We start from the raw sequence: 72,089 nt of genomic DNA, 5'->3' as shown, positions 1-72,089 counted from the left end.
CAACCCATAGTAGGTGGTCAGTAAACTGAGCCATTATTACTATCAATGATTGATACTCTCTAACTCTGTACATATCAAAAGCATTAGAATGACAATTTGTCAGGATCACATGCAGTGTGTGCCCATCAAGCTGCATTTCTGATTTTCTGTTTTTAAGTAAAAAACTGCAGTGTAGTAATTAACACAGATTCTGGATTCAGCCTACCAAGTTCAAATCTAGCTTTGAAGTTCACTAGCGATATATCCTTGGATGATTTACTAGAATTCACTTAACCTCTCTCTGCCTTGCTCTCTTCTTCTTTAAAATGTGCACAATCGTGATGCACCAACTGCATAGGAATTTGTAAGGATTAAATCAATATTTATAAAGCACTACAAGAAAAAGCACTGTATGTGTTAATTACTGTTAATCATAATTCCTTTTTTAAAAAGCCCATTCTTTGTTCTGTTCTTTTTACCATATCTATCAATTATGGATGTTGTTTATCAAAGAAAATAATGGATTGAATTGCATTTTTGTGCAAGTTTTCTCTTTTTGATGGGTTGATGATACCATATCTCTCTAGAGTTGTTAATAGGCCTTGATTATAGGATCCAGCTCCTACGAGAATGTGCACTGCTCATTAGGTGACAGTTACTTTTGGGAATTGCAATTAATCATCTGAGTTAAGGGAGCTCCATTCATAGAATTACTTTGCTGTCAGTAAGCTAATTAGTATCCATGTGATCTGAACCTGTGAAGGCACTATCCAAAATGCCTGACTGGCTCTCAGGAACTAGCATTCCTTTCTTTTAAAGATTTTTTTTTTTTTAATGTTTAAGTGATCTCCACACCCAATATGGACCTCAAACTTACAACGTGAGACCAACAGTCACACGTTTTACCAACTAAACCAGCCAGGTGCTCCAGGAAGTAGCATTCCTTATGAGAACTTTGCTCAGAGTTGAAGTAATGGGAGAGTGATGCAATTGTATTTTTCTCTTGATGGCGGCACATAGCAGAATGTTTTGTGCAATGGATCACCAACATATGCTATTAATGATAATAGTAAAAATAGAGCAATATTTTCCCATATGTATAAGAATTTCATATGAACTCATTTTTTTTCATGTTGTTTAATAGAAGTGTTTAATTTAAAGATTGCCTTCTTCTTACAATGAAAGTTGTTATACACATATTGATGGGGAGAAAAGCTTATGGGATCATGACATTTGCTGCCATGGCCATTTGGGGGAAAAAAAATCTCCTCAGGTGACCTCAGGAGTGTGATTTTTCCTGAGTATACTATTGCTGATGTTCATCCATTCTCTATGCTAGTGGACAAAGAATCTATGCTGCCTTGGGAAATTTCCCTGTGAAGGATTTTCCCCCTGTGTGTTTTTTGAGCATCCACTTCCTGAAACTTTTTAAAGACTCACGTGTAGCACAAATCCAGTTGATATTAAATATCAAAGTTTTTCTGATGTCTGCATAGCCTTAGGGATAGAGAGCCACTTTGATTTCATCTTGTAGCTGTGACCTGAGCATTTCCAATGAACACAGAAGGAAAGTATCATGTATAGAGAATTGTTTGGATTCCCAGGGAGAGGGCAGTTGTATTCTTGGTGGCTCTCAGAATTCAGAGACTTCTTTCCATGAACACAGTTTCCTAAGGTTGAGAACCTCCTGCAACGCACAGTATGAGAAAGTCTGAGCAAGGAAGTTGAATTGTGTGGGACACATAAGTCACCGAGTGGGAACAATACCTGGAGGTTTGCCTGCTGGGGGGGGCATGTGGCCACAGAGAGTGAGGCATGAGTTAGGGCACAAGGAGGTAAAAAAAAAGTGATGACAGTGTGACAGAGACCAAATATGTGGAAAGAGAAGCTCAAAAGAGAGAAGCAGTAGAAATGTATCACACTGTCCAGATGTGCAGCTGCAGAGAACAGAAACTATAAAAACAAAGGGAAGAGCAAGACACGAAAGTGTAGAACAAGGGAAGAAGCTTCTCTGGATTCACCTCCAAAACTGCAGGACCCTGGTGATATCCTCACTGGATTTTGAGGAAATACAGTGGATTCTTAATTCTCTGGGGGGGAGGGGCACATGCACAGATTCAATAGGGAAGGAGAGTAGAAGACAATGTTTCAAAAGCAGGAATGACATGTTGATTGGCGTCATCTCTGGCTAGACAAATATTTACAAGCTCTCTCTGTAAAGCCTTAGTGTTCAAAGCTAAATTCATACTTGCCGGATAGGCTTATAATTATATTTAAATCTTATGTAAAGTAAGTCAACGGTTTATCTTTAGTATATAATTGTCACTTTTTAACAAATCCCGTTTGTTTTAAAGGTCAAATAAACTACTTTATACAAAATGTGTGTCTAATACACCTTGTCTCTTCTTTAGTATGCTTGACCTGGTGGTTGTCAAATGTGCCTATGGTGTGACTAAATGTTAAAGTGTTAGGGTTTGCATGCATCAATCAGCATGAAATATCTGCATTTTTTAAACTTCTGAGGGGAAGTATTTTGAGGTAGAGCTGCTCAATATTGCCACAACTGTGGGGGAAAAAATCATCTAGTACATTGAGCACACGGTATTAAATTGGCTACAGAAGACCTTTGGATTATTTGTAGGTTTCCTTTTAATGATTCATCACATCATTTGCATATTGCGAAAAAAGTCCCTACAAAATGTATTATATTCACTATAGAGTCCGTTTTTGAGAGAATATTATTTATGACATTATACACATTCTATTTATTGGAAACATTTTTCTCAGTACCTGGAAAAGTACTGAGCAACTTGTTCAATTCTATCGTGTGGACGATGAAATCTCATCATTTATTATGTTTCTCCCTTTTCTCGGCTTCTAGAGAGATTTAAGAGGCAAAATTGTGGTTCATCTAGATCAAATTCCCCAAATCCTACTGCGCATATTTCACATACTAACCTCATCTCTGGTTTCACTTTTTTCTGCCCTCATTTTTTTCTTTCTTCTAATTTCCTCTAATTAAAAAAAAAATTGGGGGCGCCTGGGTGGCTCAGTCAGTTAAGCGTCCGACTTCAGCTCAGGTCACGATCTCGCGGTCCGTGAGTTCGAGACCTGAGTCGGGCTCTGGGGTGATGACTCAGAGCCTGGAGCCTGCTTCCCATTCTGTGTCTCCCTCTCTCTCTGCCCCGCCCCCGTTCATGCTCTGTCTCTCTCTGTCTCAAAAATAAATAAACGTTAAAAAAAATAAAAATAAAATAAAAATAAAAAAAAATTGTTGGGGACCTCTAATTCTTCTTTGAAAGTAAGGTAGGCAATAAAAGGAATTGGTAGATTTTTTTTTTAAAGTATTTAATATGCAGGATGCCTGGGTGGCTCAGTCAGGTTGAGCATTGGACTCTTGATTTCAGTAGAGGTCATGAACTCATGGTCTTGTGATCAAGCTCCACTTTAGGCTCATGCTCAGTGTGGAGCCTACTTAAGACTCTCTCTCTCTTTGTCTCTCTGTCTCTGTCTCTGTCTCTCTCCTTGTGCCCCTCTTCCCTGCATGCTTTCTCTCTTCCTCTCTAAAAAAAATAAGATAAAATAAAACAAAATGAAATGAAATGAAATGAAATGAAATAAAACAGTATTTCCAATGCTTATTAAAGTCTACATGGGGCCTACCATCCTACCTGAAGGTTTCCTGGTATAGCAGAAGGTAAGGGTTAGGAGCTCAAAAGGGTCAGATCCACACGAATTCTAGTTGTTTTTAGAGCAAATTTTGCTGCTCTCTGGTTACTAGGAGATTGTGCTTCTTTCTAAAGTGAAATATAAGTGTGTTTTGATTAGAGAGGCCCTTGATTTCATAGGCATTTGTTTGTGGAAGAGTTATGAAAAAAAAATGAATGCTTCTCTACCCCCATCCTCACAATATATTTAAATACTACCAATGTGAAGTAAGCTTTCTTTCATTGATCAAACCTGAGCATTTAAATTTACCTAAATAGATGTGGATTTGACTTATGTCTTAAGTGAGGAAAAAACAAAGATTCCTGGGCTTATAGAATAGGTAACTGGAAAAATATATCTATATATAGTAATAAAATCTACTGGGTGAAGTTGTCCCCAGAAAATTAAATTAATAATATGGAGTTTAGGTACACATAGTTCAGCAAAAGAAAGTTTTACATAACAGTAATAGATTTAATGGTAGAATTATTCTGAGAACCAAACAAAACTAGGTTGCTAAAGTATATATTTTTAAAGAAAAACAGAATTTCAATGTGTTCAATTTTACCCTACAGAACACTTTTAGGATACTAAGAAAACATGTGCATATGTGTTTCCAGTTCTGGCCTACCACTGAAACTCTACCCTTTTATTTCTAAGACAAGATACAACTTTCTCAATATTAAAATGTGCCTGATGGATTCAAGTCCATGTAGTTTTCTCTTGACAAGAAAAATCCTCTCCAGTTCCTTGAGGATACTTTTGTTGTCTACCGTGGAGGATAGAAAAGATTGAACTGCAAACACACTCACATTTGGGACAGTACTTCCAGTGGCTTTATCAACAGATGTCTATTGTGTCTCTCAATCAAGTTATTCCCCCATGTTTTCTTTCAGCGCCATCTGAAACAGAGAGGCTTTTCTGATCTGGCCATTAACAGCCAGGTAGTTGGGAGCTAGATAAGTAAGTTTTTGTTGAAAGCCTAAGGAAGCAACTTGATACTTATACTCTGATAAGTGTAGGCAGGGCCATTTTTAATATGGAGTCATAATCACTGATGGAAAAATGCCGGAGTAACAGGGATTGACTTAGGAATTCAGCAAGCTCGACATGAATTTAAGTTTCATATTTGAAAATATCTTTAAATACCAAATAAAACAAAATTCAAAAGTACTGGAAAATCTGGGTTTTTTTTACATCCACGGAAAGAGAGGCAATCTTTGTGGAAAGGAGGAAGAGGAACTTTATCTGAGCCGTGTCACCTTCGACGGAGTGTCCAAGTATAAGAATGATGAAGAAATGAAAGTAAAAAAGTATTCAAAACTTGGACAAAGCTATTTTTTTTTTTCAAATTCAAAAACTATCAGGAATCTTATGGAATCTCCTCTGGAGATTTTTTCAGGTTTAATTCTGAGGCCAAGAAAAAATCATAGATTAAAACCGCCATCTCTTCCCAAAAGCTATGTCCTGCAATAGATATACAGCAGATGGATTCAGGCCCGGCCTGGATACAGACAGAGATGTCACAGGACAAATCTAAAACCAGGACAGATGTTAGAACCCTTCTTGATTTGATTGAAATTGGGATAAGAGAAAATAAGAACAGAGAAATTACAAGGGAAGGTGTATATACAAGGAAGTTTGGGATGGTACCAGATTTATTCAATTGTTTTCCCTGGGGCCAATCCATCTTTATTAAGTCAACAAATATTTATTGAACCAATACTATATGTCAGGCACAGTTGTAGGTACTTGTATACAACAAGAAAAACAGACTAAGTATCTCCTCTGATGCTGCTTATATGCAAGAAGGGGAGACAAACCATACACAAATAAATGTTATGAAGAAAAACAAAGCAGAGAGGTAGATAGAAAATGAGGCAGTTAAAGTGGGTGTGGCAAGAAAATCTCTAATCAAGTAACTTCTGAGAAGAAATCAAAAGAAGGATCACACCTTGGGGATATGTGGTAGCAAGAATGTTTCAAGTGGGGGCGCCTGGGTGGCGCAGTCGGTTAAGCGTCCGACTTCAGCCAGGTCACGATCTTGCAGTCCGTGAGTTCGAGCCCCGCGTCAGGCTCTGGGCTGATGGCTCAGAGCCTGGAGCCTGTTTCCGATTCTGTGTCTCCCTCTCTCTCTGCCTCTCCCCCGTTCATGCTCTGTCTCTCTCTGTCCCAAAAATAAATAAACGTTGAAAAAAAAAATTAAAAAAAAAAAAAAAGAATGTTTCAAGTGGGGAGCACGTTACTATCAGGGCACTATCAATCCTTCAGTAAAAACTGAGCACAGAGGTTTTGTTTGTTTGGGTTTTGTTTGTTTGTTCTTTCCTGTGGGATCATATATGGTCATACAGGTGACAAAACAAAACAAAGCAAAACAAAAATCTGAGAAATCTTGCACATATACATATTTGTATAGATTGTCAATCAATACAATCTATTGTATTGTACAATTGTCAATTTGTTTTGTTTCTTTTTTAAGTGTATTTGTTTATTTTGAGTGTGTGTGTGTGTGTGTGTGTGTGTGTGTGTGTGTGTGTGTTCATGAGCAGGGGAGGGGCAGAGAGAGAGGGAGAGAGTGAATCCTATGCAGGCTCCATACTGTCAGCACAGAGCCTGGTGCAGGGCTCGATCTCACAACTATGAGATCATGACCTACCAAGATCAAGAGTTGGATGCTTAACCAACTGAGCCAACCAGGTGCCCCAGCCAATTTGTTTTAAAAATGAAATTTCTTGAAAGACAATCTTATTTAAGATGCCATTTTATCTCTCCAATCAGCCTTTTTAGGTCCTGCATTTCCCAATGTATGAAGTGATAACACAATTTACAAAGATAGGAGCAGTAGGAAAGGAGAACTAGTACATGCGATATTCATGATTGAACATTCCCATTTTCAAATTCTGAATAAAATTAAAATTCTGAATAAAATTGAAATTCCGAATAGCAACATCACATAATCTCAAAAGTAATCTTCAACTATCTTCACGAACATCAACTCTTTCAGTTGATCCTGGGGAACAGAACAAAGGCCCTATTTTCTTTCAGTGACAATGAACATGCAGAGCAAAGTGACACTGTACATGTTGTATAGAATAATGTAAAATGCAATTCGGTAAATCTAGAATTTATTTCTACAACTCATCTGATTCTTCCATTCTTCTTAAACCTAACTAGTTGAATGGGATTATCTGCAGGGGCAATGCATATATTATGGTTTGCACAGTGCATGCCTGGGGATAGGAAGAGGAAACCAAGCAACAGATATCCTTGTGTCATAACTTACTGACTTTGTTTTTCTGTTTCCAGGAAGACTGATGGCCATGTCTCTTTCATTCCTGAAAGTGGGGCTCCCACATTTCAACAAACCGGATATCCATCTGTCAAACTGAGTTGAAGCAGATTTCCATGATGTGGAAAAAAAAATGCTCAAGAGAATTGTAGATGAAGCCATCAAAATTACGTTCCACCTGTGGCCATAGCCAAGCAAAACCTGCCAATTTTATCCCACGGCAGATCTAGTGACAGCTCTCATCACTTGGCTTCGCCTGCTTAGTTCTGCCTTACTAAATTTCACTCCAAGCTAAGTTTCCTTCAAGACCTTATAGGCTCAAACTTCAGGTGAATCCAAATGATGGGAAATTCACTGAAAATAATCTGAGCCTATTTCACATGCATAATTCACATTTGTGATGGTTTCATTCAAGTGGCTTACTGAATTCTTCTTTTAAATATTTTAGGGTTTTTGTGTGTGCATGCCTTGACAAAATGGATTTATCTTACACTACATAAATACTCTGGATAACTACCAAAAATTGTCTCAAATTGACAAAAATGATTTCTAAAAGATATATTGTTAAGTATTGAGAGAATATAAAATTTTCAACTTGTGAATTTTTCTCTTTAATTTTATCTTTCTAGAGTAAATTTAGAGGTTTCATATTTTTTCTTTCTATCTCTCATACTATATTAATAACAACAGAAAGGTAAGAAAGTTCACTATAGTTGTTTCATAATGTATTGAAAATTATAAGGATTCCAAAACTCTAAGGTTGGAAAATTAATTCAAATGCAGAACTCTTTTTATTAATGAAAGTATTTTATTTTATGTATATGTATTAGATACAGAGATAAACATATACTCATATATATATATATAATGTATATATATTTATATGTGTGTGTGTATGTGTGTGTGTGTGTGTGTGTGTGTGTGTGTGTGTGTGTGTGTGAGGTCAGTTTGGTTTGGCATGTGAAAAGGAGACAGACATCTTATCAGTATTTAATTCCATTTCTGTCTTTAACACTAAGCTTGCTATTGACATACCTTAACTGTCAATGCCTTATGTTCTTATTTTGTAAACCAGAACTAAAGAAATGGAGTGCTATTGTAGGGGACTTAGTAATTTTACATAGGCATAAAAGTTGATAAATATAGATGGGATATTTTACTCACTATATTATTATGTATGAAGTGCCTATTGATTATTCTACTGGTATGAGACTGAATCTTAAAACTCCCAAGTTTAAGAAAATCCAAATGTCATCATTTGTTATCTTTAGGTAAGCTTCAGCTCACTAATATTGACAGATGCAATCTTAAACTCTGCTGGAACAAGGAAGAAAATAAATAAACACATTCACAGATAGAGATCTTACAGAACTTAAATGAATTTCAGGCAAGAGGCCAACTCGGGAATTGGACTGGAATTGACAATATGTCCCTGATAATGTTAATAACTAACATTTATTGAGCTCTTACTATGTGCCAGACACTGTTCTAAATGCTGCATCATGTTAATTCATTTAATCCAAATAAAAATGCCTATCCCTATTTTATAAATGAAGAAAGTATGGACTTGAGAGATTATGTAACCTAAGTTTGCCTTCCTAGAAAATAGCAGAGCTTGGGTTTAGAACTAGGGAGTCTGGGGCACCTGGGTGGCTCAGTCAGTTAAATGTCTGACTCTTGATTTGTCATGATCCCACAGTTTGCGAGTTTGCCCCCCACATTCTACATCCCTTTTGCTGCCAGCGCAGAGCCTGCTTGGGATTTTCTCTCCCTCTCTCTCTGCTTCCCCTGTTCTCTGTATCTCTCAAAATTAAATAAAAAATAAAAACATTTTAGAACTAGAGAGTCTGAGTTCTAAGTACTATTCCTACTTCCAGGCTAGGTCATCATCTATGGCTAGATTTTAAATCTATATTTTTCTCTGTACTTCTAAGATGTTATACTTTTAGTCAAGCAGTTTGGCATCTAACTCTGAACTGAGTATGAAGATTTTTTGTAATATCCCTGAGGGCATATATTTTTGTTGCTTTTATTTTAACTCTTAAATTTTCAAGGACTGGTGCATAATCAATGCATACTACAATATTTGTCTTATAAAAAGCTACTCACAGTGGTCATGTTTTCTATGCATGAGCTACAGTGTCTGGGTTCTAATCCTGAGCTTACAGCTTATTATACACACAGCCCTGCACAAATCACTTAATCTCTTTAACTTCGGTTTTCTTATCCATAAAATGGAAGGAAATCACAAGTCTTCTCTAAGATTTGAAAGAGATAATAAAGATTTAGGATTCTAAGGATTAAATAATACTTACAACCACTTAGCACAGGAAAAACAGTTTGAAAAGTTCCTAATATACGCTTACCATATGACCCGATGATCTCATTTTATGTATTTACCCAAGAGAAATGAAAATATAGCTTAACACAAAAACCTTACCCCAATAAGTGCTTTATTCGTAATCATTTAAAACTGGAAATAACCCAAAAGTGAATCGACAGGTAAATAGAGAAATCATACTATACTAGTTCTTGTCAGTGAAAGGAACAAGCTATTGATAAATGCACTGATAAGGAAGACAATCAAAACTGTTGCATTAAAGCAAAGAATTCTGACAGAAAGGCTACATATGTTGCAGAAAAGTTACATATGCATGAAATTCTAGAAAAATAAAAACCAATAAGTACAAAAGTCAGATCACTGCTTGCCAGGGTCTAGGTCTATGGTTTGGGGGAGGGAATTGATTACAAATGGGCACAAAGAAATTTTCTGGTGTGATGGAAATATTCCATACCTTAATTTTAGTGGTGGTAACATGACTATTTATATTTCTCAAAACTTAGAACTTTATACCCAAACAGGTTGACTAATGCTCTATATAAATTAAAACTGAGGTTAAAAGAGAATATTTAGCAAAATTCTTAGTATATAATAAGTACAAATATAAACATATATTAATTAGTTTTCTTTTATATTTGACCCTTCTTTTAAAAAATAATATACAAAGACTGGGTCTAACCAGAGTAAAACTGTTTTTTTAAGTGAGTAGCTTTTAAATGGCAATGCTTTCTACGGCACTTAGTATACTTTCGACAAGCACAAAACGACTTCTGATTTGATTTCTTGGGAGTTCGGGGCCTTCCCTCAGAATTTTTAACTGTATTGAATGGTCTCATTGCCTGATTTTTATCTTCAAATGATGAAGATGAGTGTTTTCTCAGACTGCACAACACATTGATATTCTTCAGAAAATCCTTCTTAATATTTCATTGAAATACATCTCTCTGTATTCTCTACTTGCTGCCATTGAGATTTTATTAATTCTCACCCATCTTTCAGACCTCCTGTATCAGTCCAGGGACTGGAGAAACTGCTTAGAGCATATAATACAAGGGGAGTAACAGTGCAACAGAACCATCATCACTGCTAGTTTTGAAGGGAGAGGGAGAAAAGTTAGTTCCTGGAACTCAGGGAGGATAGCCTAAGAGCAAATAGCTTGATTGGAGGGAATCTTTGGAAGAATTTCATAGCCACGCCAAATGACCCTGCAAGAAGGAAACTAGGGAACAAATATCTGACCTTACACTCCTTCTTCCTTCTGGTGACTTTTATTGCCAGAGGAAAGAGAACCTGTTGGTGCGATGTATACAGGTAAGCATCCAGGACACAGGGTGAATATAAGTGGAGAATGGATCCAGAAGGGCAATGAGAAGGTAGTTAGTGCATCACTCTTCAAATATTCAGAACCAGAAAATTCCTCTTTTTCCAAGGATTCTCTGTTTTGCAGATTTATTCCTCCCACTCCTATACTGTATGTTTCTGAGATTTCTCATTCTCCTTACTGTCTCTCATCAGATCCCTTTGCCAGTCTAAAAATGCAACTTTCTTGCCTAGCTGGCCTAGCCCAGGGCCTTTTCACTTTGGTCAAATGGCCTTAACCAAAGTACAGGTGGATCTAGAATGTTGTATGAGGCTGGCCATGGATTAAACAAGGAGGTTGGCCCTTGGAAAAAGGCACAGGAGGTGAATAGGACAAGAGAAGTGGAAATCTATGATGCTGAGAGAAACTAGAGCTTCTGGAGAGGTGGGGAACTGTTTGTCATAGTGGAAAATTTGGGGACTTGGAGTAAACTATGTGGGCTTTGTTCTGCCTTGACAAAGATTTACTCTATGGCTTTGTACAAGTTATTTTAACCCAGTGGTCCTTGGCTCTCTTACCTACAAAAGGAGAACTACCCAATGCTCTATAGGGGGACAGTACAGTGTAGAGATTCAGCGTGTGTGTACAAAAGACAGTCTGCCTGGATTTAAATCTTGATTCTACAACTTACTAGTCCTGTGACCTTGTGCAAATTACTTAACCTCTCTAAATGTAAGTTGTTAATATATCTATTTTCCATGAGGAAAGTATTTTAATAAAGGTGAGTTGTTAATGTTGTAGGCTTAGAGTCCAGTTACAATCATTCTAATCCTTCAAATAATCACCAGCAACATAACTTAGACCAAAAATGCTCAACTACAAGTATTTGGTAAATTACCCTTAAAATTTGGTTATGAACTGTGTTCTACTATAGAGTATTTCTTACAAACTGTGTTCTACTATAGAGTATTTCTTACAAATAGGATAAAAATTTTCAAATATTCATGCCCTTAGCAATGGGAATTTCTGATCAAATGATGGCCTTTAATCTAAGAAAAATTATTTCCAACTGTCAAGGTTTGAGTGTGCTGTGGCTATTCTGTGAGATCTCTATTAGCAGTGAAGTATTTCCCTTTTATAATGGCATAAAATATTTGCAAATGACTTGCCATGCTTCTCACATATAATAAAAAAGGAATTTATTACAGTACCTGTTTTTCTGAGATGCTAAAGAGCTGAAAAACATGAACGAAGTCAAGAATATATGTTTATAATCTTTATTTTAGGACTTTGTTCCCCCTTAGAAATATGGTCCATAAATATATCTAAATTATGTTTTAAAAATTTGTATGGTTCATTATATAACTTTTGAATTTCATTTTAGTACTACTTATGTAATTGGCTGTTAACTTTGCTAATTATTAAATTATTAAAGTCTTTAAGTTATTAATTATATACATTCATTTTAAATGACTTAGAAAATTGTTGAACTATTTCCTCTGCTTCTAAATTAAATTATAGGTTAAATTATATTTTATGGAGTTGGCTACATTTGTTTTTTTTAATTAATTAATTAACTAATTAATTAATGATGGAAACAATTCCAATGCACTTATCAGGAAGCATGAGTAAAGTATTTAAAAAAAATTTTTTAATGCTTATTTATTCTTGAGCGAGAGAGAGTGTGAGTGGGAGAGGGGCAGAGAGAGAGGGAGACACAGATTCTGAAGCAGTCTCCAAGCCCCAAGCTGTCAGCACAGAGCCCTACGTGGGGCTCAAACTCATCAACTGTGAGATCATGACCTGAGCTGAAGTCGGATGCTTAACTGACTGAGCTACCCAGGTGCCCCATGAGTAAAATATTTCTAAGTTTCTTCTTTAACAAAGAAAAATGACTCCTTGAATATCTTCTTACATTTCTCTCAAAATATTTATGGACCAACAAGATCTTCTTTACACATGGGATTGTAAGAGATGCAAAAATTAATCCAGTTAGTATTATACTTTATGGAATTATTATTTATTGGTGCACTTGAATTCCTGGAAGTATTTGTTGTTGTTGGTGGTGGTCTTTTTTTAGTTTGACAATTTTAAATTTAGCAATGGGAAGAATCAACAAAACAAAGTAAATTCCATAATTGTCATCTACTAATTTATAGAACAAAAGTTTTTTCACAAAATCTGATTTCAAAAGAAATATTATGTATTTGTCTTGAATAACAGTCTGAGTATATCTGACTATAAATATTTTTGAATTAACAAGTTTACTTTATTTGTTCTTCTCTTAATACACTAGCCACTGGAGTTTATTATTTTGAAGTTATGATATTAATTTAAAAGACTTTAATGTACTATTTATAAATACCAATATTTGTTTTATTCACATTGGAAATTAAGTTCATTTTGCATGTGTTTTCTAGATATACACTCAAAAATGTATTTATAAGTTTCTTTAAATGACAACAGATGATCCACACCTGTTTTGCATTCTCTAAAACAAATTCCAAAAACAAAACAATAAAACTGTCTTTAGAAAACATCTATCTTGTTTTCTGGGTGCAGAAAAAAAAAAAGATGCAATTTCACATCAAGGATTAGTAAGTGAGATCATACATAAGTTAGAATATCACTTTATTTTTAAAGTAAACTGTTTATTGTAGTGTTTCATGGAATTGTTTCAATTTCATTTATCAGAGTTTAACAACTTTGTTAATTATGAGAAAGAAAAAATTTTAAGCCAATTTATTAATGAACTGAGAATAAAAATATCCATTTGTTCATTCCTTTATTCATTCAATAGGCTTTTTTTTTTTTTGAGCACCCATTAAATGGCAAACGTTGTGTTAGGCACCGAGGTAAGGAGATGAATGACCTCATACTTGAAGTGTCCATAGTCTAGCGAAGGAGACAGACAAAAATACAGATAGAGCTGTGAACAGGATCATAGGGTTGTCTAAGAATGGGCATTTATTTCAAACAAAGGACTTAAGAACTGAGCCAGAATCTTGAAGTATAAAAAGGAAGATATAGTCCAAGAAATGAAACTTAGTATATTTTAGGAACTAGAAATGGGTTTCTTTTCTTTTCTTTCTTTCCTTTCCTTTCCTTTCTTTCTTTCTTTCTTTCTTTTTTTTTTTTTTTCCTACCAAAGTACCTTGTGATGCTCCTTAGCCCAAATACTGAATTCTAGCAACTGCTGTATGGTGTCCCATCTGATTTTCTAAACCCTGCCTTAAGGTTTAATGGCTTTTAACCCAGTCAGCCAAGATGGCCAAGTGGGATAAAAAGCCTTCATTTGTTTCCAGTATATTACCAACAATTAACCTAAAACAGAATTCCTATGAATCTTATGTATCATGTTGACTTCTCAGTATATGAGTACAAAACCCCTGATCTTTTCTTTTAGTGTAAATGTTATAGCAAATAATGCCAAAAGCAATTAATGTGAAAGTAACACCTTAATATAAATATTAAAACATATGCCTAATTAATATAAAATCAGTGTGTCAATAAATTAAACGTTATCTCCTTAATCTCATTAAAAATTCAGATATTTGTTCTTTTGCAGGAAAGCTTTCCTCCAAAATATAATGATACCACATTTAAAAATCTGATGCATATTGTATATTGATCGTTAAAAGTAAAATTATCTTTAATAAAATATTTGTATTAGTAATATCACTTAAATATTATAAGTTGCATATACATATACAGTATTTTTGTTTAGATAGTTGATTCAGCACCCTAAGTGTTAAAGTAAAATAATAATGTCAAATAAATAGGACACACTATATTCGCGCAAAAAAGTCACCCTACTAAGAAATAATAAAAGCAGTCCCTGACATCTAGGAACCAGTCTGACACTCATAGCAAGTCCTCTGTGTTCGTAGAAGCTGATCTGGCCTGCACAGCTGGGCCATGTTGTTCTCCTTTTGGACATAAACAAATCTCACAGTACACCAACATGAGACAAGTTCACTCTGAAACCATGATAAACTGAGACAAAAACAAGACCATTTCATAATTTTGTCTAAATGCCAACAAAAACGAGGTCATTGTGCAAACCACAAAATACCAAGCGTCTCTCTCTCCTGACTAACTGGAGTGACTGATACTTCTTTGCCAATTACAGCTTTATCATCACTCTAATCTGCACTTCTTATGTATAGGCTTTTTTGACTTACCCAAGCATCGATTTGCTCCTGCTTTCTGACAGCATCTAATCTAGAACAAATCCCCACTTCCTTAAGCCATCCTCAAAGTCACCCCACCAAAGCCCAAACACTAAGGCTATTTCTAAAACTCTCTTACAGAGACACCTCATGTTTCCACGTTACGTGTTCTTTAACAGTGCAATGTGTAACATACTCAGCTTCTTCAAGTATAGGTATATTCCTGGTGCTTTTTGGCTGGAGGAAATTGACACTGCTTAAAATTCTGCCCTAAATTCCATTGCAGGGTAACATGACCTTATTACTAGTAACTGAGATACTGTGTCTAAGTACAGGACTTTGTGAGCAACTTTTATATTTAAGAGTATGAACTTTGGATTCATATTCCCTAGGGTCAAGTCACCAGCTATGTGATTCTTAGCAAATTCTTAATCTCTGAATCCTTTCTCTAGTGATAAGTTTACAAAGTTGGAATAATAATTTTATTTATCTTACAGACTTGTTTAGGATTGACAATTTCTGGAACATTGTGAATGCTTAATAAATGCTAGCCATCATTATTTGAAGTGATCATTAATAAAAAAGAGAAAAATTTTTACCTAAAATTCAAACATTGCAGTAATGGGAATAATGTGAAAACTGATTTACAAACATATTTTTATTAACATATGATCATGAAGATGAAACTCAATATAGTTGATTATTGTGTATAATAATCTTTGAGACACTGAATGAAATTAGGCGTTGACTATCAAATTGGATCCTGAATCTCTAAATTCTTTAAATTTAAGTATTTTTCACATGTAGTATCCCTCTGGATTTCCATAGAAAGTTTTAATTTGAGGTCTGGTAACTTATTTTCAAAGGGCCCCCCAATGAGACATGCCTCCTACGATTTGGGCCCTCGTGTGGTTTCTTCCTCTCAAATTTAAGCTCACATTGTGGCTTACTTTTTGAACCGAAGAATATGACAGAAGTGATACCACATGACTTCTGATTTTGGGTCATAAGAAATTTTGTCTCTTATTGTCTGAGTATCATGGGACACTGCTCTTTGGATAGTCCATCTTAAAACCAATCTACCACGCATGAGAAACCCAAATCACATGGAGAGGTGGGTTGGGTCTAAGTGCTAATGTTTACAGTTCCAGCTGAGCTCCCAGCCAACAACTTTCATCAACTGCTAGCCATGAGTGAGCCATCATGATCATCTAGTCAAGTCCAGTCTACAGATGATTCTATCACTAGCTATTGTGCGACTGTGTGAGGGACTGCAGCTGAGAAGGCTCCGCTGGGCTCAGTTGAGCTAGAGTCCTTAGCTTAATAATAAAACGTAATTTCAAGCCAACAAATTTTGGGGTGTTTTGTTACATAGCAATAAATAACTGGAAACGAGGTATGGTTTTAACACTTTGTGCCCATTTGAATTTTTGAATAGAGTAACATAAAGGAAATTTTTTGCTAGCTAACGTACTTTTGATGTGATCACTAATTTAATAACAATAACAAAAAAGTCAAACACCTTTGAACATACTCCATAAGTATTTCCTCCATGGTCAATGTTCAAAGAGTTTCATTCTTATTTCTCTTCTACTCTGATATTTTAGGTTCTGGTATTTATCTTTTCCATATGGCAGAAAAGGAGCATATTAGCTGTTGGAGAATAGGGGGAAAAATCCATGAGTTATGCAACACAAGAAGCTGCTTATCGTTCTTGATAGCTCTACAAGAAACAGATGTCACCACAGTGACTTTCTGCCAGAGCAAGTGAGAAGTGAAAGGAATTCTGGGAAATTACAAGCTCACTGTGTTCACGTAAGTGTGCTAATGAGTCAAGTGATAAGCCACATGTTCATTGCTAATAAATGGAACAAATTCTTACTCTTGTGGAATGATAGCTTTGATTGAGATTGAAATACTTCATGTCTGACAGCCTCAGTCAACTTCACGCGTGTCTTTAAGATATTATGGGGAAGAAAGTACTTTGCAGGGCTTTTTTTTTTTTAATGTTTATTTATTTTTAAATTTTTTTTTTTAACGTTTATTATTTTTGGGACAGAGAGAGACAGAGCATGAACGGGGGAGGGGCAGAGAGAGAGGGAGACACAGAATCGGAAACAGGCTCCAGGCTCCGAGCCATCAGCCCAGAGCCCGACGCGGGGCTCAAACTCACGGACCGCGAGGTCGTGACCTGGCCGAAGTCGGACGCTTAACCGACTGCGCCACCCAGGCGCCCCAAATGTTTATTTATTTTTGAGAGAGAGACAGAGTGCGAGGCGGGGAGGGGCAGAGAGAGGGAAACACAGATTCCGAAGCAGGCTCCAGGCTCTGAGCTGTCAGCACAGAACCCGACGCGGGGCTCGAACTCACAAACTGCGAGATCATGACCTGAGCTGAAGTCGGCCATTCAACCGGCTGACCACCCAGGCACCCAACTTTGCAGATGTTTTTAAACACAATTGGACTTTCTCTGAAAACTACGTCTTAAGTTGTTGGTCTGATTCACTACCAAATTATATGAAATTGATATTGGCATTAGAGTTTACTTAATGTTACATAGAAATCTGAATAAAAGCAATACAATACTAAAGAATCTGTAAAACCTTAGAATTTAGACAAACATGAATCAGTAAAACAAGAAAGAGATATTTAATAGAAGTATATTAGAGGGATTATAAAATATTTTCAGTTATCACCACAAAAGAAATGAACTCTAGGTTGCCTCTCTCTCAATCTCTCTCTCTCTCAAAGAGACTTAATTTTTCACTTAAAGTTGTGATTTTTTAAATGTAGACCTTCCCCTCATTTTATTTTCTACATCTTTGTTATATTTATCAAAATTGATGATCACTCTCTCAGTTACTAAGCTTTTTCAAATAAGTAGCTTTTTCAGTATGATTCCATTGTTGCTACTATTTCTCCAAAATATTCCTCTCTCTTAGTAGATCATCTTGCTTTAATATAGTTTGGTTCTGCCAGACCATATATTTATTATAGTTTTTGGCTTACCTCTTGGATTTTCTACATCTGTGAAACACTTTCCTGTTTACAAGCCCGGAGTATAATCAAAGGAACCATGGGTACTTGCAAGGAATGCAGAGATTCTGGCTTCAGTTTCCAGTCATAGGTTCACTTCACAGTCACACTTGTTATTTGCCATGTTCCTGGCATGTTATATGAGAGTGATATGTTCTTTTAAAAGGATCTTGGATTGAGAAATCTTATCGACTTGAAAATCAAGGTAAGGAAAACAATGATAAACTTAACTGCACTTCCTAAGAGCCACACTCGTGTGTTTTCAAATGAATGGCAGTTACTTGTCCTAAGAGCTGACAGCAACGACCCCTCTTTCTTAATTCTTTATTCCATTAGTGTCGCACAGTTGAGCTTGCTCACCTAGTCCCCAATTCCAGGCTATGGGCCACAAAGACAGACAGGACACTGCGTTTTCTAGTCTGTCCTGAATTGCTCTTTCCTGTGGTGGGGAAAATCCCAACCCACACACCACTGGCAATTTGGCCAAGCTTACTGAGGCCTGATCTTTCTGAGTGTTTCAGGTCACACGTGGCCTTAATAATGAAACAATTCCTGGCTTGATACCTGACTTTAAAGATGATAGATTCAGTCTTGCTAGGGTTCATCCCATTTTCAACCCTTCTCCCCTTAATTTATGTCCAATGCCCACCGTATCTTTCAAGGCACGTGTTTATACTGCTTTGCATTTAGAAACTGTTAAGTTTTGTAATTTGCGATCCATACAACACACCGTTGCCTGAGTTATCTTTATAAAGCACAGACCTTATTTTTTTCTGACTATAGCACTTCCCAACTCAAAGTCTTCTGAGTAGTTATACCTCTAACCCTCTCACCTGGGCTGTTACCCCCGACATATTATAGCTATGGTAGATCTCTTTATTGTCCCAACGGGGACACATGTAAGAGAAAAGCAGGCACTATTGATTACTACAGTAGAGCAATGGATGTGAACCTAGAATTACAGGCATGCTGACTAGAGGCCACTCTGCTTCCCATCCTCCAGCACACTGAATTCCTCACTGTTCCACAACCAGGCATTTCCATTACCCTAATAGCTGTTCTTTTCCTCAGAACACCAATTATGATTCCTAATATTTATGTAACAACTCATTTCATCCTCACAACGACGCCATGAAAAAAGTGCTCTTATTATTCCAAAGGTACATATGGGAAAACCGAGGCACAAAGAAGTTAGGGGACTCAGCTAGTTAGTGACAGAGCCAGAATTCAAACAGGCACAAGACTGGCTCCAGAGCCCTTGCCTGCAAACACTACTCCATAGTGCTTTTCATTCATTTACTCCCTGAATTCCCCTTAGGAAGAGCATAAGAGGTGGGAGAAGAAGCCTTAAAGTCAGACTCCCTGGGTTCTAGCTTGAGCTCCCCCGCCTGCTTGGCCGTGGAGAGTGAATTAATTTTTCTGTGACTCCGTTTATTCACTTGTAAAAAATAGATCATTGTAACAACAACTTCAAGGGTCACTGTGATGAGTAAACAAGTAGATTCACGTAGAGATTCTAGCTCATGATGAATAGCTTTCATTAAATGCTACCTCTTCCTCAAAAAACTTTCTTTTCCTCATTGCCATAGCACTTTGCTTTACGGCTGTGAATTCTGGAGAGTCACTCACCTGAGGAACATTAAAGAATTCTGATGCAGCCCAGATTTAACAACAGCATTTCTGAGGGTGTGGCTGGCCATCAGCAGGTTTTTTAAACTCTCCAGGTGATTTAAATGTGTAGCCAGTGTTGAGAAAACTACATTAAAGCCTTTCTGAAATGAAAACCTCTTTATGTATGTGTTTGTCTCTTTCCACATAGTTCTAGCAACTTGATTGCAAATGCTACACTGAATTCATTTTTGTATTTCCACTGGTAGCTAGCATGGTGCCTGATATGTATTGGTATGAGCAATTATTAATTCCTTTGAATTAAGTAGACATTCCTCAAATATGTACGTTGTTACAGGATAAAATAGAAAAAAAATTGTCAACATTAGTAAACTCAAAGAGTATCTTACTCAGAGATTGGCAGGATCTAGGTAATAAGGATTGGATGAGAAAGTAGAAGCAATACCTAGTTGCTGATTTTAAACTAATGGTCTGAGAACTTGGCTGTACTTTACAATAACCTGGGTAGATTTTTACCAAAAAAAAAAATAAATAAATAAAAAATAAAAAAATCTGAGTGTCTCCATTTCCCAGGAGATTCCAATATGCAATCAAATTTGAGAACTACTGACTGAGATGGATCATGTTACACCCAGGATGTCCCTCCCTCTGCCATAAGATCTGAGAGTACACTTCTGCAGTTTTGCATTTAATTACCACTAATGAAAAGAATAGAGAACGTCTCCACATATATGGACATATACAAGAAACAGCATATTAAGACAGAGAAATACGTATATATGCATGTGCAGACATACGCACATAGACTTAAATATCTTTTTAAAAAATTTTTAATGTTTATTTTTGAGAGAGAGAGAGAGAGAGAGACAGAGACAGAGTGCAAGTGGAGGAGGGCAAAGAAAGAGGGAGACACAGAATCCAAAGTAGGCTCCAGGCTCTGAGGTGTCAACGCAAAGCCCAGGGCTTGAACTCATGAACCATGAGATCATGACCTGAGCAGACACTGAACACTTAGCCAGCTGAGCCACCCAGGTGCCCCCATACACTTTAAATATCTTAAGTTACCCTTCAAGATTATGTAGTGAGAGAGAGAATATAGCATCAGTCTATAACAGTATGTTCTCAGATATTATTTGGGAGATAATTCTTTTTTGGTGAAGAAGTCAAGGAGATACTTTTGCCAACATTGTTACTAAGTAGGAAAAGTCATTTTTAAGAAAAATGTTGAGTCTAAGTGACTCTACAGTGGTCTGGATTGAATTCAGACAATTATAATTTGTCACCATGCTTTAGAATGACCAAATCCAGTGTTGCTCATTAGTGGGCACTATCATTACCATGTTTCTTTCAGTCACAATTAATTATCAGGTGGAAGGATTATAAATTATTATATTGTCCTTGTTCAATGCTCATGAGTAGTTTAGCAAATAGTAAGGACAAAAGATTAAAGATACAATACAAGTGTATAATGAAAATTTGAATACTTGTCCTATAATGTACAAATGGTTAGCATATTACATATTATTTCAAACTGAAATAAAACCAGTGCTCATACTATATTACTTATCTTTCTTTAAATTTTCTTCTAATATTTACTTTTGAGAGAGAGAGAGAGTGTGTGAGCTAGTGGGGAGGGGGGTGCAGAGAGAGAGGGAGGTACAGAATCTGAGGCAGGCTCCGGGCTCTGAGCTATCAGCACAGAGCCCGATGTGGGGCTCGAACACACAAATGACGAGATCATGACCTGAGCTGAATTTGGATGCCTAACTGAATGAGCCACCGAGGTGCCCCTATCTTTTTTAAATTTTTATAAACTTTCATAACTTGTCATACTATTTATCCAAATATCTTTCCACATAAATGATTCTTAAAGGTATTTCTTTCTCCTTTCTCCATAAGAGGAAGGAAAACAAGGGGGTTAAACATAATGGCTTAATAATACACCATAATAATTTTTGATTATAATTTTTCATTTATTTTCAAAAATATACAAATAATACATTTCAAATAATGTCGGCCTTAAAACAACATCTTTTGGTAGAGACCAACTGTGCTCTATATAAGAAGATGATGTTATTGATCCATCTATAGGATAATACAACGACTATAATGTGTTGAGTGCTTATTATCCACCAGATACGTTTTACTGCTTTACCTGAATCAATGCCTTGAGTTCTTAAAACAGTCTTGTGAAAAAGATACCACATTAATATCCATTTTACAGGTGAGGAAATTGAGACATAGAGCATTTAAATCATTCACCCAAAGCTCAACTAAAAATTAAGGGATCCAAAATTTGAATCTAGGGAAACAGGACCCAGAGATATGAGCCAATGGCGTTGAATCTAAGCTGTATCTGCAAACCCCAACCCCCCCCCCCCACTCCCAGTACTTGACTACAGAGGAATGGTTTGACCTACTTGATTCTCATCATTTCAGTAGACCCTCTTTCTGAACATAAGACCTGGTTACATTTAACAGTCTGTGGCCATGAGGCCATTATCTACAGACACAGAGGGAGGGAAATGTCTAGTGCTCTTGTGATAACATCTGGCATTTGGAGTCATGAAGAGATAAATCTTTATCTCCTTCACTTTTCTCCTTTGCTCCCCTTTCTGAAGCTTATTCCAACTTGTCTTGTCCTATTTTGATTTTTTTAAAAAAATACTGTCATAAAAAATATAATAGAGGGTTTTGGGTTAAGGTTAGGCTCCAAAATGACTTAAGTGATGGGGATAGAGTACAAAAGAAATATTTGAAGTCAGATAATGCTGATCTGTAGTGGAATATTCTTGTCACATTCTCATCACATCATCCATCCATTAAGAACAAAAAAAAAAAAACTGAGTAAAACATGATTCATAATCAACCTCCCAAAGTCATCTGCAATATCTTCTAAAATTTTTATTTAAATTTCAGTAACACAGTGTAATATTAGTTTCAGGTGTACAGTTTAGTGATTCAACACTTACATACAACACCTGGTGCTCACCACCAATGTCAACTGCAATATTTTCAACAAAAAAGTCTTTTCAACAAAAAATCACTATTTCTGGTTTTTTTCTTTTCTGTATCCCCAAATACTTTATTTATAATATTTTAGTCCTTATTTAATCTTCCTAGGTGTCCTAGTAAGTTATTAAATTATAAACTCCTTGAAAAGAGAAAACATACCTTAATTATTGCTGGATTTCTTGCAATTCTCAACAGGATGATTTATACATACAATGTGTCCAGTAAATGTTTTACTGAATTAAAGTGTAAAGCAGTTTTAGGGCCACCAGTTTTAGGGGTGGCTCAGTCGCTTAAGCATCCAAATCTTGGTTTTGGCTCAGGTCATGATCTTACGGTTTGTGGGACTGAGCCCTGTGACAGGGTTCCGTGCTGAGACTGCAGAGCCTGCTTGGGATTCTCTCTCTCCTTCTCTCTCCCTACCCCTCCCCTGTGTGTTCTCTCTCTCTCTCTCAAAATAAATAAGCATTAAACAAAACAAAGTGTAAAGCTTTTTAAAAGACTGCCACGTTCTGATCTTTTATTAAAACAATTGTAATAAAAAATGTGGACCTTGGGTGGAAAGTATCTTCATACCTCTGAACTAGTTAGAAACCCACGTTCTGTTCAATCAGAATCTCTGGGACAGGGCCCAGGAATATATGTTTAACTAGCTCTTTAGGTGATCTTTATGCCCTCTAAAGCTAGAGAAAGATGGTTTAACAATATATTTCACATTGATTACTTATTATAAAAGGCAATGCATATCAAATCTACAGATGGCCCCAAAGCTAGGAATGATAACCAACAGACACAATATTATTTGAGAAGGAAAAAAAAATATAATTCTGCAAACTACAACAATTGATGTACCTAACAGAGTAATTTTGTTTGTTTGTTTTCACATTTATTTTTGAGAGATGGAGACAGCATGAACAGGGGCGGGGCGGAGAGAGAGGGAGACACAGGATCTGAGGCAGGCTCCAGGCTCTGAGCTGTCAGCACAGCACCTGACACGGGGCTCGAACTCACGAACTGCGAGATCATGACCTGAGCTGAACTCGGATGCTTAACCGACTGAGCCACCAAGGCACCCCCAGAATCATATTTAACATGGATAAATATAAGGCCATTCTACCTTAACCATGCATTGATTCAACAGCACCTGTATATCAAATGTTATGCGGGATAATGGAACGGATACAAATATATTTCCTGCCTTACAGGAGGAAATTTTAGGCTAAAGAGACAGCTATCTACACAAATAATTGGAAACACAGTAAAATAATTGTGCCAGTTACTAAGCTATTGTCTCTCAGTTTTAACGCCCACCCTTGTAATGCTTGGGCTGGGACTCTGCAGACCACATTTCTGGTTTGGCAGCTGGCTCCCTGTTAAACGCTTTGAGTGGAATGCTGAAGGAAGGTTGGAAGGCTAGAAAAAGAACGAACATGCTGTTTCCTCCTTGCTCCCATTGGCTTTCTGTTGCTGTCAGTGTCTTCCCATCTTCGTTACTTCACCCTACTGTGGCGGCGCGTTCCAGTAGCCGCAGCTGAATCCACTTTGCAGTTTTTCCAATACTTCTAGAAACAGCCTCTTTTACATCTCTCCAGAAACATCAAAATCCAGTGGGCTAGTGCCCTCTCCTCAGATGTCTGAATTCCAGCCCCTCAAGGTCTCTCTCTTGAGCTGAGAGCTGGCACTGAATCAGAGGCCCTCATCAAAGCTTCTATGTTGAATTGACTGGCCTCTCTTCTGATTCTCTAGCCAGCAGGTGGTAGTTTCTTCAAGTAATTGCTACTTCCATGATGACTTTGTGTTCCATATTTTCCTTTATTCCTATATCAGCCTCAGGCCTAGTAACAATTTATTATATTAAGTTACCCCTGTTAGAATAACTGGTGAATATTTTCTCTCCCCACTGGACATTCACCAATCCAATAAGTGATAGTAGGATATTGACTATAAAATGGTTAAACAGCAACCCCCTAAATTGTTTAAATAAGGGAGTCTATGTAACTGAATTGGCCTAAGACTCACAACAATTGAGTTTTGGGCCAGTTGAGAAGACACTTTCAGTTTTGACCTCAGTTTGGAAATTGCTTTTGTTTTCCAAATGTAGAAAACACCCATATGATAGTCAATGTATCACAGGTGAAACAAAGAGGCAGCTATTTGATGTTCTAATACATAAAGGGGAAATAAGAGAAGAAACAGGTTTATCTTGTGTTTTTTCACAGAGCTAACGCTGAATGAATGAGACTGGCTGGTTAGCTAAATTGGTTAGGGTGTGCTACTAATAAACTTGAACTAACAAGTTGAAGTGAGAAGAAAGATCCTTCTAAAAGTCAACCCTATCTAAAGATAAAATGGACTTCTGAGGAAGGAGGAAATTTCTCATCATAAATGTTCCAGTACAGTTTGAGAAACTATTATTTGACACTATTGTATGGCGACATTCTTCAACAGGAAAGGTCACTGAATTGATGGCTTATTATACTAGTATTCTATGACGGTGTAATTAGTGTATTAGTTTCATTATGCCCTTTGCCAGTAAAAAAAAAAAAAAAAGTTGCTTAAAATGCATTGAAGATGCAAAAAGAAGTTAGGTAAGAGAGCAGATTGGACTAAATGCTTACTTCACCATAAAATTCATATGTTGAAACCTAATGTACAATGTCATGGTATTAGGAGATGGGAACTTTGGGAGGTGATTAGGTCATGAGGGTGGCATCCTCATGAGTGAGATTACTGCCTTATAAAAGAGAGCCCAGAGAACTCACAGCTGTCCTGGAACCAGAAAGTGGGCTCTCATCAGATGCTGAATTTGCTTGCTGGCACCCTAAGCTTGGACTTCTCAGGTTCCAGAACTGTGAGAAATAAATATCTGTTCCTTACAAATCATTTAACCTATGGTAATTTTTTATAAAGTAGTCTGAATAGACTAAGACAGGGAGTAAGGTAAGAGAAGGGTTTTGGAACATGTAATTGACTGAAGCCTGCGTTGGTGGTAAGGTACTAGAACAGGGCAATGTATTAGGAAACTAATTGTAAAGACTCAGGCAAATAGGCTGGAAAAAAATCATTCCTATCCCTGGCCCCTTTAATACTAGTACTAAGTAAGGTCAAAAACCCCTGCAGCTGAGATTTTGTCCTTGTCTCAGGTTTCATAGACCCTGTTGAAATACTGTTCCAGAACAGCATGTACACATGAAAAGTGCTTATCTGCGAGACGGTTACATTTTCAGTCTCATTTTTTTTAAAGTTTGTTAAGATATTAGCAATAAATTTGAAACTTTGTGTTTTATTGGAACATGATACAAAAGGCTATTGACATTTTTAACAAGAATATTATAAAATTTTCTACAATATCATCATCAGCCATGACAACAGCACAGATTACTGGAATTCATCTCTTTAAAAATTTACCCAAACCTAATAAATAGACAGCAACAAGGGTTCTTAGTGTTTATGAGATATTAGAAACACATGGATCCAATCTCTGTAAATGATGTAAAAATTACAATTTTATATAAGATTGGCAAGTGGGATGAATTAGAAAAACCTGTTGAAGGTTTTTGACACAGTAATTTTATAGCTTTCATGTGTAAATATAATAGAAAGGGTGGATTCATATTTATGGGAATTGTATTATTATTATTTTGCTTTATGTGGCCAATCCTAAAAAGTGTATATCAAAACGGGAGGGAGGAAATCATATTAACTCTTTGTCTAAGCTATGCAAAATGTTCCATTATTTAGAATACATAGATATTTAATGTCACTTAGATCCTAATGTTTAATGAACTAAGCTTTCGTTTCATATCTCATATTCATAAATATATGATCATTGACACATTTAGTTTTTTCAAAATTAGTGTGTATAGGTGGGATCGGATTACTTCTATGTGTAAGAAATAACAAAATTCCTATTGAGGCAGGACATAGATATGACAAGGACTCTGTTTTTTAAAATTACATTTAGCATTATTTTTTTTGTAAAAATCTTGTCATCCTGCGATGCCTTTGCCTGTAGGTGGAGATCCGGCATGAACAATTACTTACTTAGATGCACATTTGACTATATTGGTCATTTTACCATATATCATTCCCAATAAAATGATAGAATACAAATACTTTTCCAGACTTGTATAGAGAGCTAAATCATGGTAATAAGTCAGGAGCTTTTTAAATCTCCTATGTCAATGGTTAAAGTAGGCATCACTTGATAAGGTCTGTATACTTCAGTGAATCTGAAAATGTCTATTCTCTTAAGACAATACAAGTACAATAAAAATGGATTGTTTTTCACTTTTTGATGGGTTCTGATTACAAAAGTATCAAACATGTTTACTTCTCAATGGGAGATCCGGTTTCCATGGGGACCAAAGCAACCTCATCTGCTGTTTTGCAGACCATGCTCTATGTACCACCTCCACTTTGGCAGGACTGGAGAGTGGCTGAACACAGCTACCCTGGCAAGTGTGCACAGCCATCTATACAGGTTCTCCTCATGTTCCACCCCCTTCCAACAGAACCCAGGAGGGGGCTTCAAGGATGTGCAGCTTTCCTCCCACTTTCAAGTTGCATCACTTGTGATGCTCTTTGAAACTGGAACATTCTACATGATGATGATAAACATCCGCCATGTGTCACAATGTTTCTTCAAGTTAAGTGTCAAATTATCTGGCAATACAAATAGGTGCCTATTATTATTATTTTTTTTTACTGTTGTAATGCCTTAATTACAGATTCAGCACAGATCAATGGTATTTATTACACGGATTGATCAAATATCTATCATGTACTGGCAATTTTCCCTATTTTGTATATGCCTACTACTGATTCATGTGTTCATAATGCCCTTAATACCAGTTTGCTATATGTCAAGCATTGTACTAAGCATGAGGGGTATAGAAATAAGTAAGACAGAGTTCTTAGTCTCAGAATGTTACTCTCTTATAGCTCAGAATCTAGAGGAGATAAATTACCAGAAGAGGTGTTTGCGAATCACTGTGATAAGTTTAATGGTTTGATACTTGCCATAGAAGAGACCCCAGTCTCATCCTCCAGCATTAAGGAAGCCAAAAGAAGGCTTCCTAAAGAGCTTGCTCAACGAATCAGTATAAATTAACATAGTGAAGAGGCAGCAGCTTGAAGCATCAAATGAAAGTAAGAAACTGCAGTTGCTGGTTTAGGAGCCAGAATCAATTCTGTGCCTGATGGAAACCTAGGATGGTAATGAATGGCAAAAGCAGTGATACGGAGTCTGGTCATCAGTCCTCCTTATGATATGTTAGAAACTGAAGTTTTATCCAAAGCCATTTAAGAAATATAAAGAGAATACATAAAGAAGACAATTTGTCAGTTTTGTGTTTTTGAGTAATTATTCTTTTTTAAAATTTTTTTTTAATGTTTATTTATTTTTGAGACAGAGAAGACAGAGCATGAATGGGGGAGGATCAGAGAGAGAGGGAGACACAGAATCCGAAACAGGCTCCAGGCTCTGAGTGGTCAGCACAGAGCCTGACGCGGGGCTCGAACTCAGGGGCCGCGAGATCATGACCTGAGCCGAAGTCGGCCGCTTAACCGACTGAGCCACCCAGGCGCCCCAGAGTAATTATTCTTAAGACTTCATGGAATATGTATTTGAAGAAATGAGACAGTTGAATAAATGAATAGTATTTTTTTTTTTGCTGGGTCAAAACACAGCCTTGATGAATGTTGGAATCAAAACCTTTAACATCTAAAATTCAGTATTTCACTGACTGCAATTCATGTGCTGTCATTAAGATAGATGTTACATTTTTATTTATTTGCATTTAGCTTAGAAGAGAGAATAGGTGGAGAATGACATACTAGCAAGCCTGCTGATATGTAAAAGTCTCTGGTGTTTCTTGGGTCAGTGGCGGAAACTGAGCCAATGGACAAATGATACAGGGAGTCCAGAACCTTCTCCAAATTTAAGCTTTCCAGTAGATGACCAAAAATATGGTGAGTTACCCACTATTAGAAATAGAAAGTTAGAAAAAAAAAGTAGGAGGGTAGAAACCTGAAGCTTTGAAGGAACTAAGAGATCATCAGTTCATTTCTCTTATTTTACAGAATGCAACTAAAAGTCAAAAAGGTGAAGTGATTTAATCTAAATCAAGCAGGGATCGGCATTGCTTTTTGTTCAGAGTGCTCTCCGCATAGTCACACAAAGTATGGGTAAGTACAACAGATGTAAAATGACAATTTTGGGTACTGAGAGTGAATATGAGTTATATGCTTTATGTGGTCCTATCTCAAGAATCAATGGTTTTTGTTTTTAAGGAAGTGTTCCATTCTGACTCCTCTCAAGGTGGAGTTAATACATTTGAAATAACCACATTTTTCCCACTACCTTATTCCTGTTACCTTTCTACACTCTATTATTTTTAGCTTATTGGAAGTTTAGAATTCTATTTAGTAAATATTGAGGGCCCATATTAAGATAGTTTCTCTTTTCTAGAGGAAGGTATAGATAAGTAATGTAATCATATATTATTAAAACAACTTAAAAGTTATTCCTCAGGAAATATACTTTAGACCACTCTGCTAGTCATTTACAGCAATATTTTGTAATAGTGCAAGTAACAATGCAAGCAGAACTATTAACTTAAAAACCAAGCCATTCATTAAGAGAAAAAAAAAACATGGATGAAAATATTAAGTTTCTTGAAAACTAAAAAAATACCTGATAAAATGAAAACCAGTGATCATGAGTTGTTTAAGAGAGAACCTCAAGAAGTGTTTTGGCAAATGTTAGAATTTAAATGAAAAAGTAAAGCATTTGTCTTTCATTTGAAATAGTAATAACCATTATTCAATATTTCAAGTTACAAAATGTGTGGACATTTGTGTGTGGGGGGGTACCATTCAGTTCAGTCTTGGGCAATTGAAATGGCTAAATAACACCCATATGGTAAACAGCTTGGTACGCCCAGGATAAAGGAAAAGGTGTTGGCAGTGAATCTGTGAAGGAGGCATTATTATTTTCACTCATAGAGGTGATGTAAATATCTAGCTTCCAAGGCTTTATTTCTTTTCTCTAGTTTTTTTTTTCCCTTCTTTTCTTTCTTTGTGTTAATATGTTAGACCTTGGCCGTGTTTTCATAGAATGAAATATTTTTCAATACTAAATGTTCATGCCCACCCCCCTCGTTTCAAATTAGTTGGCTTGGAGGGTGATGGAAGACAACCTAAATATTTAGTTTTATGTATCAAGAATCATTTGCCATTATAGAAGAGATGAAAAAAACATAAAATCTGATTTCTATCTGACAAAACTTTCCATTCTTTGTAGGGCATCATGACATACGTGAAGCAAAGAGAATTTGATAATAGTAGTTATCATATTAACTGTTAACATATTATGAATATTTATTATCTGCCAGTGCTCCCTTTTAGTAATTTCCATACACTGTTGAATAGATTTTACTTCATTCCCATAATAAATCTATGAAATTAGCATTATGATTATGCTAATCTTACAGATGTAGAAATTGGAGAACAGAGAGTGTAAGTAATTTTAAATCCAAGCAAAATCTTGCTTCACAGCTTGTAACTGCAATGGTATGCCTTTATGTAGTAAGATAGCCATGTTTTTTATATTTTGTTCAACACTTCACAAGCTGTGGGACTAGGAAAGACATTAAAGACCATGATGTCTGTGATGGGCATGAAGAGCTCAGAATTTGGAGTTAGGATGAGTCAGCTTCAAATCTCCTTCTGCCAGTGGTGTGAAGTACATAGCTTCTGTAAGCCTCACTTCATCTATAAAATGACCACCTCACTCCCTGGACAGTGTTATTTTGAGGATTAAAAGAGATTATACATGTAATGCACTTAGCTAACAGCAACCATGTGGTATGCTTTCAATAAATGCGTACTGCTATTTTTTTTTTTTTACAGCAAAGGTTTAATGTCTAAAGAGAATATATTTTGACAGACCAATGATCTTAATTTAAACAGAAGGAAGTTTCATGTATCAAATAATTTTTGAGGCTTTCCTTTTGAAGTAAAAGATGAATATTAAAAAATGTTCATTTTGGAATTCAGTTGTACATGTACCTAACTCTGGTGCAATGTAATAATTTCAATTATAAATTTCTTAGGCTAGAGACTTCAGACTGAAGTTTATCAAAAAGAAACAGTGAATTATTTGTCTATGTTATATAAAGCAATGTTTTTGAACACACACCCTCAGACTAACTTGAGGGGCCATAAATATTAAACCTATGTGATATCTGTAACTCTTGTGTTTACATGGAACTTATTTGACTTTTCAATGGAACTTTTTTTTTCAATTAGATGTCAATCCTAGAAGAGATTCTTAATAATTTCCCTGTGATAGAAATACTTATGTTTTATTTTTATATACCAGGAATCAAAACTTTAAAAATCTCACAGAAAGTTGAGCTTACCTCTCCATTTTTAACATGTTTTGAAATATAACATGTTAATGTTATACACTTCAAAAGTAATACACTTTTGAAGACAAATAATATTCATTATTGAAAACTACTTAAATCACATGACACAATAACATCTTTAAAACATTGTCTTATATTTTTAATGAATTTTTAGACATTTTAAGAAAGCACATTTAGGGTGTAACAGGTAATGATATCTGTAAATACAGGAGTAACTTCTAAAAATGTAACAAAGAAGTAAGCATTATATTTAATGGGAATAGTGTGTCATAGTCAATCTGAACATGAACCGTCTCTAAAAAGATAGTTCATAAATATGTTAAAAAAATAAAAAAATTGAGAGTAGGGCCAATGCATTGCCTAAACAGAAAAAAATAAAACATTCCATTTTTGCTTTATTAGAGTATAGGCTTTTTAATACATTTTACATTTACAGAAAATAAGCTATCACTATCGAAACTATATTTAGACTTAAATATTTACCTTAAAAAGTCAGGGGCTTTCAGAATCCTCTTCCTTTCGGGGCGCCTGGGTGGCGCAGTCGGTTAAGCGTCCGACTTCAGCCAGGTCACGATCTCGCGGTCCGGGAGTTCGAGCCCCGCGTCGGGCTCTGGGCTGATGGCTCAGAGCCTGGAGACTGTTTCCGATTCTGTGTCTCCCTCTCTCTCTGCCCCTCCCCCGTTCATGCTCTGTCTCTCTCTGTCCCAAAAATCAATAAACGTTGGAAAAAAAAATAAAAAAAAAATCCTCTTCCTTTCAACATAGATTTGGAAACTTCAGATAAGTTCTAGTTTCAAGTCTGTGGAAATAAGGGAACCATCACCACATGCAGAACTACCAATCTTATTTAACTAATCTTTTGGATGCATATAGGAGCAGCCCAGGATTTGGTTTGAGACAGCTGGATCCCATGTGTCTTGTTTTCAGTATTTACCACTGGGGTAGACAAGTCTCACCTTGAAATGTGGGCCGAATAGTCTCTTCACTCAGTGAGTAGAGAGGCTATGTGGCAGGGCTGAAATCAATATTTACACATGGCCTGTGAAATCAAATTGGTTTGAAGTTTTCCCTTCATGATATTAGCAATGGTAAAGAATGATTTATCAAGCTCCATAACCACTTGGAATTCGTGAATTTCAAATTAAAATTTGAGTATTATGTTGCAAACAACTATGTTTGGATTACTATAAAGTTCTCAATCTGGGGTGCATGGAAGGACTTCAGGGGACCAAGGAGCCAGGGACCACAGTGAGATCACCTTCTGTTTCATGTGTATGTGCTTTTTTTTTTCTATGAAAAGTGTCCTTAGCTTTCATTACATTCTTAAAGAGATCCAAGAAGACAAAAAGGTAAGAGTCACTACATTGAGGAAGAAGGAATTCTGAATATTCATCACACATTTTAAAGTGGCTTGGAAGAACTGGCCTAAGTTTAAATTTTGTGTGTCAAAAGAAAAAAAAGAAAGATTGTTTTGTAGAGGCTTTCTAAACAGTATTTGGAAATACCCTGATAAGGTGATCTGGGAACCGTTCTTATTTAAAAAAAAAAAAAAAATTAATGTTTATTTATTTTTGACAGAGAGAGAGCGCGCGCGCGCGCGCGCGCATGAGCGGGGGAGGGGCAGAGAGCATGAGCGGAGAAGGGGCACTTATTATAATGCCTTTTTTTAGAGAGAGTCTCAGAAGATTCTATATTTTAATTCTCTTCTATATTCTAACATGACTTTATCTTGAGATCAGTTATCAGTGTGTATTTCTTAGAAATATATTTTATCTACAGATCACTTATTCAATTCATTCATTCATATGAATAATCATTCATACATATGAACATTTGAAAATGTTCCCCCCAAAAATAAAACAAAAGAAGTATCCCTAAATTTATTGATAACCCTGTTATTAAAAAATGAACTGTATGTCTCCTCCTTTTGAATCTTGAAAGGTATGGAAAAGCTTCAACAAATAGAGTAAAAATGACATATGATTTATGAGGCTGGATCATAAAAGGGCATACAGCTTCCAACTTGTTTGCTGGAACTCTTCTGGAGCCCTGATACATCCTGTAAAAAGTCCAACAATCCAAGAGCCAGCATACTGTGAGGAAGCCAAGCCACATGGAGATGCCACACATGGACACTCAGTCACAGTCCTGTTCTTCAGAATGTCCTGTCCAGGCACCAGACAAGTAAATGAACAAGCCTCCAGATGATGCCGGCCCCCACTTATGAAATCATCCTAGCCTTCAAAACCTCTCAAATGAGGCTCCAGATATGGTAGAGCAGGAACAAGCCACTTCCTCTGTTCTCTGTCTGAATTCCTGAGCTACAAAATCCCTAAGAGTAATGAAATGGTTCTTTTAAGCTGTAACTGAAGTTTAGATTCATGTGCTATATAGCTATTGTAACTGGAACAACTCCAAACTGGGAGGGAAGGAAGGAAGGAAGGAAGGAAGGAAGGAAGGAAGGAAGGAAGGAAGGAAGGAGGGAGGGAAGGAAGGAAGGAAGGAAGGAAAGAAGGAAGAAAATGTGAAAAGGAAAGGAAAAGAAATCCCATGTATTGTATATGCCCTGGCTCCCACCTTCCTTCCAGCCTTCTGTCCAACAGTTCCTTGTTCTGTGGAATCATCCCAATCCTTTGGCAATTTCCCTTATTTATACTGCTGTTGTTTATTGGAAAGCGCTTCCTTATTTTCTTCACTCTATTAAGACTCAGTTTTGCATTGCTAAAGTGATACTTTATTATTTAATCCTTCAGTATCTCTAGCTATATAGTATATTCTTCTTCGGAAGTCTGATAGAACTTTTTACAAATATTTAAAAATTATTTATTTTATTTGAGAGAGAGAGAGAGTGAGACAGAGCGTGAACATGCACATGCACATGCAGGAGTGGAGGGGAACAGAGGCAGAGGGGAAGACAGAGAATCCCAAGCAGTCTTCAAGCTCAGCATGCAGTCCAATGTGGCTTGATCTCATGATCCTGGGATCATGACCTGAAATCAAGTTGGTTGCTCAACTGCCTCGGCCACCCAGGTGCCCCTGAATTCTGATAGAACTTTTTAACCCCACTTTGATATTTTAAACATTCACCAAACATACTTGTTCTTGTTTGTGTGCACACTGAATTTTTCCTAAGACAGAACTTACATGTGATTTAATACCTCACCTACTTCTTTGTAGGTGTTCCATGCTTTGCTAATAATCCAGCACTGCTCTAAATTAGAGTCGTGTCATTCAGGTGCTTGTAGTCTTGAAAAGCTATTAGCAGCTACAATATACATGGAAGTCAAAATTCTCCTCTTGACTGTTACCATGTTACTTCCTTTGTCCTTTTATATTTCCTTGTATATCCTTGAATGTTCTCTGCACAAATATTTATTTGATAATAACATATTAGTTTGTGAGCCACCATTGACCCCAACTCCATTTTGTCCTTAAGTTGTTATTCTCCCAAAGATTCTCTAGCTTAGAACAAGAGTTGATTTGACCACCTACATCACCTGACATCAATGAGATACAATCATCATCAAGTTTTCACATAATGAAAACACTATAAAACGGGACCACTTAGGCCCCAAAGAACCATATTCTCTGAGGTACGTATTATGTTTTAAAATCTAAATTTTACTTTATTTTAGATATTATTTATTCCCTTCCTTTCAAAAATATTCAAAGGAACAGAAATCAGTTTAATTTTTTAAAATTACTTATATTGTAGTTACAGTAAGTTTTTCTCCCCTTCCCTAAATGACATACATTTGGCCTTAGGGAGAAATGATGAAAGAGAAGGAAATTTTCATTCACTATATATGCCAGACATTGCTGAGCAAAATCCTATTACTGAATTTATTTGTTTACTGCATTCTTTTAAAGTAACTTTCCTTCAATTGAAAGAAAGGAGATTCTTAGATAATATCAGATGTTTTTGTGTCTAACCAAAATATAACAAATACTGTTCAAACAGCTGAATCAGTCTATGCATATTACACAAAATGTTGGCTAAATATATGTATTTGATAATTCCATAATTACTGAGAGATAGACACCCTAAGAAAGAAGTCCTATAACGAGTGTGGGATTAGGCCCTTAACAAGAATCCTTGATATTTGCAGACATCCTGCAGCTCTCTGAATTCCCATTATGTTTTTAATCATAATTGCTTCCCTACCACCCATCTGGGCTGCTATCAACAGAGCCTTATGACTTCCAGGGAGGAATAAATACAGAGACAAGTGAATTCTTTGGAAGCTCCAATTCTGCCTTGGTGCAGATTTCTACATAATAAAATAATGGAGTGAAGCATTTAAAAAAAGATTCCACTGAAGCAAGTATCTTTAAATAGATTATTTTCCACAAGGAATCAGTGGGTGCTAATGTTCCCTTGTTGGCTATAAAATCACTGGGGGAGAAATAATAATTATGGCAATCACAGCATAGTTTAACCCTATGAACTTAGAGACAAAGAAAAAATGAAAAAAAAAAACTTTTAAAAGATCATCTTTAAGAAGGCAACACAATTAAGGTGACCATTCACAGGAGGTTTCCAGCCACTTCACTCTCTCTCCATTAGGGGCTCCATAGCATCTATGGATACCCTTGAAGGCATAACAATATGCGTTTCTGTTCATGGATTTTAGGGATTGAATATGTTATTAATCAAAAGAGTCTCTGTAGTTTCATTGCTTCTAGAATCTCCTGGGGCATTGTATACAGCTGCATTCAAAGAAAATGAACTGTTATAAACTTGATCATATTCATCCCTTGGGCCCATCTGATTACAAAATTGCCCAATGAGCTGTTACAGTGTTTTCAAGTAATTAGTTAACCCATACATTGTGTTTCTTTCCTTTCTTATTTTTTCTTTCTTTCTTTCTTCTTCCTCTTCTTCCTTTTTTTTTTTTTTTTTTTTTGCTTATATTTTACATATTTACTCTTTCTCCAACAGGCTATCTCAGTGTTTGTTGTGCTGCCCAAAACCTCAAATTACATCACTAAAATATGCTTTTTTCCCCCTACCACTTTTATTTTATTTTATTTTTTATCTTTAAAGTTTTTTTTTTTAATGTTCATTTATTTTTGAGAGACAGAACGTGAGTGGGGGAGGAACAGAGACAGAGGGAGACATAGAATTCAAAGCAGACTCCATCCAGGCTCTGAGCTGTCAGCACAGAGCTCAACGTGGGGCTCAAACTCATGGACTGTGAGATCATTACCTGAGCCGAAGTCGGACGCTTAACCGACTGAGCCACCCAGGCGCCCCTCCCTATCACTTTTAATGTGAGGAAAACAAATGGTGCACATTTCTTTTGCCATGTTATTGATTTTAAATCAGAGACATTAAAGAACATCTCTGGTTTTAAATCGGAGACATTAAAGTTCCTATTCAGGAACTCAGAAGCGACATTTGACTCTCAGATCATACAATTTCCTAAATCAGTATGTGAAGATTCAAGGGTCTTTCTGAACAAAGATATACTCAAGAATAAAACAGATACTGGGGTGCCTGGTGGTTTAGTCGGTTAAAAGACCAACTCTCGGTTTTAGCTTAGGTCATGACCTCACGGTTCATGAGTTTGAGCCCTGTATCAGGGTCTATGCTGACCGCTTGGAGCCTGCTTAGGTTCTCTTTCACGCTCTCTCTCTGCCCCTCTCCTGACCCCACTCTCTCTCTCTCAAAATAAACAAACATTAAAAAGAGAAACGGATACATTATCAGTAAAAGAGACTGTGTACATACAGAGGATTAAAGTGAATTCTTCAGAAGGTAGATTTCTGCCTTGTTGCTATTTTCTCCATAAAATCATTGACTAACTCATTAAAAAAAAAAAAAAAAAAAAGGACAAGAGAAAAAAATGACAAAGAAAAAAAGCCTTTCCATGCTACCCGGAGAGGAGTCCATACAGTGTTGTTCTGGGTTCCCATCATAACATGAAGGGAAATTTCACGATATCCAAATCCCTGGATGTCCTGCAAAAAAAGGAAGTGGATGTCCTAAAAAAAAAATTTTTTTTTTATTTATTTAGAGAGAGAGTTCAAGCGGGAAAGGGGCACAGAGGGGGACACAAGATCGGAGTGGGCTCTGCACTGAGAGCATGGAGCCAGATGTGGGGTTCAAATTCACAACCATGAGATCATGACCTGAGCTGAAGTTGGACGCTCAACCTACTGAGCCACCCAGGCGCCCATGTCCTCAAATTTCTTATAGCAGGATCCCACTTGCGTGGCACCAACCTTGACATCCAAATGGAACAGCACATCTACCAAAGGGAAAGTGGTGGCATTTATATCATAAATCTGAAGAGAACCTGGGAGAAGCTGGTGCTGGCAGCTCCTGCCATGGTTAGTTGAACACACAGCCGGTGTCGGTGTGTAACATGCTCCGGGAATACTGGCCTGCAAGCTGTGCTGAAGTTTTCTTTTGCCCCGGAGCCACTTTTGCTGCTGGCTGCTTCACTTCCGGAGCTTTCACTAACCAGCTCCAGGCGCCTTCCGAGAGCGGAGATCTCCCGTGGTTACTGAGTCCAGGGCTGACCACCAGCCTTTCACAGCGGCCTCTCACATGCACCTGCCTACAACTGCTCTGTATAACACACCCTCCTCTGTGTTTTGTGGACACTGTCACCTCACGCAGCAACAGACGGTGGGTTCACCGAGTGAATCTGACGTGCTGGACGCCAGCCCCGGGGAAGTTCTGCGCCTGCGCCTGCGTGCCACCATCTTCTGTGAGCAGCCGCGGGAGGTCACGCCCGGGCTCTACTTCTGCAGAGATACTGACGAATTGAAAAAAAAAAAAAAAGAGCAAGCCTCTGTTGAGAAGGCTGTGACCAAGGAGGAGTTTCAGGGCGAATGGGCTGCTCCAGGTCCTGTGTTCTCTGCTAACGTAATCTGAGGTTGCCGGCCGGTGTAGAGGAGCACAGGTGTCCTCTGTGCTATTCAGCAGTTCCCCGAGGAAGACTGGAGCGAAGACTGGTCTTCAGCTCCCACTATTCAGCCTACTGAATGGGTAAGAGCAACCACTGGTGGTCTTGAACTGTTTCTCCACAGAGCAGAAAATGCAAATAAGGGTGATGAAAAATAAGCAGTCTCTTAAAAAAAAAAAAAAAAAAGGATTCAACAAACGCAAGTGTTATGGACAGAACACCTTCGTGTCCGGCTTCATATGTTGAAGCCCTGTGTCCCCGATGTGACTGTGTTTGGACACAAGGCCCTTAGGGAGGTAATTGAGGTTACATGAGGTCATAAAGGTGGAGTCCTTGTCTCCTAGGGCTGGCATCCTTATAAAAAGAGGAGGAGACACCAGACCTCACGGCCCTTTCCCACAAGAACAAAGAGAAGACGCCATCTGCAAGCCAGGAAGAGAATCCTCACCAGAAACCAACCCTGATGACACTTGATCTTGGACTTCTGACCTGCAGAACTGTGAGAAAATTAATTTCTGTTGTTTTAAGTCATCCAGTAGGTTGTATTTTGTTATGTCAGCCCTACCAGAGTGATATAACAGTAGGGGGTGAGGGGTAGAAGAAAATAGGTACAGTTAACCCTTGAAAAACAAGGGTTTGAACTGCATGAGTCCACTTACATGGAGATATTTTTTGATAAATACAGTGGAGTATTGTAAGTGTATTTTCTCTTCCTTACAATTTTTTTTTAAATTTATTTTTTTATTTTGAGAGCGAGATTTGCGGGGAGGAGAGAGAGAATCCCAAGCAGGCTCCGCAGTCATCAGCATGTAACCTGACGTGGGGCTCGAACTCACCAACCGCAAGATCATGACCTGAGCTGAAATCAAGAGTCCTACACTTAACTGACTTAGCCACCCATGCGCCCCTCTTCCTTATGATTTCTTAATGACATTTTCTTTTCTCTAGCCTACTTTATTGCAACACTACAGCATATATTACAGATACAAAAATATGTTAATTGACTTGTTACTAAGACTTCTGGTCAACAAGGCTATTAGTAGCTAAGTTTTTTGGAGACTCAAAAGTTATATCAGAGTTTTGAAGGCATGTTGGGGGAGTTCTGTTGTCCCTAACCCCTGTGTTATTCAAGGGTCAATTCTAATTTAAAAACAAGTGAATAAAAGTGAGGTAAGAGTCATTAAGTCTTTTAAAAATTCCATTCTTGCCAGCATAATAATAAGAGCAGAGTGCTGCATATTACTGTCTGTTTGAAACAGATCTGCAGTAAAGCCAAAGGGTTGTGATACTTACGTGTCACAGAATTTTTCAGAACCCAGTAGACCTCTCAGGTGTCTTTTGACTACCTACAAATGACACCCTCTTTTTCTTTAATGTGCTTTGATTGAGATAGTACAATGCACAGTGTGAGAATGGCATAAAAGCTCATGGTACATTATGGCTGTTACTGGTTTGGAGAAACCTTGGTGTCTGGGAAGTCATAAGCCACGCAGGGATGATAGATAGATGGTCACTTCATGATGTCACATGGAACAGCACTATCTTCAATATCTTATCAGATGTTCAAGTGGATTTTTATCGAGAGTTAAAAACATTACAATAAATGTTGAGAGTGAGAGTTACAGAACTGTGGAAAAGTTAATAATATGATTGCTAGAGTCTGATTTAATAATATGCAATCCCAATAACATATATTTGAATTCATGGAAAAATGTCTTCTATATAAAGGAGTTTGGATATCAAGTAACTTAAGTTATGGAAATTCTGTTTGCAAAGTTCCCAAATGGTGATTATCATTGGCACAGTTCAGAGAGTGCCTCGGCATTCTATTTTTTAGTTATATTTGTGTAACCCGAGTGTCCCAAAGCCCCCTCATCTCTTCCTTGACTACACATAAATCTCATTTCATGGGAGATGCAATATGTGGAAGACTCCTTAAGAGGAAGGCTGTTTGCTTTCTGTGCCTTCCCTACTACCTCAGATTCTTGCTTCTCTTTCACCATCTCATTTCCTTCAGCTGTTCTTCTCTGTGCATGTGGCTCCAGCTGCTGCCATAAATGGGCAGAAGCCATTTCTCCTATACTCACCAAAGTCAGTCTAACTTGAAACTTTCATGCAACACCGAATTTTTATTAAAAATCTGGAAATAACAGAGGGAAATATCACCAAGAAAAGAAGAAAAACATCCAATCTGATATTTTTTGTTGTCTACGCTTGTATCAGGGAATTTTCACTGGCCTACCCCAAATACTGGGGTGTTTTTTGCAAGTCCTTCCTTCACCCATCCCCTTTCCAAGTCTTCCAGTGTTTTATGCATCCAGAAGACAATTCCATAATGTCAATTATTTTGTTATACAGAGCAATTTAGCTCTTACTTTGCTTTATTTGCTTCATTTACTTTGTTTGCTGTGAAACATATTTTTTAAACTGTTCAGTAAAATTACTTGTTTGTGTACTATGTTATGATTTTTACCACACATTTGTGTGACTGCTGCCATGATCAGGATACAGAACGGTTCTACCACCTGTTTGTAGACATACCCTCCCCCATTCCTAAGCCCTAAGAACTGATCTAGTGATCTCCATCACTACAGCTTTTTGAGAATGTCATGTGAATGGAATCATAGGATATGTAATTATTTGACGCCGTTTTCTTTTACTCGGCGTAATGTCTTGAAATTTATCCAAGGTGTTGCGTATATCAATAGTTATAGCCTTTTTATTGCTGAATAGTATTCCTTTGTGTGGATTTACTGTAGTTTATTTATCTGTTTATGTGCTAAAGGACATTTGAGTCGTTTCCAGTCTCAGTGGTTATAAACAGAACGGCTGTAACATTTTGTGTAGAGGTTTTTGTATGCATATAAGTTTTTATTTCTCTAAGTTAAATACCCAGTAGTGGGACTAGTAAGTCACATGGTAAGTGCATATTTAACTTAAAAACAAAACCTGCCAAAGTGTTTTCCAAGATGGCTGTACTATTTTTGCATTCCTACCAGCTATATCTGAAAGTTTTAGTTCTCTGCATCCTCAATAGCACTTAGTATTATCAGAATATTTTTAGCAATTCTAATAGGTATGTGGTGGCATCTCTTCAGGGTTAAAATGTGTATCTCCCTAATCGTTAATGATATTGAACATTTTGTTTTCATGTAGTTATTAGCCATCCTCGTATCCTCTTTGGTGAAGTATATGTTCAAACTTTAAATTTGTTCATTTTAAATTACATTGTTTGCTTTTGTAGTAAGTTTTGAGAGTTCTTTGCATATTAAAATTTGTCCCATCTACAATATTTTCTGAAGATTAATCTCCAAGAGACAGTGTTCTGATATTTTTTCCCATTTTTACTTTTTTTAAAATTCCAGACTCAATAACAATATCCTTCCTCTTTGCCAAGACTAAAATCTGTACCTATGCTCTTTATCCCTTGATTGCTCTACCTCTATCATGCTCCTTTAATTATGGTTCATTTTGGAGTTTGCAAAACCTCTTTTAGCATGATCGATTTTTTTCTTTAATGATAAAGTCTTTATATCTAATTTAAAAAAGAAACTAATTCATGATTCTTCTCTAAATTACTATCTCCCTGCTTCTCATCACTGCTAGGCTTCGTGAAAAATGTTTTGTATTTGCTACTGTCTTCTACCAAATTTATGCCACTCAAACTCTGCATCATCATCATTCTGAAAATGGTCTTAGAGTAATAACCAATGGTCAGTAGTTTTGTCTACTGGTGGCCTCCTTCTGTTTATTTACCTCTTCGCAGCACATGACATTTTTGCCCACCACTTCTTTCTAGATAATGAAAATATCACAAAGAAATCAATCACTGTGATCACTGAGAAAAGTTAAAGTTAATAAATATTCTTGGAAGCAGAATCTTTTGTATACTTTCAGGGAAAAAAAGAATTTTTATAGGAAAATTCAGGCAGATAAAGGATGCTGAAATGCTCAGAATTTAGCATATGCGTATAATTTAACTGGGCATGTTTATATGTGAAAGGCATTTGTATTCATAGCATTTTTTTTTCATTTTAATTCACTTGTTCTACCATATTGAAACATATGAACTCAGTTTACTAATGTAATATTCCAGCATTCTATTTTTCTGATTTGTAAAATGGAGATAAAAATAGTAGCTAACCCAAAGTTTTGTCAGTATTATGTGAGATGATGAATGATTTAATAGAGTACCTGAAATATAGAAGGAAGTTAATAGGTAAACTATTTTTTTCTTTTCCCATATTTCCCTAATTCATTTCAAAATGAATTTTCAAGACAAAACAATTCATTCAGCTTGAATTATCATTCAGAATTAATCCTGGCAACCTATAGAATAAATTTTTAGAGTTTTGGACACAGGTTTTTTTTCTTTTCAATTGTGAATGTCTGAACACAGAGAAGATGATGTATATATGCCTTTTACTTAATCTGGGTGAGTAATGTCTGTCTATAGAGAACCTCTACATAAGCCAAATTTGTACAGTTGAACCAAGTCAATAGGAATTCTATCCTATGAATGCACTTGTACTGCTAGGGAATCATGAAGTAGTTCAAACATGATTTTGAGTGCTAGTTAACAGAAAGATAATACAAAATACTTGTTTATTTATCTTTCTTAAAAATTAGTTGTAACAAATTATTACATAAGTCTGTGCATATAGTTCAGTTCCCAAGATTTCTTTAATGCTTTTTTTCCATTAGTTCTACAAAACACTCTGCATTAATTTCTTAAGGAATGATTTATTTATTCTCTATAAGACAGTATACACTCAAGGACTTTCATTTTGCCTGTTTTCTTCCGTAGACCTTCTTGCTTAAATAATTCAGTTAAGAATCTCTTGTATAAACCATGCTGTCTTTGTTTATTTTTATTGTTGAATCCATCTATGCACTTATAATTCTGGTTTTGCAAAGAAGCAAGGGCTATTAATCAAATTTAACTAAAATGGCTCTTCTTTGGACCATCTCTTTCAGCAATAGCAAAGAAGTAAATCATGTAGAAGGAATCCATTAGAATCATTATACTTAGCAAACAACATGTTTATGGCTAATTATAATAATGTCTCTTGGTAATATCTTGATGTTATACTTGAACACACAGTAGAAAATTGCTCACTGTTCCTATGTCTCTTCATCCACTAAAGGTAGAACAGTTATTTTGAACCAACGTTTGTGTGCATGTGTAGTATGTGTGTGTGTTAGGGGAGTGGTGGGGGTTGTAATCTACTTTCTTCCTAAAAATATTAAATATTATCTAGCATATATTTATTTTAAAATTGTTTTTAATAAGTTTGGTTTTTCAAAGTTGCATAAGAATCTTTGTGATATAGGGTGTCACCTCTGTGTGATGTCAAAATTTTCAAGTTTTAATTTTTTTATGTTGGTCAAAATTTGCACAATGGAATATAATTTGTTGTTTCAATGCAAATGTATTTGTTGGTTTATTTAGTTTTAGGCATGCTTGTTATAAAGCATTTCAAACAGTACAAAGTAGATGAAGCCAATGGTTTCTCATCACATCCATTGGAGATAACAAAATATGGCTTTATCTATGTCTACTCGTTAAAGTTTATGAACTACAATATGACTTTTTTAATAACAATTTATCAACGCCCTTAGATAAAGGAAAGTGAGCTTGGTAATATTAATTTGAAACTGGGTGAGCAAGGTACTTCACTTACAGAGGGGGAATTTCAGGTCAAACCTCCTATAGCCCTCTACCTTTTCCTTCTCAAAGTTTAATATACATACTTGGGGTACCTGGGTGGCTCACTCAGTTAAGCGTCCGACTTCGGCTCAGGTCGTGATCTCACGGTCCATGAGTTTGAGCCCTGCGTTGGGCTCTGTGCTGACAGCTCAGAGCCTGGAGCCTGTTTCAGATTCTGTGTCTCCCTCTCTCTGACCCTCCCCCGTTCATGCTCTGTCTCTCTCTATCTCAAAAATAAATAAACGTTAAAAAAAATTAAAAAAAAAGTTTAATATATATACTAATCAAGTATCTTGGTCTACTTGGACAGCTATGATAAAAATACTATAGACTGTGTGGCTTAAACAACAAACATTTATTTCCTACAGTTCTGGAGGCTAGGAAGTCCAATATCAAGGCACTTGATAGAATGGTGTCTATTGAGAACCCACTTCCTGGTTCATTGACTTCCAGCTTCTCATTTCCTCACATAGCCAGTGAGCTCTCTGGGGTCTCTTTTATAAGGACATTTGTCCCATTCATAAGGGCTCCACTCTCATGACCTAAACACCTCCCAAAGACCCTACCTCCTAATACCATAACATTGGGGGTCAGAATTTCAACATATGAATTTTGGTAGGACCCAACATTTAGTCCATAACACCTAGGGAATCTTTTTAAATGGCAGACTGTGATTCATTATATTTGGGGTAGGGCCTGAAATTCTGCATTTTCAGTAAGCTCCTGGGTAATACTGATACTGCTGGTCCTGGAAGCACACTGCACAGTGAAACAGTCCATTCTTTTCCCCCACTCGCCTCTAGATTGGGTACTATTAAAAAATGATTAAAGAAGATAATTTAGGTTATACAAACAAACTTTTATTTAATACTCTGCTCACCCAGAGAACTGCAAAATGGGCAAAAGGCAGGAAGCTTTTACAAGATAAAGAACAAGGAAGAGAAAAACAGAACTGTCTGATTGGCTGGGGCCACATAGTCAAGTCTGGGGTGAAAAGGGAAGGAAATGAGTATGGAGTCCAGGATTGGCTTGGTGTTTGATGATTGGCTGACTGGATATACTGTGTGTGTTGTCAGCAGGACATTTAAGTGACACAAATATGTAAGTTTCAGTTTGCTGATGTGGTACCCCAGGAAGGAGCATCTCCATCTTGGGCCTAGAAATTTATTTCAACAGTATTGTTGACTATTCTCCAACTTAAAATTTCTCATGTGGAGTTAAGGCCATCTGGTAATAAGCAGCATACTCTATTACTGATAATGCTTGTTTTTTTTCTTTTTCCTTTTGATATGTAGAATTTGTAAACTTTTTGTTTTGGCCTTGACTACTGATGGCAGAAATTGGGGAGGGAGGAGGTGTAAAGATCTAGGATCCTTTGTACCAGGATGCCAGCAATTCCCAGATCTGTTTGTATAGAACTTTCCTAGTTTATAATGAGTAGGTGCTGCCTGTCTTAAGATGTCAAATGGCCTTTCTGAGTGGGGTGTAAAGAGTTCAGTACTATTCCAATAATACCATTGAGTGGATTCTGGCATCCCTGAAATTCTAGGAAGTCATGATTACCAAAGGACTGAGAAGACACAGTTCTGCTTAAAAAACAAACAAACAGGGGCTCCTGGGTGGCTCAGTCGGTTAAGCGTCTGACTTCTGCTCAGGTCATGATCTCGCGGTCTGTGAGTTTGAGCCCCGCGTTGGGCTCTGTGCTGACCGCTCAGAGCCTGGAGCCTGTTTCAGATTCTGTGTCTCCATCTCTCTCTGACCTTCCCCCATTCATGCTCTGTCTCTCTCTGTCTCAAAAATAAATAAACGTTAAAAACAAACAAACAAAAAGACATAAAAAAAGTATTTTAGCATGTGTGGTTTTGATGACTTAAAGGAATATAACAATTCTGAATTTTTTTAGCAAAATATTTTGTTTGATTTTAATAATGTATTGATTTAACAAACATCCTGACATCATTTCTGGTCCTATATGTATTCCTAAATATATAAGTAGTGCAAGGACAGTATGCTTAATTCTTTCACTAACAGCTGGGCCTGGGTTTCCCTGTCACTTCTTTTAAGTTTAAAAAAAGAAACATACAGAAAGAATATGAAATGTAATTTACAAGAGATGAGGGAAGGGACTTCCCTGACCTCTAATGAAAAATAAAAAGAAAGCAATTTTGAAAACTCCTAATGTTATTGCTATGTTTAAGATATTTCTTATATTTTTCTTGCTATTCCATTTTGCTTTGTTTTCCCAGAATGGCTTGTTATTTGTGGGCAATTGTCTGGAAATGGGAGGAAATTATTTTTAAATTGTAGATATCAATATACTATAAAGCTTTTGCATTAAGCACTGGCTTCTACAAATTTATAGAAAGAATTATATTGAAAAGGAGCTAACCTCAAAGAATTTGAATCATCCAAACATTTTCTATAGTTAGGAACTCAGAGATTCTTGTATTTGTAAACACAAAGACTGGTTTAACAACGGGCTTTGTTTTGCATGAGTTACTGCATAAATTACTCCCTAGAAGAACTCACAGAAGATTGTTGCTCCACCCTTCCCTGCAGGAATATTGTGAAGGAAATCTAATTAACAGTACCTTTCACGTACCACAAAGCTGCAGGACATCACAGTGTCATCATCTATGGCAACCATATGGCAACCGTATCCTGAAGTACTTCAGATGTTAAACTTACCTTTGGTTAGGAAAGAATTCAAGGTGCATCCTGTTTGGAATTCTTTGTTAAAAGACTTGTGAGGGTTGTAACTAAACATTTAAAAAAAGAGGAGAGGGAGGCATGTGGGTGGCTCAGTCGGTTTAGTGTGCAACTTCGGCTCAGGTCATGATCTCATGGTTCGTGGGTTTGAGCCCCTTATAGGGCTCTGTGCTGACAGCTTGAACCTGGAGCCTGCTTTCGATTCTGTCTCCCTCTCTCTGCTCCTCCCTCGCTCATGCTCTGTCTCTCTCTCTCTCTCTCTCTCTCTCTGTCAAAAATTTAAAAAAACATTAAAAAAAAAAAGGTTTGTGAGGGACAATGTATTTGCCTTCCACAGGGCCATAGTTCTTGGGCCTTTGTATTTCAAAGATGAATAAATAGTACAGCAAAAAGAAAAAACAAAACAGGGAAATGAGCACATATTGTATACAACTAATTTAACCAAAATAAATGCTTTAAATAAATCAGTAACTATAAATCACTGTCATTTCTACAATATAAAAATTTTAAGTAGGGAAAATCTCTGAGAAAATATAGTACTAAAGATCAACTAGGACAGCAGCTTTCATTTGTCAGTAAATTGTTCTCATTCTCAGACCATGTAATTGATGTATGTTTTCTCATTGCCTGTTTTTATTTGTGTATTGTGTTTTCTAAATGGAATACAACTAACTGCAAGCTCATGAAAACTTTATTTCAGGTCATAGGTTAGGGATAACACTGGGAATTTTTCCCTTGTCAGAGTGACTGGCTATGACTTCTTGATTCATCTTGGAATTAAGCCTATAGAAATCCAGTGAACTAGAATTTAGTGGAATTTGTTGTATAGTTTGTGGTTTCATAAGGGAAAGGAGTGACAGATTTTTATTCTTCTTTAAAAAATATGGGTCTCTTCATTATACTATTCTAAATTAATAATAAAAGTTTACATACATAAGATGTATATACAAAGATAGGCTACTATCTTCCTTTGAGCTGTATACATCGTCTTGTTAGTGAAACCAAGAGTAACACTTACTTGGAGGATGGTAAGATGTTAGCATTTCTCTAGTTAACCATGTACCTGAATTGCACTATGAAATATTAATGCTAAATCATGTTCTCAATTGCTGTGATACTCTCTCCTTCTTAAAACTTTTGCAGAGGATATAAGCACTTTAAAGAGGGAATAGAAATTGAGTCATTGAAATTTTTTCACTGATAAATGTATTGTATGTATATTTAATTAGTCATCATAATTTGAGATATCTGAAGCAATAATTATGCAATAATGCTTGGTTCATATAACAGTGGATCCCTTGAGAGCTCATAAAATATGATGCAATTTAAAGTATATTAAATATATTCATCTTCCTGGAATAAGAAAACATAATGCAAAATCCAAGCTAAAGCAAAGGCCAGTTCAAGAAATTAGTCTCTGGAATAAAATTCAACTTTATGTGTTCACTTTGAAAGATTACTAGAAATAAAACTTGGGGAAGAGAGATAAACAATATCATTTTCTTATAGCATAATCTACATTGGGGGAAATAAGTAATATTAAAATATTTTAGATATAATATTATGCTTAAAGCACTCATTAAAAGAATTATAACCCATTTGGTTACATTTAATGAAACCTAAAAAATCAGTTCATAACTGAATAAAAATGGGGTGGTGCAATAGCTGTTATTTGGCTGAATTAAGCATCTGGTGCAGTGCTGGGCACTTGGTAATATTTAGTAAATATATGCTTAATGAATGAATGAATGGATGAAGGAATATAAAGGCAGTTGTGTTCTTTTCTCATTTGTCTGATAGTGTTTCTGTGTTTGTGTATTATCTGTGTGTGTGTGTGTGTGTGTGTTATGTAAATGACCTGAGATTTAAAGTTTATTTTCAAAGTTTAAAGACAAGATGAACATACAGATATATTTACTTATAAGAAAAATAACTATACAAAATTTAAGTGTGGACTTCACAAAGGCACTTACATATGTTCTATGTTCACCAAGTTCTGTAAGAAAATAGAGTACAAACTTGAAAATTCAGAATTTATTTTAGAAAACTTAACCACAGGATAATTCCACACATTAAGTGGGGGCAAAGGAAACAAACTGTGGCAGGAAAAGAAAACAAAAAACAAAAACAAAAAGAAAACAAAAAAAACCCTCCTCTGTCTTCTTGAGTGCAACAAGAAGTGAATGATTGCCAAAGGAAATATCAGTTGTGACAAGTATGTAATCCCCAGGATATATATTATAGATTGGTTTGCTAAAACAGCAATCATATAAGTCATCTTATGAAGCCCTTTATTATCAATAGTTTTTGCACTGTTGGTGGGAATGCAAACTGGTGCAGCCACTCTGGAAAACAGTGTGGAGGTTCCTCAAAAAATTAAAAATAGACCTACCCTATGACCCAGCAGCAGCACTGCTAGGAATTTACCCAAGGGATACAGGAGTACTGATGCATAGGGGCACTTGTACTCCAATATTTATAGCAGCATTCTCAACAATAGCTAAAGTATGGAAAGAGCCTAAATGTCCATCAACTGATGAATGGATAAAGAAATTGTGGTTTATATACACAATGGAGTACTACATGGCAATGAGAAAGAATGAAATATGGCCTTTTGTAGCAACGTGGATGGAACTGGAGAGTGTTATGCTAAGTGAAATAAGTCATACAGAGAAAGACAGATACCATATGTTTTCACTCCTATGTGGATCCTGAGAAACTTAACAGAAGACCATGGGGGAGGGGAAGGAAAAAAAAATGATTAGAGAGGGAGGAAGCCAAAACATAAGAGACTCCTAAAAACTGAGAACAAACTGAGGGTTTATGGGGGAGTGGGAGGGTGGGGGTGGGTGGGTGATGGGTATTGAGGAGGGCACCTGTTGGGATGAGCACTGGGTGTTGTAAGGAAACTGATTTGACAATAAATTTCATATTAAAAAAATAGTTTTTGAATGTAAAATAGGAGATTCTTTTCCATAAGAAAACAATAATTTTATCCTGGACAGCAGTTCCCTTTCCAAAGCAATTTTGTTACAATAATGTATATAGAAGACCGTTTTTCAGAGAACATGAGGGCAGTTTGTCTCAATGCGATGATTTGGATTGATACTGCATTTTGGTGCACAGCCCACTAATGCATAGAATTGTATCTTAAACTTTAATTGGGAGAGAGTGAGCTAGAAATATAGTGGTCAGTTTTATAGAGTATTTCTATATGGCCCAGAGGAATACTGTAATATATGTCAATAATAATAATAGATTTTACATCAGTTAATATTTTATTTGAAGCAACATTGTTTACTTTCACTTTTTTATTTTAAGTGGCCATGTATCTAATGCCAAATTCTTCAACTGAAGAATCTCTTTTACGCATTACTACTCTAATTGATGTTTCATAAGATTTATAAAACATTTTATTCATGATTATGTACAGCAATCAAATAAGCAGTGTACGTTCACAGGAGATTCTGAAGAGTCAACATATGCTTACTAATTTCGTTTTCAACTAGATCAGAGGTCAGCAAATCTTTTCTGTAAAAGACCAGATAGTAAATATTTTAGGTTTTGTTGGCCAAGAGACAGAATTGAGCATTTTTTGAAGGCACTTACATAGCCAGAGAAAAAGCACATTTTTGCTAAATTTTATAGACTGAATTCAAAATATAATAATTAGCATAATTATAGAATTATTTTAATAATGTTTCATCTAAATGAGGTTAAAATTTCGTCTTCCCCATCATAAAAATTGATTGCAAATATTCATCTGTTAATGCTGATCTGAAATGAAATTTTACATATTTCATCTTTGAAAATGATTTTCAACTATAGAGACACTGCCAAATACTGATATCAGTCCATTAGTATATGATTTTAATTGCACATATGTATCCCTTAAAAAGAAGTTAGAATTCTATCAAATACTTCTCTTGATAATTGTCTCTTATCATGTCATTGTGTTGCAAAGTAATCATTCTCATCAAAAGTTTAGGTGGCAGCTTCTCAATTGTGAGGTTAAATGGATTTTGAAATAAGAAAATTTCCTTTATATTTTCGTTAAGATGAGAAACATACTATTGAAGCTACAGTTTGATCTTGGAAAATATACCTACTTTAAATATCTGTGGGAATGGAAATCTTGTTTTGATTTTTGACAAAGGAATAAATGAATAGAACAACTTGACATTGCTAATGATTCATGTAACATTAGTTAACTGAATGACATAGTTTAAGTTCCACATATAAGCCCAGCTTTGCCTTGTAATCGTAGGTTGAATTCATTAAGAAACATTTTCAAGCCTGCAGCAAAAGCTAATTTCTAAAGCTATTCAGTAATCATTAATATTGTCCAGAGGCAACCCTTCTCATTGAGAAAAAGATTCCAATCTCATCTTTAAGGTGAAAAATTACAAAAAAAACACTCCCAATGTTAACCCATCAAACTGCCAGATAGTAGGACAAGTCAGGATATTCATTTTTTTTTTATAAAAAAAAAAAAAAAAAAAAAAAAAAAAAATTGCAGAACTACCCACCAGAGTAAATGAAATTTATAGTGATGTTGCTGGTTAATAATGTGGTAGATGAAGATATTGTGTGGAAAGTACTTGCTGATTAATAATAAATAAATATAGACATAAACACATTATATTTTCATAAGCTTTCTAAATGTATCCAAATTTGCCTTTTTCTGTTTCACATCAGTTGATTTTTTCCAGCATCAGTTGAAATACATTTTAGCAGATTATACTTCAGATTGTACTGAATTGGCATTTATCAACTTCTTTAAAAATATTGTCACTGGGGCGCCTGGGTGGCGCAGTCGGTTAAGCATCCGACTTCAGCCAGGTCACAATCTCGCGGTCCGGGAGTTCGAGCCCCGCGTCGGGCTCTGGGCTGATGGCTCAGAGCCTGGAGCCTGTTTCCGATTCTGTGTCTCCCTCTCTCTCTGCCCCTCCCCCATTCATGCTCTGTCTCTCTCTGTCCCAAAAATAAATAAACGTTGAAAAAAAAATTAAAAAAAAAAGAAATATTGTCACTTACAGTTATTCCAAGCAGATTGTTCAGAGAGAATGATTATTCAGTCACTTCAAACTCTTTATTGACCAAGAATTATTATATAAATAACCAGGAATTATTAGTAACATCTGTTGATTCATACAAAAACACTGGAAATGATTTACCTTGTTCTTTAGTTCATTATTGATGCTGTTCTCAGATCTCAAGCAACTGTTCTTACAGGAAGGATAACTGATTTATAATGGAAGTGTGTAATAGCCATACATTGGTCTCTGGCAGGGCAAAAACAGGTGGCAGGCTAGATTTGGCCCATTTGACATTGATTCTGAACATTTAGTCTACATGACGATTCTGAGAGATGTCCAATTCTTTTTTTAATTAATTTTTTTTAACATTTATTTATTTTTGAGAGATAGAGACAGAGCACGAGCAGGAGAGGGGTAGAGATAGAGGGAGACACAGAATCCAAATCAGGTTCCAGGCTCTGAGCTGTCAGCCCAGAGCCTGATGTGGGGCTTGAACTCACAAACTGCGAGATCATGACTTGAACCAAAGTTGGATGTTTAACTACTGAGTCACCACCCAGGCGCCCCTGAGAGATGTCCAATTCTTGACACAGAATGGGTCCTTGATAAATGACTATTAATTAAAAGTATGTGTGTGTATATGTGTGTGTGTATATATATATATGTTATACACATGTTTATACATTCATGTGATATATACACATACAAAGGTATATATGTGATTAACATGTTAGTGCATGTTAACTTTTTTTTTGTATTTGAGTTACAGAAAATATGGATACAAATGGAAGTATAAATTATAATACCTCTCTTCTTGGGATAGGATTATGTTCTGGAGACAGTTTATACCAGCTAACTAGAGTCACTTGTTCAAATTACTGACATTTTTGAGCCCAAAGTACATTTTACCAGAAAGGTAACATACTGAATTTCATCTCTTCTTAATTATCCTACCACAGTTTTTGGTTTTCCATGTCCTTGAGGTTATTTATGTCTATTATATCTTTATGGTAGAAATACTATGTGAAGATGTGCAACTATGAATTTCTTCCCAAGCCTGTATTCAATGACTATACATTATACATACTAAAACTGGCTATGATGGGTATTTACACACAAGAATAGGCAAATACTACAGATCAGGACTTGACTTATAGTTCTGTTGATTATCTAGACTTAAGAAATTAATAGAGTAACTGCTAATAATGCAGATTAAATGCAAATGTGTGTTGGGTGTGTAGTTTTTACATTGTCAATAACAGACACACACACACAGATAATACTTGAAAACTGTTATCCAAATCAGCACAGAAGTTGCTCAAGTCATATAGCGAGGTTTAATTTCCTCTTTCTCATTAATGTGTTTGAAAAATATCGGTGATCATTCCCAACTTACCACTGATCTCTGAGGCTGCCTGCTTGTCAGGCTGCTCCTAGCTTGGTCACCCACATACAGCATTTGAAGTCTCCAATGTGATGGGGGGATGAGGGGTGGAACCACAAAGGGGGAGACTTCCCAGAGCTGGCCCTTAGTCTTTGTCAGTCTTTATAGAGCAGTGTCCTCTGTAAATGCCAGTGTAACAGAAAGTGACAACAAAGAATTGAATTGCTTGGAGAGTTGAGAGGAACATGCAGTAGGGCTGGTGAAGGTCACAGGGCTTCCTGCACTCAGTCCTGAGGCCCTTGAAGGAAAATGTCTGGCTGTCATCTCTGACACTCCCTGTCCTGGTACAGATTGAGTGTGAAGCCCAGGTCCAAATCCCACTTTTGACCCTGAGGGTGTTCTGCATAGGCCTGGTGGAGCTCAGGAGTGGCTGGGTGAGGATCAGAGCCAGGAAGGAGCCTGCTACAGGCCCCTGGCTCACCCATGCTCCTCAGTTGCAGATATAGAAGATTGATGGCTCATGCAGGCTCTGTTGGATAAGTGAAAAGGACATAAACCTCTCTGGCTAATAATTTGTGAAAATATGTAAAGAACTTTAAAAATACTTTTGCACTTGATCCATTCTTTTCAAGGATCTTTCAAAAAAGTTACATGAAATTCTGATAATACACAAAACTCATCACAGTACTCTTTAAAGAAGGAAAAGATGAAAACAATTTAAATCACCTACAACAAAGGACCAGTTAAATCAATTATAGTATGTTCATTTTATGGGACATAGGTTGTCCATAGAAAGGGTGATTAATCTTCCCATAAAAGAAAAGGGAAGAGGTAAAACTATGTAAAACAAAACCAAACCAAAAATTCCATGTATAGTAATCACTGAAAATTTTGAAAAACGAGCTTGTAATAGGTTAATTTATATGTGACAAGAGAATCACAGATTTTTTAAAGTGAAACTTAATGGAAAAATTGTTGAAAAACATGAATAGAGAATTCTCAGAAAAAAAAATTCAATATATGTAAGAAAAAAGCACCCTCTTTGAAAATGTTAAATTAGGTACTTGTTTATGCTGATCAGATTAATATTAAAAAGTCCTTATATCAATGCTAATAGCACTCACAAACACTGTGTACATCGTTAAAACCATTCTGGAGGACAGTTTGTTAAATTTATTCACGAAACATTTAGTTTTTATTATCCGTCAGGCACTGAGGAGTGCTGTGTATAGGGGTTGGGGGAAGGTCAGAAGGGTTTTGCCATTAACCGCCTAAGAAGATGGCATCTACATTTAGGGTTTTTACAGATGGGGAGAATTGACATTCCTGCTCCATTGCCTTGGACCACACGACTTGCTTTGACTAGTGGAGTATGGGAAGACTAGGATATGCCAGTTCACCTGGAGTAAAGCTTTACAAGTCCTGTTGTGTTTGGGACATCCCCCATGAGGAGAAGGTGTCCATGTAGCTCCTTTACTCTGGGCCTTTGAATAAGAAACTGATCTGACTAAATGGAGCAGACTTAGACTTCGGACTATAACCTAAAGTTAAAAATCATTATTTTAACACTTACAATTGTATAAAACTTTCATTTACATCAATGTATGATCACTTAACTAATGACAATAAAACTAAGAGAAAAAATCAAAATAATTTTAGTAGAAAAGTGTCTTACTATGGTTCTGGATCTCTTAAGTAAGCATACTGGAAGGTAGAATCAACCCAAAAGCTGAAAAATTGGTTTTTAGGTTGAATGGAGAGAAAACTGAATTCAGCGCTACGTGTAGAAACATTTGTTGCCAGTGAAGAATGCTCTGGGAAGTGGGAGTCCCTTGAAGGAGGAGATTTCTTGGGAGGTTTGTTCTTGCTTTCTAGAAGAGGAGGCAGGCCAGCAATTCTCTTCTTAGGAGTTTCCCTTTGGGTTCCCTCTGCAGCAAATGGCTTCTCCTGGTCGGATGAGGTGAGGGATCAGACTGTCCCTTCAGATGAGAGGTTTACGTCAAAGTGAGATCCTTCGTATCTTCCACGCAAGAGCTGCAAGACAATTTCTGTCTTTGTCTTGTGAAGGAGCTGCTGTATCTCTTTTGCTTGGGGTCCTGACCCCCTGTTGGTGGCATCTGGTTCCTACCAGCTACGAGACCCTGGATCACTGCCCCATACAGCATCATGTACCTCCTTCCTCAGGAGGGACCTGTTCATACAGAGGATTCCCCGGTGGTCTTCTAGGAACTTTGCCAAATGTCTCATTTAGAACATAAGAGACATAAAGATACTTTTAAAACATTCACATTGAATGCTAACCCAACAAAGTTTTGTCTGAAGTCCCTCTCCCCCCCCCCTTTTTTTTTCTTCGAGTCATCAAAGTTACTGTCCAACATCAGCATTCCCCACCTGTTATCATGAACTTTTCTCTCATGGGAAATTCCCTGACATTGATAATTGCCAGTGACTATTTCCAATTCTTCTGAAAGATTTTGGCTTCTTTTTTATATGTGTCCAACTCTTCACATGCATGGCTGATCTTTTCAATTGCTTTGGAAAGATTCTCCCCCTTTTTTGTGTGTGTTAAATTTACTCTAAATTGGATATTTCATGAAAATGTATTTCTTGATGCAGTTCAGGGAGGACATAAGATTGCTGCTGGAACTTTTGCTGTTTTACTTTCTCAGTTTGGAGATCTTTAATATGATCTTTAAGTGGGTTGATTATTTTGCCTTCTTTAGCTAATTTAGTGTATAGTTGGTTTCTTTTTCTTCAATACTTTTTAAGAAAGTGATTAGTTTCCTATGGCTGCTATCACAGATTCCACAAACTTAGTGGCTTTAAACAACACAAATTTATTATCTTACAGTATGGACATCAGAAGTCCAAAATCAGTTTCATCGAGCTAAGATTAGATGTCAGCAAGGCTACGTTTCCTCTAGAGGCCCTAAGGAAGAGTCCTTTATCTGTCAGCTTCTGGAGGCTCCATATGTTCCTTGGTTTATGGCCACATCACTTTGACCTCTGCTTCCATCATATCATTTCCTTTTCTGACTCTGACCCTCTTGCCTCTTTCTTAAAAGGATCTTTGTGATTGCATTGGGCCCACCCAGAAAATCCAGGACACTCTTTTCATTTTAAAATCCTTCACTTAGTCAAATCTGTCAAGTCCCTTTTGCCATGTAAGTCTCTGGGGATTAAAATGTAGACACCTTTGGGGTGCCATTATTCAACCTACCACATCAATCCATTTCTTCTAAACTTCTACTAAGATGTCTCCAGTTTCTGATACATTTGTTTTATGGAATTACCAGTTCCTGCAATCCATGTTGACTTCTTTAAGACCAGGATCGCCCAGCTTTAGAAAATGGTCCCTTAGTAATTTGATATATATATATTTTACTTTACAAACTTATCCCATACCACTTTAGAGTTTTATATTATTGCATTTCATTTAATGTTCACCCACCCTTCTTTTTCCATACTTCTACCTGTGAAAGCAGCTTTATGCTTTCTTCAAGATTGGAGTTTTCATTCAGAGCATTTTTAATGTTGTCTGAACTTATACTTCATTTTTCTGGTGTAAATTGAAGGCCATTTTAGTTGCAGGTACTTGAAATTCTAAGTGTCTTGCACCATTTACCATTTAAAGACTGAATTTTTCTTGTTAAGTTTGTCATTAGCCCAATTTTTTCTAAATATTTTGATAACTCTTCTTTAGTTTTTTTTCTGAGTCTCTTAAGCACAAGTAAAGAGTTGGAGATTCTAGGTCCTTGTTTATGGCCTCCAACTTTTGTATTTCTGTTAAATTGTTCTTAAGTCTGGCTTCCATTAAACTTAATTTGATGCCTGGGAATTATTCTTTATGATGCTAAGCATCTAAAAAATGTGCTCGCTTTTCATTGGAAGGGCAGAAACTCCAATGGCCAGGTCTTTGTCTCTAACTGTGTAACAGGGTTCTCAAGATTAAAGAATTCTAATATAACTAAAACTTCTGCTCTCCCTACAACAACCTGTAGAGATTTGGGTCTGGTCTGAGGTCCCTTGTCAGCAGTGCCTCTGCCTGCCTCAGTCTCTCAAGGATGAGAGTGATAAAGAACTTCATAGCCATCAGCTGACTTATCTTGGCCCCAGAGGCCAAGCTAAGTGACATCATGTTGCCAAGCCAGAGAATTCTGTCACCATTCTTCCTGGAACCACACAAGTGCCTGATAACCAAGACCAAATTTAATGTGGTTGGGAAAGAAGGGGCAAGTACACTAGAAGACAATATCCCAACTTTCCTAATGTGTAACATGGTGACAGACATACATAAGCATAGTATCGCATGATCCCAGGGGATATAAATTAGACCTGAAGGCCAGTGATAATGTTCAAGGGCTCTGGTCATTCCAGCCCTGTCTAGTTCCCAGAGTACCTTGGGAAATACGTGTCTTGTCTCACCTATAAACCATTCAAGGGCACTGATTGGGATGCTCCATTGGTTGTGAAGCATGGTTTGGGAAGATTTGCAGGTTGCCAATTCTGACCAATATTTCATCTTCTCTTAAATGAACTTTTTATTCTGTGTCCTGTGGTTCATCTAAGATTGTCAGATTTAGCCAGTAGAAGTACAAAGTGTTCAGTTGAATTTGAATTTCATAAGTAATACATAATATTTTAGTATGTTTTCCATGCAATAGTTGTGACATACTAATGATAAAAAAGATATTTGTTGTTTATCTCTAATTCATGATTTAATAGGACATTCCTGTATTTATCTGGCAAACTTTTTTTCTTTGGAAGCATCATTCTGCCTACAGTGGTATCAGAAAACTCTCTGCTCTCAGTGCCTCTCCTTGTTTCATGCATGGCTAGCCTTAAATGTGTTTTGAGGGGAAGGTTATGAAGGGCTCAGCAAAGGATTTCAACCAGCAGTGTGCAGAAGCCAGATCCTACTAGCTGGTTAAAGCTGATTGTAAGCATCTTTTGCCCACTCTGTGCTCAGCAATGTCTCATTCATAGCTTGGAACAAGTTGGTATTTACATGAAAGAAATAGAGAAACACTAGGAATGAAAGTTGTCTTTAACCTCTGAATCCTCAGTCTCTAGGATGGTTGGTTGTTTTCACTTACACATGATTGATTATGATCGATCCTTTTTAACCATAAATTTTGTCATTCTTAGAATATGGAAAAATCCCTGAAGTCAGTTTTCTCCCCTTTAGAGTAAGGTGAACAAGAAATACCATTGCCACCAGAGGTCACTCTTAACCTCCTGAATCCAAAAGCACCCACGCTATAAAAGGAATCCCTTGGTGCACAGAATTAGGAAAGACATTTTCTGTACCATAAAATATATGACCTAAAAGTCACTCTACATTTTAACCTATCACTATGGAATTTCCTTGGTTAAAGTACCAGTATTATGGATATTATTATTTAGTATCACTTTCCCATTGGTTGTCAAACACAAAAATGTTTTTTCATTTGAGGCTCCTTCTTTCAGTGCTACCAAAAGAAATAAAGAATATTAAGAGAGGAAAGAAACTATCTTTAATTAAGGTTTAGTTTTACATAAACAATTTGGACATACTGTGAGTTTGTAGTACTAAGGATAAGGCTTCTGTAGAGGTAAAACACCCTGAAGGCCACTTGATCAGTGAAAGGTAATGATTCATATCATTTGACTTAAAACATAACACTACTTAAAACATAGCTCCATTCGGCATATATTTTCTTAAATATTATTTAACAAAACTAAAAGTTTTTACTGGGCGCTGTCTGTAAGTTGTGTGAAATGAATAAAATATTGCCATTTTCTGAGATGAGAATCTAGTGGAGGAATTATATATGTATATATTATTTCCAAATAGTAAACAGTTTAGTAGAGTTTTCAACAACATGCTACAAGAATTCAGAAGCAGAGCAAGTCATTGTAACTTGTCTCTTTTCTTTTAAACTTGTTGGCTAATTTGTGGCTTGATATCTTCTTGGTGTGAACAAGAGGCTCACATTCTATTGGGGGAAAGTATTAGAAAGTAAAGAAGTAAATAAACTACAAGATAACTCCAGATAGTTCCAAGCACTATGAAGAAACTAACCCAGTGTAATGAAATAGGGAGTGACTGGGGTACAATTGCTGCAGTCAGATACGGCTTCCCCTGGGAGGAAACCTTTGGGTCCTGAAAGAGGAGTTCTGTGCAGATCTAAAGGAAGAACAGATCTAGGCAGAAGAGTGGGAATTTAAAAAGCCCTATGATGAGAACTCAGGGATTCTTACAGAGCTAAGAATTAATGGAGTTAATGAAGTGGTTAAACTATAAGATTTGTTGATAGGCATATTTGAAGGAATGCCCTTGCATATGTAATGGATGGACCAATTTAATGAACCTCCCTGAAATCTGAACTGGTTAGGTTACTTTGTTACTAGGTGACGTCCATCTCCTGCAGGCTCTGGGAAGAGCACCCAGACCTGCCACAGAGAGAAAAGGTAAAAACAGCCCTGCAGAGCAGCATGTTCCAAAGCATGCTGACCATCAGGTCTCACCTGGGAAGACTAACTTGTCCTCACACAACATGGAGAGCTTCAAACTGTGACACTGTGCCTAACAACTGGAGGAACGAGTCTAATGTGCTGAAATTGATTGACACCAAGTTAGAAATAGACTTTGTCCAATATTGAACACGATGAAAGATTTTTAAATTTTGAAATCATGGTGAGTGTGATTATATAAATCTGCAAAACTGATCAGGGAATTTTTTAATGTTTATTTTTGAGAGAGAGAGAGGGAGAAAAAACATGAGTGGGGGAGGGGCAGAGAGAGAGGGAGACAGAGGAAGCAAGCTCCGTGAGAACAGCAGAGAGGCCAATGTGGGGCTCAAACTCACAAGCCGTGAGATCATGATCTGAGCCAGAGTCCGACGCTTGACCAACTGAGCCACCCAGGTGCCCCTGATAAGGGGATTTTTTAAGGCATTTAAAAAGATGAACTTAAACTTAGCAATCTTGTGAAAGTAGCTTTTAAAAATTTTATTTAAGAATGCATATAAATGAATTGTTGACTAGATTCAAGAAGCTGAAGGGGATCTTTTTAAAAAGAGGATGCAGTAAAATTTGCTTTTTGTTTACATCAGATTTCATGAATACCGCCTTCTGGAAAAAAAACTTTGTCCTTGTAGTCCCTTCCATGCTGTGTGCATGGAAATGTCACTCATTTCTTCTCCCTAGGTCCCTGGCTGCTAGAATGTGGGCACGAGAGACATAGCCTGCACTGAGCATGTACACCTCAGAGGCAGAGATTAGGGACCATTGTAGGGTTTGAGAATTTCTCCTCTTGTGGATGTGTGGGAATAACTTGACTGAATAGCTCATCTGTTTCATTCATTCAGTCATTCATTTATTCAGTTTGGAGTCAGGTTGACATGGGCTCAAGTTTTCTTTTTGTCATATATTTACTATATTATTCTATACTATTTGGGTTTCTAAAATTTGTCAATATTGAAAGGAAAATGAAAATAAATAAATAATTTATTGAGGTTAAATAAAAATGCATGTGAAATCCTTAACACAATGTGGTTGGCCAGTGCTCTCAGTAAGTGATAAAAAGCTCTTGCTATTGTTTTTATTATTCATTTACTAATTAAAAAACTAGTTATTACCTACATTTATTATTAGGAGAAGTTGTGCTAGATTCTGAGAATAAGGACAACAATTAATAGTTACTTGTCAAATATATACATGTATCTAATATATTGTCTAATTTATTATAGATGCATATATATATGATTACAAATTAGATGTTGCATAGAACTGTGGGTTGAGAAATAGATATAATAATATCTGTCATGAGGAAACCAAGGCCCAGAGAGAGTAATGAATTTCCCAGATGGTACAGCTCATAGCAGAGCCAGAGTTTCATGGCAGCTCTGCTCAGCCCATCCCTGTTCTCTTAACAAATGTCACCAAAGTGCTTATCTCTTTGGTACAATAAAGAATGGTTAGTTCCTCATGAAATGACTGTTGGTGGGTATTAAGAGAGGCTTAAAGAATAGTGTCTTTTAAGATGGCTTTGGAAAGAAAGGTATAATGTATGTGTTTATCAGATGTGGGGGAAGAGGGCAGATTGGAAGAATTAGAAGTAGAAAGGGAAGTTAGAATGTTCTTTCCATCAGAAGTAGAAAATAAAAAGCCTAGTTCCAGTAGTAGCAATAACATAGTTTTTTTAAAAAATGTTTATTTATTTATTTTGAGGGAGAGGAAGAGAGAGTCTCAAGCTGACTCCACAAGTCAGCATGGAGCCCCACTAGGGGATCAATCCCATGACCTTGAAATCATGACCTGAGCTGAAATTAAGTTGGATGCTCAATCGACTGAACCACCCAGGTGCCCCAACATACAATATTTTTTAACAACAGATACTTTTAAATTAAAATCTCCTTAATTAAAGAAAAGCAGATGGGGTGCCTGGATGGCTTAGTTGGTTAAGCATCCGACACTTGGTTTTGGCTCAGTTCATGATCTCACAGTTTGTGAGTTCAAGCCCCACATTGGGCTCTGCACTGACACTGTGGAACCTGTTTGGGATCCTCTCTCTCTCTCTCTCTCTCTCTCTCTCTCTCTCTCTCTCTCCCTCTCTCCCCCACCCTTTCTGCCCGTCCTGCTCGCTCACTCTCTGTCTCTCTCTCCCTCTCAAAATAAGTAAATAAACTTAAGAAAAATAAAGAAAAGCAGAAAATTGTTAACTTTTGAAAGTCCACTATAAAGTTACTCCTTATTACTTTTAAGAACCTTACGGAAGGTACACAATAAATTCTCATAACAAAAGACAAGCTCCTTTTTTTTTAGTAACTTAGGAAAGGGAAGAGTTTTTTAAATTAGAATTCACTTAACACATTGGTTAATAAAGACAAAAACAGAGCTCATATTTTGTCCATTCTTAATGAATGCATTTTGTGTTGGTTGGGCTTGCAAAATAGGGGATTGCTGCCTAGTAGGTCAGTGTAACACATTACTGAATACTAATAAGTTATGTGAAAATTTGTAGGGAAAAAGGTGTTGCTGTTCCTGCTGAAAGGCATCAAATGGTTGTTCAAATAATAAGTGCATGTGATTATGGTCCATTTTACAATGTAAAATATTTTGCATCAGAAATAATTTCAGTATTTCTGTAACCTCTAAGTCTATACTTGATTCCAACACAGCTGGAAATCCATGGCCAACTACTTTGATGCTTCCTCTTGTTATTTCCCCTTTGATTTTTCTGGGAACATCTTGAAAATACCAAGTCTGGCCTGCTGCCACCCCATGTCTCTCTCCTTTTGATGATAAATATTACCAGAGAGTACTGAGATATCCCCACGACTATACCTGCTAGTATTTCTTATTCCCTAATCACAGCCAAGTTTTCATTGTTGTCAGTAATTCCGATATATCTCTGCTTAATCCTAACCTGTTTTCCAAATTAATTCTTGCAGATTTGTCCATTGAACTCAAGCTCCTTATTTCTCTTCTTCCCGTTTCTACTCCAATGTTATTGGTCTTACCCCATTGTTTTATTTACCAAAAACTTTTCAGAGTATGTTTCACCATCAACCACTTCCTCTCTAATGACTTATAATTTTGTTTCCATATATTCTCTGGCAAGTGGAGGGCTGTATGAAATAGAAACTAGACCTAGATGTTAATTGCAGCTACACCCTTTTTGGACCTAAGTTACCTCATGTATGGAATAGTAATAAGTAAAAATGCACCACACAGTTTTGTTGTGCAATCAGATACATCATGTAAAGGATATAGCATATGCTTGCTAGAAACAAGGTACAAAATAAATATGGAATTCTCTTTTTTCCTCTGACTTATTAACACATGTTTTGCCTCTCTCACCATTTCTTTTGTATCTCCCTTGGGGGTTTCAGTGTTTTGTTGATAGCTTCCTCTTCATTGTTTCCTATAATTTATTCATGACCAAAACTTTAAGCCTCAAATAGATTTGTCCCAATTATATATTTTTTATTTATAAAAATTTGGATTTGCAAGTAGCCTTATTGATCACCTGACTGAACTTCATTATTACAACAGAGAACGAAGTCTCAGATTAAGTTACTTTTCCAGAAACAGGAATTAATGGTGATAGAATCTCCATCTCCCGACTTTATGACAGTTTACTGCCAGTTCTTTCTCCAAAGCTTCAATGTTTCATTTTTAGTCACCTGATCATCTTACAATAATCTTGTCTTTCTCAGAATTAGCAAAGTGTTTCACACTTACCATCTCATTATCCCAAATTTGCCCTTGAGCACACTGAAGCTCAGTAAATTTAAACTTCCTTGGGTTGCATAACTAGTGGTAGAGCAAGAGCTCCAATACGTCATTTGTAAGAAATCTGGCTCAAGAACCCAGTTCATACTTACTGTTTCTTATACATGGTTTAGCCACTGTTCTCAATGCGGAGGGAGTGATTTCTGAATACCACTCTGCCCAGCTGTAAATTAAAAATCTTAGACCAAAATCACATGTAAATTTATTATTAAAATATTTTAGGAGGCATAGGATTACAACCCATTGTCCACCCTACATACTCGTATAAACTTTTTTTTTTTTTTCCTGTTTCTATTAAGAATCATTTTATATGGGGTGACTGGCTGGCTCAGTTGGAAGAGCACATGACTCTTGATCTTGGGGTCATGAGTTTGAACCCCACATTGGATGTAGAGATTACTAAACAAAATGCATAACCTTAAAAAAATAATTTTATGTAATATAATCATGTCATTTTATTTTAAGTCAAAGGGACCAAGTTATTCTTTTTTTTTTTTCTTTTGTCAAGATTATTTTGCATTCACTATAAACAATGAAGTGCTATGTGGTAAATTTTCTCAGGGATGATTTAACTACCTCATTCCCAGACACTCTCATGTAGCACTCAGATATATCTTAATGTGAAGCAGTAACAATGATATCTCTACACAGGCTATTATAGGCTGGTGCTAATAAAACATAGCTAACCATGGGGAGTACGTTGGGATGTTTTATGACTGAGAGGTGATTGTGTGAATTGTAAGTAGGAGAACCTGGTTACACTGTGATAGACTAACCAACTTCAATAAAAAATTATTTCATATAAATATATACAGTGGGAATGTAACATTCATTAGCATCATGTTCTCCAAATACACCTGCTATTATATTCAGGATGGAAGTGTAGAGTCATTTTCTTTGAAAACATCTTTATTCTCCACAAACTGAAGTTATATGTACTGTATTTTCCAACATCTATGTTTCAATAAACATGGTAAAATATTATGTAACTTCAGATTATTTTATCAAGTAGATTATGATATGATATGTATAATATATAAATATTATTAGAATTGTGATGTTAATAGAATGCACTTATACATTAGTAACAGTATAATTTATATGCAATTTATTAAAGTTAACTTAATTAGTAACATATTTAATATATAATTTCTATGGTTTATTGTTATATTTTACCTATGAATTCATAAAATATATACTAATTACAATAATAGCATTCACATTAGGAAAATCATTCTAACATGTATTATGGTATATGCCAAGTAATGGTGTCTAGGTTCAAATATTAATTACATAAACACATATTGTGTCATAGCCAATGAAGCAAATGTGATATTAAACTGCATTAATAAATGCATCACAGGGGCGCCTGGGTGGCGCAGTCTGTTAAGCGTCCGACTTCAGCCAGGTCACGATCTCGCGGTCCGTGAGTTCGAGCCCCGCCTCGGGCTCTGGGCTGATGGCTCAGAGCCTGGAGCCTGTTTCCGATTCTTTGTCTCCCTCTCTCTCTGCCCCTCCCCCATTCATGCTCTGTCTCTCTCTGTCCCAAAAATAAATAAACGTTGAAAAAAAAAATTAAAAAAAAAATAAAATAAAATAAATGCATCACAAGTTTTAAATAAGGCAGATAGTAGTCCTACTACATATGGAACCTAGTTCATATCTGAAACCACATTTTAAGAGAAATATTTTCAAACTTTAATGATTCTGGGAGAAAGCAATGAGAATATAGACATTTGCCCCTTAAAAATGGTAGATGTAATGGAAGATACTAAGGTTAAGGAAAAAGTAATGCTGAATTGAGTGAGCAGTGAGGAGGCAGAATTGAGAGTTTGATAGTTTTAGTGAGCTTCAGAGATATGGAAGATGTAACTGAAAGAGAAATTAACCTCATTCATACAGCACTGGAAAACAGATTTGGATCATGGGAGTTTAGGGGTTATTTTAGGGAGTCATATTACAGCTCAATCCAAGGAAGAACATTCTGACAACTAATAATGCCTAAAAAGACACTAGATTGCTATGAGATACTTTTTTATTGTTGACTGTTTTTGTCAACCATTGTTGACAGAGTTTATACAACATGGATTGAGACCAAGGTACACTGGATCCAAGTATAATGGAGTTTAATAAGGTGCCCGTATATGTTATAATCCCAGTAGGACATATTTAAAGGTAAAGAAAGGATGGTAATAATAAATAGTTTCAGATAGCAGTCTTAAACAGTGACTATATTGGACAAGCTGATCGTCTAAGACAAATTAATGATTCCATGATTCCTCAATGATTCCATGAATTATGAAATGCATAATCTTGATGATGATGATGATGATGATGATGATGATGATGATAGAAATCACTTAAAAACCACTTCTTACAGGCCAGGAGATGTTTTAAGTTATTTACATACGAGGTAGGGAAAACTTTCTACATTTTGTTGAGAAGGATAACTGAAGTCCAATTTTCTGTATCTATTTAAGGTCTTACAGCTGGTAAGAGAAGAAACTAGCTAGTAAGAGAAGAAACTAGCTAGTAAGAGGTAAAGCCAGGATTTGAATCTGGACAATCTGTTTCTAGAGCTCATGGACTTAAATTAAGTACTATACTACCTCAGTAGATAAATTTTTTAAACTTTATTCTGAAATAATTATAGATTTATAGGCATTTGTGAAAATAGTACAGAGAGGTTTTATATTCTCCTCGCCCAATTTTCTCCAATGGTTACATCTTCTATAAGTAGAGTATAGCAAATCCAGGAAATTGACACTGCTATTGTACCTGTGGATAGTTTTTATGTGATATTATCACATGTGTAGATTCATGTAACCATCACTGCAATCAAGATGCAGATATAGTCAGTCCATCACCACAAAGATCTTTCTTTATTACCTCTTTATACCCTCACCTACCCTTCTTCCCCCAACATTTATATCACCCGGAAACTACTAGCTTGTTCTCCATTTTTGTAATTTATAAACATTTTTGTAAATTACAAAACATTCACAAAATGGAATCACAGAGTAGGTGACCTTTTGTAATTGGCATTTTTTACTCAGCATAATGTTGAATAAATATGTTTGATGGGAAAATTTAAACATGCCAGCTATACAATTTCTGTGGACAAATATCCCTTTGATTTTACAATAAATGACTTGTTTAAATATTTCCATAAATAACATATAATGTAAGAGACGTGAGAATTGATAACCTTTTTGGGATAAATATTTGCAGAACATTGGATGAAAATATAAACATTTAATTGGGTTAATTGTTTAAGAATTGGCATTTTGGTTAGACTTATTTTCTAATGATTGGCTGTTTATTTTGTATAACATCTTAAATGATCTGTTTTGTTGCCTATAAACAGAGAAACAACTTTATGTACTGATGGGAAAGAATAAAAGCCATCAACATTCAAATTTATTTTAAATTACGTTCCCAGACATAGGGAAATATTAAAAAGGAATTAAGAATTTTTCTCCATTAGAGTTTTAGTTAGAACCACTTCATTAAATGACAGCTTCAAAGTAAATAGGCAGGCAATTATCTCTACTAATCACACTGGCTGGTAAAATTATTTCCTTGCTTCTTATTTCCAGTTAGCTCCACAATGTTATCTATAAGATAATGCTTCTGATTGAAGAAAACAAGGAAGGCAAATAAGCAAACTAATTGCCAATAACATTTACATCTAAAACATTCTATTACAAAACAGCTTAAAAACTCAACAGCTAGCAGGATGAACACTGGTTTCATTTTCATTTCATTTCATTTATTTATGTTTGGTAGAAGGAATTGCTAATGCATTTAATGCTTTCATGCACATGTATGTGAAAATCAGTCAACCCACCTTTGGAAAGGCAGTTGAATAGACTGGAATGTGAGTGTTGCTCTGTAAAATGGAACAATGTAGTTTGTGCTCAGGGCATATTTGGACAATAGAATAGGCCAAAACACACAAGGAAAAAAATACACAATTAACATTTCAGCTGAACATTTCATCTAAATTCCATAAATGAAAATTTAGCTACCTAGTTCTGGTACTAGGAATTCTGTTCCCCTCCCTAAATACACCAGAATGTAATCCATTTATACCCCCTGGCTTTCAGTGGGGCAAATTTTTCTTTAATTTCTAAATGAAATAATTTAAATTCCAATCACACTTTAGACTTCAAGAGATTCCCATTCCTTTCAAATATTTCTGAGAATTCCTGGAGATTGTGCTTACATGTCTGAGTGGTTATTTCTTGTCTTTTGTGCCAAATGTCTGGTTTTGGCTGGCTTCTCCCTGATCATTCTGGCCATCTCTCTCCACCTCCATATATTCCTTTACTCTTTGTGGTTGGTTTCACCTAAAATGTAAGTGTAGATTTTATTCCCCAAATAGGGGGAAGAGACATCATTACTAAGTTAACAAAGCTGTATTAAAGATTTTGGAGACCTGGGGTTAAGAAAATTATAGCATAGAATAGGAAACTGCCCTTTTTACACATATTAATCACACACTATCTCAGGGAGTGTTTAAATAATAGACTTGTTTTTCATTTGGACTTGATCTGTACCTATACTGTTGGGACCTGTTCTCTCTTTACAGTCTTTTCTATTTATTCTTCTATATTCTCTATTGCTGACTACTCCATCTCTTCTCCATCTTCTAAAATCCCTACCCCCAGCAAAACTGTAAAAACAAAACAAAACAGCAAACCAACTCTATCCCCCAAACACACACAAAATTCCTACCTTTGAGGTTATCTTTTCAAAGCTAAACTTTATCTTTTTTTTTTTTTTTTAATGTTTATTTATTTTTGAGAGAGACAGAGACAGAATGCGAGTGGGTTACGGGCAGAGACAGAGGGAGACACAGAATCTGAATCAGGCTCCAGGCTCTGAAGCTGTCAGCACAGAGCCTGACACAGGGCTTGAACTCACAAGCTGTGAGATCATGAACTGAAGTCAGACGCTCAACCGACTGAGCCACCCAGGCGCCCCAAGCTAAAATTTATCTTAAAAAATTTTTTAATGTTTATTTATTGTTGAGAAAGAAAGAGCATGAGTGGGGGAAGGGCAGAAAGAGAGGGAGACACAGAATCTGAAGCAGACTCCAGGCTCTGAGCTGTCAGCACAGAGCAGACGTGGGGCTAAAACTCACCAGCTGTAAGATCATGACCTGAGTCAAAGTCGATGCTTAACTGACTGAGCCACCCGGTCCCCTCCAAAGCTCAACTTTATCTTAAAATTAACTCTCTATAGCAACAAGAGCAAATATTAACATTATTATGCAAAGCAGTTAATTATGTTTCTTTATGTTTTCTCATTCCAGCTCTACCCTATGTCTTACCTTTTACAATGAAAAACATCTATATATTTTTTCAATGGAAAGAAGCCATTTTGCATCTAAGAGGATTTATTCAGGTTCCCACATAGAAAAGCCAGCAGTGTTTTTCTTTAAAATAGCAATATTTCCTTACACTCACAAATCAATGGTATATGCTCTTTCTTTTAACTCAGATTGTACCAGGAGTGAAGCAGAGAAACTGATATAGAAATGTGAGCACAGCATTTTCATGATCCAGTTTAGGTTCCTTCAACACACTTTCAGAATTCAGAAAAATTCTCACTATTGGTTTCTCATGAGAATCACCTGGGAGCTTTTAAGAAATCCCAATGTTTGAGCCTTAAGCCAGACATATTAAACAGAATCTCTGGAGGTGGGACCTAGACATCAGTAGTTTCAAAACTTCCCCGGATGATCCCAGTGTGTAGCTAAAGTTGAGAATGACTAGTCTAGAAAAAACTGGGATACTTAAAAGGATGGTTAGTTAGTGGCCAAGTGCCATCTTGTCAACCATCTGTTACAAATATACTAAAAGTAATTGAATAAGATGAGGAAGTTAGATGAGCTTTGCCCATCCATGTTCTTTGGAAAAAGAAGTTATTTCTGAAAGAATATCTACTTATTTATGCAGTTTATAATATAAAAGAATAAGAATTCAGCAAGCCCATATAGTCAAAGTTGGGCTGTAGAAGTTTGGTAGGAGTCAAGTGGATAGCTGAACCATGTCAACATTTTCCAAGAATTTGATAAATATGCTATTGCTTGTTTGGTTGTTTCCTTCCTTCCTTCCTGCCCATATCCATCCTTCCTTCCTTCCTTCCTTCCTTCCTTCCTTCCTTCCTTCCTTTTTTTTTTTTTTTTAAATTGAAGAGGAAGTCAAAATTATTTGATCTTAGATATCAATTCTGGAAAAGGCTGTCTCTATTAACTTGCCAATTCCTTCGTTTTGTAATAGTATGGAAATAGAATTTTAGCATATATATGAAACTCTGTGCTAATATAATTCAACATTCCCACTTAACAGATGGATAAAATAAATAACTTTGCTCATATTAATACAAGTTAAAAATATAACTGGGATTAGAACCAGACTTGTTGGCTTGAGTATAATGTTCTATAACACATTCTTTCACTTTAAAATAACTTTTTCCCTTTCTCGGACTTAGTCAATATAAATATCTGGTGAGTTTATACCAAGCCCTCTAAAATTATCTTTTCAACTCTGGCTTAATAATTTCCCATTATGATTATTATATAGAACTAGAAAGACTGTTAAGATTAATGCACCACAAGCTCTTTACCTCAATACCTGGCTCAGCAAGTATTAATCAAATCATTGGAAAGCAGAGTCATTTTCTGATTTTATTATGAATATGTAATAAAAAATAATGTTAAAAAGGAGAAGGATGTGTTGAGTCCATTATAACTGCATTTAGTTTTCTTGTTGGTCAATGTGCATTTCACCAGTAATATGGTATCCATAAAAGCTTATGTTAATATCCACAAATGGTAGAATCATTGATACCTATGTGGATAGGCTTAGGACAAAAGGACAAGGTTTTTGTTGAGGGCTTCCTTATGGCAGATAGAGAATGGAATCACAAAAATTGTTATTCAACTGGCCTGACTAATAAAAGAAGAAATGGGGTAATGAGAGACACTAGAGAGAAGAGGAAGAGGAAGATTGTGACAGTACAGGATAAGGATCAAAGTTCTGTAATATGATTCTAGCCTAAAAGTATTTAGGTTTGCATAAAGGATTTGCAACTTACTAGCTCTGCAACTGTGGGTAAATTGCCCTCTCTCTCCGTGAAGGTTTCCTCCTCCTCTGTAAAACGGGGGTAAATTAACCCCTACTTTACAAGAGCTGATGTGATATTTAAATGAGGTTAAATATAAAAATCTCTTTTTATCTATCTACCTATCTATCTATCTATCGTGCCAACAAGTTTAATAAATACTCAACTGACATTAGCTATTATTATAGGGTGATGAATTTGAGGTTGGATAGAATGATGCAAGGTAGTTAATAATATAGAGAAATTATCATGCCCATGTAAATAAAAATTTCATAATGTAGGTAGTAGAATATGATACGTATTTGCATATTAAATTTGAAATTTAGATGTGACAAAGTGCTGCTGCTGGTCATGTTACTGAAGCCTGGTGTTCAGGTTGTAGTTTGACATTTAAAATGGTACTTGGGTTTCTGTATTCTCTCTGTGACTCTTGTTCTCTTCTTTTCAAGATCTTTAGTTTGGGAGTGAAGAATATGTATGTGGAAATAAAGCTTATTGTCTGCATGTTATGTATCCAAGCAATAATATGGAATTAGGTGCCAAGACCACTGGAGGTTTGTAGGGAATATCAGGAAAGAAGGATGACTAGTAGGACTATGTTTCTCACTTTTGAATCACCCTGAATCATAAATCTGCAAGGGGATGATTCTTTGGAAACTTTTATCAGCAAGCCTCTTTGGGGTTGTCTATATCTATATATCTATATGATTGATCTATATCTATGTCTATATGTCTATATCTCTATGTCTGTATCTATATCTCTCTGCCACAAGACAAAATCATCATTCCAACCAGAAAATAACTGAGAGTTTGAGTACTACTGGCAAAGAATTTAGCTGACTCTATTAGACCGCTTTCTCAGAGCTTCACTTTCTATAACAATGGATGTGTGGCCCAACGTGAATCCTATTATTATTCCCAACAGTCTTGAAAGACCACAGTGTGGAAGCTGAAGATAAAGGAAAGTAACTAAAAAATTGCTGACATAATAATGATAAGAACTGGAGAAAAGCACAATGAATTTATGGAAGATATTTCCCATAATTGCAAAATAGGAAAATATTTTTCCCATTTTTGACTGTGCTCTCACGGAAAATTGATATTTATGCTGCTAATGGTGTGTGTGTGTGTGTGTGTGTGTGTGTGTGTGTGTGTGTAAAGAACAGTCCAGTACCCTTATGGCTTGATCTCAAATTTCTTCTCAGTTTCTGCTCAAAGTGAGCTTATCATAAAGATCTTGTGTCTTCCCTTTTTAAGAGAGCTTCCCTATTGCTCCCTATTCTTCTTTACTTTACTTCATATTATTTAGCACTACTTGAAATATATATGCATTTATTTTTTTTTAAATTTTTTTCAACGTTTTTATTTATTTTTGGGACAGAGAGAGACGGAGCATGAACGGGGGAGGGGCAGAGAGAGAGGGAGACACAGAATCGGAAACAGGCTCCAGGCTCTGAGCCATCCGCCCAGAGCCCGACGCGGGGCTCGAACTCAGGGACCGCGAGATCGTGACCTGGCTGAAGTCGGATGCTTAACCGACTGCGCCACCCAGGAGCCCCTATATGCATTTATTTTTAATACCTTTAGTATTATTTCTAGAACCATATGACTTCATAAAATTGTCAGAAAACTTTTTTAGTTCATTTACTTTGAAACTGAAGCAACTAGCAGTTTGTTTCTAAGTTTGAAGTGATGTACCGATCAAGCATAATATTAATATGTAATACTGTAAAATGGTTTCATAGTTTAACATAATAATTAAGTGTTGTAGCTATAGTCATGTATTGAGGATTTTCCTGATGTTTATCTCAGTTCTCCTACTTCCTCGGATTCATTCATTGATTTAAAAAATAAGTAACTGTGTACTTGTCATGTACTAGAAAATATGCCAAGCACTGCATTGGAAGTGAAAACAAGACAATCATGGACTGCTGTCAAGTTGCTTATAACCTAGTATGGCAGACAAAGGTTAAATAAGTAATTATGCAAGCAGGTTTAATTGCAATTGCACTAA

The 72,089-nt window shown here is 36.3% G+C and overlaps 1 long non-coding RNA gene and 1 pseudogene across 1 annotated transcript; one reads left to right on the top strand and one right to left on the bottom strand.

Moving 5' to 3' along the window:
- Window positions 1-16,344: 16,344 nt before the first annotated feature.
- On the bottom strand, window positions 16,345-31,422 carry LOC121035773 (uncharacterized). Its single transcript, XR_005793063.1, has 3 exons — window positions 31,385-31,422; window positions 17,799-17,953; window positions 16,345-16,442 (listed from the first exon to the last, which is right to left on the bottom strand). It is a non-coding gene; the product is annotated as an uncharacterized LOC121035773 (long non-coding RNA).
- A 1,592-nt stretch (window positions 31,423-33,014) lies between these two features.
- LOC121036491 (40S ribosomal protein SA-like) lies at window positions 33,015-38,156 on the top strand (annotated as a pseudogene).
- Window positions 38,157-72,089: the final 33,933 nt, after the last annotated feature.

Source organism: Herpailurus yagouaroundi, unplaced genomic scaffold (genome assembly GCF_014898765.1).
Source record: "Herpailurus yagouaroundi ecotype Mexico unplaced genomic scaffold, PumYag 162, whole genome shotgun sequence".
NCBI classification, from domain to species: Eukaryota; Metazoa; Chordata; class Mammalia; order Carnivora; family Felidae; genus Herpailurus; species Herpailurus yagouaroundi.
Note: the sequence above shows the minus strand (reverse complement) of the source record. Positions and strands in the feature narration are given on the sequence as shown.